At 48.5% G+C, this 60,948-nt stretch overlaps 1 protein-coding gene across 1 annotated transcript; it reads right to left on the bottom strand.

Annotated features, from left to right (window-relative positions):
* Positions 1-1,753: 1,753 nt before the first annotated feature.
* On the bottom strand, positions 1,754-48,067 carry LOC119850126 (galactosylgalactosylxylosylprotein 3-beta-glucuronosyltransferase 1-like). The gene is made up of 6 exons (XM_043512273.1): positions 47,935-48,067; positions 17,900-18,048; positions 14,116-14,651; positions 11,721-12,017; positions 11,030-11,137; positions 1,754-6,770 (listed from the first exon to the last, which is right to left on the bottom strand). Exons 2-5 carry the CDS (start codon positions 18,009-18,011, stop codon positions 11,051-11,053), a joined length of 1,032 nt encoding a protein of 343 aa, XP_043368208.1. The 5' UTR covers positions 18,012-18,048; positions 47,935-48,067; the 3' UTR covers positions 1,754-6,770; positions 11,030-11,050.
* Positions 48,068-60,948: the final 12,881 nt, after the last annotated feature.

Raw genomic sequence — 60,948 nt, 5'->3', positions numbered from 1 at the left:
ATGCAATGATGAGAAGTGGGTTCTGTCCATTGGATTTTATGAGTGAGTTATGTACTTGAGGACTTCAAAAAAAACTACCCCTAGGTGGATTGCCTGTGTCTAGTTTGGCTTACCAGATCTGATCCACACAGGCGGTTCTTTGAAGTGAATTCTGAGTTCTGTTGGGAAAGCATAGGAGGGAGATTGGTGCAGCGAGATGCAAATGGTACTGACGGTGAGGGCCGCTGGGCTCAGGAGGGGTGGGCAGCTGGTGCTCCCCCCATAGGGATAGTGTCAGGGAGAGTGGAAGGCAGCTTTAATCCCTTCACTGTAAAAGACCTCAGCTGCCTGACTCATGCAGTGTAGTCCTCCTTTGGGGATCTTGTTTGTGTGGGCCGCATGCTCCACAGTTCGAAGGAGGTTTTGGCTGCCTTACACTGCTGCAATTTCCTTTTGGGAGGGTTTTCCATTTCACCAGGGTATTTGCTGGCTTCTGGCAATACAGATCCTATAGCAGGGGTGCCAAACTGCAGCGTGCAGCTCTTTTATAGTTAGTGTGGCTCGCAGAGCCCCCTACGTCCCCACTCTATTCTCCATCTACCAGACTGAGGTTGGGGAAAGCTCAGGGCTTCTGCCCTGTGGCTGGGTGGTGGCGCTATGGGCTTCTGCTCTGCAGGGAGGGGGGGTCTCAGGGCTTCAGCCCCCCAGAAGGCACCTGCCAGGCCCCAGCTTGGGGCTTTAGCAGGAGCGGGGCTGAAGGCCCAAGCCCTGGCAGGTGAGTCCAGCTCTCAAACTTCTCAAGATTATCATATGCAGCTCGCAGGGTCAGTAAATTTGGCCATCCTGGCGCTATAATCATAGCTGGCAAGTCCCATGTTGCTTCTTTCGTGACCTTTCTGCAGATGTGAACATGTGACATAACTAAGTGGGCCTTTGCCTGGGGGAAGCTCCAACTCCATGGATTCTTCACTGCCCCTCTCTCCCTTCCAGGCTTGGCATTGCAGGGATGGAGAAGGGAAGGGGGAAGTGGAGCCCACCTGAGCTGCTGGGCTCTTTTCGCTCCCTCTTCCCCAGTCCTGTAAGAATGGTGCCTCTGTTGCTCAAAACTCCTCTGGGCTCCTGAGGGGAGGGGTGAGACTATTTCCTGCCTCCTGCAGCAGCCCTGATTGGCTGCTCTTCTCCAGAAGGCAGGGCAGTGGGGAAGGCAGCCAATCATAGGGGACTTCAGACCCCACCCTCCCAGGCAGGGCTGAAGTTCTCCCATGATGGCAAGCGCCTCTGGATTCATCTTGAGACTGGCTGCAGCGGTGGCCAAAATCGTGTTACTCCTGATGAACTCCTAGGAGTGGGCCACACTTTTATCAGTGATTTTACCATTGGTTCAGGAAGCTCTCATCTTTCTGTCAAAATAGAGCCCACGTGGCATGTATTAATACAGAGCTTGTCTAAGTGTCCATCTCCTCTCTCCCCCCCCCCCACCTGTGATTGTGTGGAGCATCTCCTATTCATCATCAGTTGGACTCATCTGCTCTCCCATTCACCATCATTCAGCCCTCATCTCCCCACCCATTCCTGATCACACAGCCCCCACTTCTCACTGATTTGTCATCATGCAGACCCACCTCCAACCCCTCATTCACAACTGTACAAGCCAGACTTCCTCTCTCATTTGCAGTTGCCTTGATCCAATCCTCTGATTCACAGCTGTGGAACACTCTTACGGAAATCACAGCAATTGCTTGCATGGAAAAATAATATTAGGAAAGTAGTACATGTATTTTTAATTTATTTTAATCTGATTTAGCAGGTGGAAACACTGAGGAGATTAGAACCATGAAAGAAGCCAGCTCACCACAGACCAAGTGCTCTGTGGTCCACAGTTTGGGATTTACTGCCTTAACATTTCTATGCCAGTCCTGTAGGGCCTGAGATGGGCCTCCCTTCTAGAATAGTCAGTGGAGTAAACCAAAACGTATACAAAATGCCGTGTGAAGAAAAACTGAAGGGAGAAAGATTTCAGATGGAGAACCACCAGGTTTTCAACTTTATGAATCCTTTCCTGGTCCCTCCTGTTCTACCTTGTGATTCAGAGCTGATTGTCCTTACATGTCCATCTCCCACTCATCCACTTCCTTAATTGTATTGCCCCCTCTTTGAGTGAAGACAGACAGACAGGCAACTCATCAGTAATGGCCTCTTAGAGGTAAGCAACCCCAACCCCGGTTGCGTCTCTGAGTGGCTCTTTTATGGGTCACTTTAGTTTTCAATGTTGCCAGCCTTAAGGTCTATGTCACCTTAAGAGCAGGCTGGCGTGGAGAAGCCATGATCTGAGGAATTTAGACAATGTAATTATCTTCCCCTCCATTTTATCCCTGACCCCCATCACACCGGCAGCCTCCACAGCCCTGGAGGAAGGAAACTGTATACTATCTTTCCTCCCTCATGGGTCTAGCATCAGATGAAGACTGTACTCAAGAGAAGGCCCTTGGAAACCTTCTGACTTAGAACAGAGGCTCCCTCCACAGTATATTCTCTATTATAAAGTCACTGTCTTTTCTTGGAAGGAGGCAGCTGCTTGCACTGTAAGCAAGACCACAGTTCTATATTAACTGTTTCACGGCACGTTTAATATTGCCCCAGTACCATTCACTATAAACAAACCACCATTGCGGATGACTTCCTGGCCATTCTTTCTCTCTTGTTAACATTATTTTCTGCTGTTACAACTGGAAAGGTTAATAATATTCCTTGTTTAGTGATTCCAATGCATTGCAGAGAATATGAACATCAGACACGAATATGCTGCTTAAATCCAGGGGCTGTGACGCTTTCCCCACATCGTTAGTACAGCAAGCCAGACCCATAGTTTCCCCTGTTGTTCCAGTCCTGTATCTACCCTTCCCAACTCCAACTAGGCATCTCAAACCTGACATACAGCACTCACTGCTGTCCCACTCCTGGGATCTTCCTGAAAAGCTGCCATCCTAACATGTGGCACCTCTTGCTCTTCCAGTCTTTGACCTTCTCATAGCTCTGCAAACGAATGTGAGTTCCTACTAGCACTCTCTGCTACCCTTAGTCTCTTCTAGGAAGAAACAACCAGTTGTGCAGACTGATAGAAAGGTCTTGTGATTACAGACCCCCAGATTGGACTGTAGCCTGATGCAATTACTGGCTCTACCACTGAGGCCTAGCCATGTTGGTTACGGGTGTGATTTCTGCCAACATAGCTGTGCTGGCAAAAGTCCTTCTGCTGGTGTAGCTTATTGTGCTTGGGAGACTGATATAAGCTATTCCAGCAAAAGGATTATTTTTTTTGCCATTGAAGACCCAGTCTACACTTAATATTTAAACCAACATAGCTATGTAACTCGGGTCTGAAAAATCCACAACCCTGAATGTCATAGATATGCCAACCTAACCCTCAGTGTAGACGCAGCTAGGTCAATGGAAGAATTTACTTGAAGTTTACTTGGTGCTGCATCAGTACAGAGGGTTGGGCTTGATGACCTCCTGAGGTCGCTTTTAGCCCTATATTTCCAAGAATTTATGATTCTATGAAGAATGCTTCCATCAACCTAGCTCCATCACTCAGGGAGGTGGTGTTCCTACAGCAACAGAAAAACCCCTTCCTTTGCTGTAGGCTGCATCTACCCTACAGCGTTACACTGGCACAGTTTTGCTGGTGTAACTGCATCTCCCTACAGGCTTTGGCCAGCACAGCTCTGTCAGTCAGAGATCACACCTTGTCACACCCCTGACCAACACAGCTAGGCCAGCAAGAAGTCTATCGTGTAGAGTTGGCTTCTGTCTCTCTGTACCTGTTCCCCATATGTAAAATGGGGAAAATAATACTTTGCTTTCTTGCAGGGTTTCTGTGAGAATAAAAAAATCCACCAGTGCCTGGGAGATGCTCAGTTACTATGGTGATGAGGGCCATGTAAGAACCTAGATAGAAACATTCACTAGGTACTACACTCAAAACAACTCCATTGTTTTACTTAGGGCCCTAAGCAAGGCTTGAACCAGATTTTACAATTCTCCTTAGTTAATGGGTTTTACTGAACAATGTCACTTCCTCTTGGCAATGACCCTGCCCTACTAGTGGAGGGGCATCCTGGCTCCATGGGAAAATGAAAGATCTTAAATCAGCCCCTTTATTTCCTTTCTCTTGCTCATTCATTTATACCAGAAACAAAGGAGGCAAAAAGGTCACTTTTTCTTTTTAATGCTGGTGTCAGTCTAGTGCTGGTAAAAGGAGCTAGACTATGTGATGACTGGGATTGGTGGGTTGGGCCCACCAGAATGAAAGGCCCACCCACTCAGATGAGGGAGGGACCGCAGAGCTCAGACAACGGATAACCCTAGATACTGATCACCTCTGAATCCAGGATAGGTACAGCATGGGCAATGGCAGAGAAAGGCTTCCCTCACGACCCGCCCCCGCCCCGCCCATGTGCCACACCCCTACCCTGGAAGGACTCTTTCTAGGAGCAAGTGGGGAGTTCAGTCTCCATGGCCTATTCACTTTTTAACCTCCAAACCGAGATGGCCAAAATGGTGGTCTGTTGGTGATGTGGACGCTGACCTGAGACCCTCCAAATTTAAATTGAGGCCTCTCTCAGTTTCTCTATTTGCATTATCTCTTGTGCCTTCTGTTCAGATATGTTTCATTACTCTTCCGCTTTCCCTTTTACACTTTCTCCCATCAAAGTGAGCAGTGGGAGTTTTGCTACTGACTTCCATGAGAGTGGGACAAGGCCCATCTCTACTCCTTAGATATTTTTTAGTGGTCCTTTTCTCAGGAGCTTCCCAGAATTGTATGGGGGACATGTTCTGACTGGGGCAATCATTTGCACACATTTGGCCCAGGCTGCAACTGCTGGAAGAGTGGGGAAACTTGACACACTCTTAATGCCGCCTGTCCCTCTCACATAAAGCATCTTTCTTTCCCTTATAATTTACTCCCCTCATTTACTGTGCTTCTGATTATTTTGCTGATTAAAGACCTCGGTTAAAAAAAATACAACCCAGGGAACAAGAACTATATGACTTTTCAGCAGTGAATGCAAGATCTGCCATTCCTCAGTGAGATCTAGAAGAGTGTGGGATAAAGGGGGGAACTCCTTCATAAACATGTCAGATGATCCAGGCTAAAAACTAGGAAATAGGCAGAAAAGGACTATAATTTAAATAAGCCAACAAATAGATAAATCTCCTGCCTGCCCAATTTTTTGGGGGGTGACTCAGTTCCTCATAACATGTCCTGCTCCAATTCCCCCAGCCATGAAAAGCTTCAATGCATTTTGAAAGCCTGGGCCTTTGTTTTTTTTTATGGCGTGAGGGGAAAATTATTTTCAAGGTGTGATCAAAGGGTATTTTTAGGATTGTTCAAGGACTCTTCCTGTAGAAATCCGAGTAACAACCCCCCTCCCACGCACATGCGCTGTACAAACGCTTGTGCTTTAAATTCTGTTCAGCTCAGTTGCTATTGCCTCCTCTTTCTTTGAATTCTACCCAGGCTGCCTGTGTCCTGCCCCTCCAGGGGAATGAGGCTTGCTCCGGATTGGACACAGTCACTTCTCCGCTCACGCTGCCAAACATTCTTCTTAAAGTTCAGTCCTGGTCACTTTCACTGCTGTTTCGTTGCCATTTACTGTCTCCCCCGCTTCCAGTTCCTCAAGGTTTGTTTCTTGAGGGTGGTGTTCTCTGTCCCGCTGACCTTCCTCACGGAGGGTGATCGGAGACTCATGGTTCCTCACTGTCCATTCCCCTCCACTCCTTAGGGATCTGGTTCTAGACTGGAGTCTAGAGAAGAATTCCATATATACGATCCAAGACTGTTTATCAACTCCAAGGCTTCATGCTAGTGCAACAAGGATTCCAGTGCTGGGGACAGGGCTTTAAAGTCCATCCCTTGCTTTCCAGTGTCAGAGAGAACACATTGCAAGACAGCCTGTGAGGCACAGGAATTGTAAGGTCCTAACTCTCCCTGGCATGGGAGAAGGTGTTTATCCAAAGAACTCGGCACATGAGGATTCGACACTGTGTGGCCCCAGTTTCCAAACATGGAGCCCAGTTCTCTGTTGAGGTTCTCAGATCAGCACCCAAGCACCCAGTTCCTTAGAGGAGTTATGTAAGTGCCTCCTTGAGCTCTGAAATGTAGAGTTAAGTGCTCTCACTTAGACATCAGCCCAAGTGTGTGTTATGGCCAAGAGTGTCTCAGACAGAGACAGCCCGGCCAAGTATTGCATCTTCAGAGGGACACCCCCTCATGCTGGATTTGCTTTCACACAGTTTTGAAAACATCCCTGTCTTATGCTGATGGATTTTCCCTGGTGCCTTTGCGAGATCTCCCTCCTCCATCAGCCTTGCAGAAGCTCAAATTTCATGTCCTCGCTGGGGGACCCAGAATGCACACTGAGCGTTCTGTCCACTGGACAGCCTGCATGCTGTTGCTTCAGCCCAGAGTTGGCACAGCAGGGCTTTTAGATTGTTTCTAATGAAGTCGTCTTCCAACAAGTGGTTGAAAACACAGGACCCAGGAGAGCTCTCGCAGGGAGCCAGGGATTGGTGGCCAGTGCATAAAGTCAAAGGTGAAATTCTGTATGGTCATGGGGCACCACATGAGCTCTGACCCTGGTTTTTACTGACTTTGGGGCAGTGGGGGTGTTGGTAGACATGGCCACAACCTGGGCACTCCTCCAAGGTTTCAACAAAGTGCTGAGCAGAGCTGGTGAGGTGGGAGGCTGCTGTTGACACATTTCGGGAATAAACTCTCCCCTGTACCCCTGCAGAATCAAACAAAAAATGGAGTAAGAAAGGTGTGGATGCAGACCAAATGCCTCAAGATTGCATCATACACACTGTAACAGGAGACTCGGTTCTGAGCGGGGTGTTCCCTCGGCTCAGTTCAACACTGTTCCATTTCATGGGATAGAAAAAGGGACAGTGGCTGTATTCTTTAAACATGCTATAGCCTGGGACAAGTCCAAGAGTTGGAGGGCATGACTGAAGCATGGTTGGGTACCCTTTATGCTACAAAGTGTGATAGCTGGGTCAAGGGGCAATTGCATTGTCAATGGGTTCTTTGACATCAAGCATAGATGGGTATTAGCCAGGGTTAAATCATAGTTCTCTAATGCAGCACTATCATTTTTTCCTGTCCACACAGGCAAGAAGCCGCTGCTGTATAACAAGGATCCCATGTAACACTGTACTTAAGGATGGTTATTTTATATAGCATGTGAAGTGTTGACTCTAATCAAGAAACAGGCCCAGAAGGGAGATGGATGATATCAAAATGTAACGGTAGATTAGAGAGAACACCTAGGCAGTTCTCACACACGTCTGCTGCAAAGAAAAAAAAAAAGGTTTGTGTTCTTTTTTGCTCCTTAAGATGCAAGAAGGGGGCCAAAAGGGTTTCGTAAAACAGAATAATGTTTTCCCCCTTCCTTTTTTTTTTTTTTAAATTAAAAGAATAGAAGGAAGACGTCCCTGTTTTTATTGGAGGACTTACTGAGGGGTCTCAGAAATGTGGCTTGTGAGCTTTCTTAAGCTCTTAATTCACAGGGCACTGGGAACTGCATGTTTAACAGCAAGTGTTTTTCTCTGAAGTGTGTTTGTAAATAGGTATTTAATAATAATCATATAATATACATCTCACTCGTATGCTGATTTTCATCACTAGATCTCAAAGCATTAACCAACACAATGTTTTTAAAAGCCTTTTAAGGAGGATGAATGATAACCACTTCTCCTCTCAACTAATTACATAGGGTGAGATTCGGTGTTTTGCCTGTTAGAGGTCCAATCCAGCCCTTCTAGCCTAAAAGAAGGAGGTGCCATGGTGGCATTAAGCCGTCTTTGTGTGTTCCTTATCAAGAGCTGCTCTGGGGCCCCTAACTTAGATAACCCTAGGAATCGCCCCATTTCTGACACACCCCTCCTACTCCCAGCCCACCCCAGCATACCCTCTGTGCCAAGGTTTGTAGGTGGTCCTCAAAGAACAGCCTTATAGCTGTCTTCTGCAGTGCCTGCACTGAGAGAATCCTTCACTGGCCAGATATGGGTTTTTTAAGGCCCCTTTATGTCATGCCTGCCTTTTTGCCTAGCATAAAGGGGTTGGAGTGGGAGCTAAGGGCCTCACTTGTGGTCCTTAATCCTATCAGTTCTTCAGTCCTCCATAGAGTACACAAGGGTGAACAAAATCAGAATTTCTAGTGCAGAAACCAGAAGAAACTTTTTAAACTTCCAGGCCTTTCTTTATCCTTCATAAATAAGGGAGACAAAGACATGGGGATAATTGTTTTGCCCTTTTTATGTCCTTTTAGCATGGATAATATGGTGTTCCTTGACAGATTAATACCACACTGCGCTCATTTGGTGAGACACCCTCAATGGTAGAGGGGCATATGATAAGGAGGAAGTAGATGGTATTCATGGTTGCACCTGCTGGAGGGAGGTCTACATGACTCGTATGTCACTTTGCACCATGCCTGTGGTATCCAAGAGAAGTGCACCCCTGCTGTAGCCTGTGCCAGGAAGCCTTGCAAATAGTCTGCCTGGGTCCTTATTCCCAGGATCTAAGCTATCACAGTGAAGGGGAGGGAGACTTCAGAGAGACACTGGACTCTGCTGGACAGATCTAACCCATACCAGGGACAAATCCCCACGCGAGAGACACCACATGTTTACTAAGAGACAGAAATATGCCTAGTACTATAGCTGCAGAAGCCTGAATCAAATCAGGGGGAAATATTTTACCTTTGTCTTCTCCACATCAGACTCTATAAACTTGAGTCTAGGTATGCTCTGAAACACAACAGGTCTGATATCAGGGACAGTGGCAAAGAACGCAGCTGGGGGATCTCAGATGTTCAGCACAGTCACCTCTGGTGGTGCTGGGTTAAAATTTTAAGTGGGGGCACTGCAACGTGGCCTGGCTCCCAATGCATTTCCCAATACAGTCTCCCTTGCCTGAGGCTGCTAGGCTTTTCAATGAAGTGTCTTCACATCAAATATCTGCTGCTTTGGAGATCCCTACTGGAATGGGTGGTACATACAGCCTGGAATATTGGAGTAGCTGCCCTTGAATGGATCATGAAAATGTTGAGTCAATTTCACTGCTGATGCAAGTGGGCACTGAAGTCAACAGAACTGCCCCCATTGGCACCAGCTGAGAATCTGGCCTACACGAGCTAGGTAGGACAGTCACAGAAAGGGACAAAACTCTTGCCAGTAGTGAAGCCACTGGTGGTGCATGAATATCTCAACCCTGTCTGGGTGGCAGATCGTTTCTTATAACAAATGATCTGCAGGAAACCATCCCTTAGATAGTATGTGGCACGGGCATGGCATTTGTTACAGAGGATGACTCAGTGCCTGGACAGGGGAAAAATGAGAGAGGGAGAGAGCAGCATACAGAAGAGAAAGAGTGTCCCTTTTGGTGCACAGTAGTGGGGAAAGGTATAACCAACATGACCTCCATCCATAATGGAGTATGCTGCACAACAGAACATGTAGCCAGAACAGTACCTATCAGTCTGTTTATGTAGGGGGGAGGGGGTTATATGGCTGCCCATGACCGTGAGATCTGAGTGTCTTCCATGACAAGTAAGTGACAAGCACCATCTCAGCTGATACACCAGCTACTGAACTAAGGATCCCTGCAACTAAACACAACAGTCCCTACAGCTTGAGCTAGAGCCAGGCTGAAGCAGCCCCAGTCCTCTGTGTCTTGGGCCCAAAGAGGGACATGTAACACACTGACCACCGATGGGTTACAGAAGCACAGCCCTGGTGTACGCTGTTGCTGTGCGCAGAAGCTGGGTTTTTACTCTACATTTCCCGGTTCAGCAATGATGGGAGTGATTGTGTGGACAGGGTTTGAGGCAGCACTGGCATTATCAGCACCGGTTTAAAGCAGGTCTAGATGACACAGTGATTAAGACACTGGCAGCTACTACCTTCTTGCCTACGCTAGAGCTGCCATTATGGTTACCACTAGTAGAGCTGAACTGGGGGGCGGGGAATTTTGACAAAGAAGCCCAGTGTAGACAAAAACTAGGGGACAAAGCTGCTGACACAGGGAGCACATGTACAGGGTCTCAAGTCACTCAGCATACTGCTCCTTGCAACAGGTGTGTGCCATGGCAGAAAGTGCTGTGTCAAATAAAGCAGCTTGACAGAGTGGGCTCTGCAGTGATCAGAGGGGAGAAAATCCTCTCCTGTAGGCTGCAGTGAGGTTATGTACCCCTCCTGTGATTGCTACTGTAGTCCCTGGGTTCTAGCAACCCTGCACAGTTGCTGTGTCACTCCCTGCATTGGCAGGACATTGGCCACTGGACCCTGCAATTGATGGAAATCTCACAAGATCAGCTGGATTTGAAGGTTTTTTTCTGCTGTAATGGTGGAAATCTTGCCGGATGAGTAATGTCATAAGATTTAGGTCACATCAGAATCAGAATCAGAACCAGAAAAAGCCTTCTGGCTTTGGTTTTGACATGGAATCAAAACCTCAGGGACAGATATCGATCCATGAATTCACACCCCAGGTCACCTGAAATCCAAAGTGTGTTGGGAAATTTGGTGTTTGTCACATTACTCCCTTCCAATAACAACCAGCAGTCACTGGAACTATGTTGAGCAGCAAGAGCAAGCCACTGAGGTCATTCAGTCATTGTCGGTCAACTATTCTCAACAGATCTAATAAGACAGGAGTTCTCAAACTGGGGGTCGGGACCCCTGAGGGGGTCACAAGGTTCTTACATGGAGGGTCGTGAGCTGTTAGCCTCCACCCTGAACCCTGCTTCGCCTCCAACATTCATAATGGTGTTAAATATATTTAAAAGTGATTTTAATTTATAAGGGGGGGGGTCGCACTCAGAGGCTTGCTGTGTGAAAGGGGTCACCAGTACAAAAATTTGAGAACAACTGTAATAAGAGAACAGTCTGGGGCGGGTGTGTTTGTGGACTAGGCTGAACATAGATGTTTACAGAGAGATATTAACAAAAACAGTACAAAGGTCAAAGGCACAGGGATACTCACAGCCTGGGGCTGTCTCTCCATTTACACCTCCATTCTTGGGTCTGAAAATCCATGTTTGCCTTCATTACCTAGCATTGGCCTCTCGGTCCTGGTATGCCAGACCAAAATCTACAGGGAAACACACACAGGGTTCACAGGTGCTTTGGATTCCATGGACAAATCAGGAACAGAAATCCCTGTGTGTTAGTTCCTGAACAGTTAGGGCTCTGAAATGTGTTAGGTGTCTGGGTGAAAGCGACATGAGTTAAAGCTGAGGTCAGAGTTTATTAGAGCTCTTACGCCCAACAAATTAATATGCACATAAATGAAACAAACAACAACAATGAAGAGCGTTCTGACACCAGATCAACCTTCCCCCCACAAGCCCTGGAATTGGGGAGGGAATCAGGATCTGAATTCTGCAGCTGGGACCCACTCTAATACGATAATTATAATGCATAATAACCATAATGCCTCTTTGGACTCGTATGGCTTTTCATCTGCAAAGAACTTCACAGACATTAACTGATTTGCCTAACTATTGTTTAGTGCTGATGTGCTTTGGTGCAAGGTCAGATGCAATGGAGGATGGAGAACCATGACAGGGGGAGCAGGGGGCTGAAATGCTGGGGTGAAGGGAAGGAGTATATTGGAGGTTTCATGTAGACCCCAGAAGGGAGAGCTGTGCTTTGAAATCCCTTGTCATGCTGACCTTTGTGCAGTTGGCTGCTTTGGGCTCCAGTCCATCCATAGTCACCAAATCCTTCAGCAAGCTGCTTTCTTGGTAGCCTCCTTTAACTCCCTCCAGCTTGAAAGTGGCTTGAGGCCTCTCCAAGATCAGTCTGATGCTGACTGCAAATCCAGCCATGTCAATAGCAAAGGGCCGGTTACGGTCAAAAACCACCTTCCAGCCCACCACTTTCCCCGCTGGGCTCACTATGGGAGACTCGTACCTCAGACCCCCAACGAAGGCCACTGGCCATACGGATACCCTCCTCGTATAGCGCATCTGTGTGCCAGAGAGAAGCAGTGTAGTGAAAGGTTCAATGCTGTCATTTCACCCCCACCTCCCTATGTGTACCATGCCCCTACTGCTCTATCCCCCTTTGACGCCTTTCCCCCAGCATCATCTGCGCAAACCACCCTTTTAACTCCTTGCATCCTTCTCCTTTTCATTCTTTGCCTTCTTTCTTCTCATTTCCAGCCTCCAGACTGCCCTAGTCTTTCCCTCATCCTTTCCTCTCCATTTCACCCTTATGATCACCCCCACTCCTCCTGCCCACCAAAGTACTTTGTTTACTTTGTACTTGTACCTTCTCCACACCATACTCTGATGCTCACATGCCCACCTTCCCATCCCCCAGCCCCTTCTTCACAATGCTAAATCAAAGCAACCCTGTTCTCATCACCCCACCTTCCCATCACCCCCACTCTCCCACTCACCCTCACTCCCATTCATCCCCTTCATCACCCCATCACTAAGAGGTAAATCTCTCCTTATTCATGACCACAGTAGCAATCTCACCTTCCTCTGTTTTATGGACACTGGGTGCCTACCACCTGTGCCTTCCTATGCAACCAAATGGTTCTTAGCAGGATACTCTGTCCACCAATACTATGGGCCAGGGAGGTGACATTGCAATGATCTGGAGATCTGAGGTCAGTTTTACCTCCCTCTCCTCCTCTTTCTTTCTTTCTTTCTTTCTTTCTTTCTTTCTTTCTTTCTTTCTTTCTTTCTCCTCTGCTCAACACCTAACTGTTCCACTCCAATCATCTGCCATATACTGTGCCCCAGAGACAGAGGGGGGAAGACAGAGTCCTACCCTCCTCCCAAAATGTTCAGATCCTATCTAACCTCTTATTGGCCTTTTGTTGATTGTTCCATAGGAACATGAACATTCCCAGTGCTGTTAAACCACCTAACCCTGACCAGGCCTTCAGGTTCCTACTAATCACACCGACTCCACCCTACCACTGACTCAAGCAGTCTCCACAGCCAGCCACCCTCTTATGACACTCCCTTGTCCTCATCCCCAGCAACCTGCTCTGTGCTCTCACCCATGCCATCCATGGCCACCTCCTAGAAGTGTGTGGGGCTCCCTAAGAGTGCCCACAGGGGATGCAGGAAAGGATGAACTAATGAAGGATGATGAGGCTTCTTGTCCTACTCAAGGGGACTAAAATAACTTCTGAGGTTTGGAAATGGAGTCTATAGGATAACTTAGGCATGTGTGTTTCAGGTGGTGCCCTACGCTTTGGTGAACCTTACTGGATGATCATCCCCTTGAGTTTGCAATAGACTGGGCAACTCAGAGCAATTGACTTCCCCATGAAATTTCTGATTTGGCTTCCTGCTTCTAGCTGGGCTGGAAATACTAAGAGGATAGCCCTTTCTCATTGCATGCTTGCTCTTCTTCTCCTAGCTGGGACCAAGAGTACAGCGGAATGAGGAAAGGGAAACAATGGTGGACTGGAAAGTTGACCAAACTTTTTCCAACCCCCATAAAGTGCTCAAGGGCAGGTTTGAGTTTTGAGTGAAGTTTTTGTTTGGGACTTGTTTAAACCAAATCAGTTCACCCTGACTCTCCACTGGTCTACAGCATTCACTCTACAACCCCTCCCAGAACAGACTTTGTAAGAGGAGCCTTTCACCATGGGCACAAAGGTTTAGCACCATATCCTAGAACCAGCATGGTCATGTGACTTAGCAGGGGCTAAAGAGGCATGGAATTGTCCATGCAGATCACAGAGCAGCTGTGGAGTTGCCCTGCATCTGCATCCCATGGCTGGAGCACTCCTTCCTCACTGGGAAAAAATGGCTGGTACATTTACATAGCTATCAGCTCTCTGGTCTCACCTGCCCTGCACCCAACCACCGTGCATGTGAAGGCAGAAGGAGACCCTGTGGAGTAGAGCTCCATGGCACACACTGATGTGGAGCCCTTGAGTGGGGCTACCAAATCCTCCTCCCCCCTTGGTGCAGGAGAACCATGCTAGTACCACTGGGTCAGGGTCCTTTGTAACTGCAGAACACAGGGCAGGATCTGGTCTTTATGAGCGACAGCTACATTTTGTTCTTCTCTTTTATGAAGTGCAATGGCTCCTACCTCCTCAAAGAGCTCCAGGCTGTAGGTATTATCATCATCAGCAAAGTACACCACCCCTTCTGGTGGCTGCGTGATGTTGAAGCTGTCTCTTAGCCAGTGCAGCCCCAGGTTCCTCTGCAGTGTCCCCCTTGGCTTGTGGGATGGGATCCAGGATCCGCTAATCTTCAGACTCTGTGGGGTCTCCACATTCAGGTGGGTGAAATTGAGCCCTGCCTTCTCCAGCAGGTTGGATACCAGGTTGGTCCTCCGGGGTGAGTCCTCCACCACCACCCAGTGCAGGTTCTGCACATGTAGGAAGGTGTTGGCTAGCCGGGTCAGCTCAGCCTTCTGCACTGGTCGGGTGTAGGTGGGCGTGATTACAAAGATTGTCGGGAGAGTGTCCGACCAGGGGGGAGGCCGGGAATACACATAGTTCTGGATGACTTTTTGAGCCATCCCCGAGGCTTGTTGCCAGCTGCATGATGGGAGCCCTTCTTCCCTCAACGGGGATGTGCTATTGAAGTGAGCTTTAGCTGTTGCATTTTCATCTGTCTCTTCTGAGACAAAAAGAAGAAGATGGAAGTTAGAAATTAAAGCACAGCCTGATCACTGCTCCATTAGGTGATATTTGATAACTACCTATGATCTGTCTGGGGTAAGGGCCCTGGCTCTACAACATTTTCATTCTGCAAACCACTTCATAAGAGAACGATCCTTTCATAGGCCCATTTCTCCCCTCCCCCTACTGCTTGGTTCTCAAGAGGTTTCACCCTGCAGATTACTTGTAGTCCATGGAGAATAGATTGAGAACCACACAGGTGGTTTTTCAAATGTGTGAATGGTAGGACCTGTGCTCCTCCTGACCTAGCCTGTTCAGAGCTGGAAGATGTGCCAAATGTCAGCAGAAAGGAAATTTTGCCTAGACTTCACTGGTGGCGCTGTCGGTACAAGGTAAGAGTAATCTCTTTACAGGCAATCGACAGCCAACAAACATGAGGCGTGTTAAATATGCCAGAACTGTGCTAAACTTACATTCCTAAAGCTGAAATAATTTGTATAGAGGATGGGTCATGAACCAAACTCTTGGGTCTGAACATCCCTGACATTCAGGGAAATGTGCTAGAAAGCAGAGTTTCTGCAACTTTATCATATTGTGCATCACTTCTTCAGATGAAGAGATTCCCAGCCATGCCTGCCCTCCCAACCTTTGAAACTACAGTAACTATATTGCTTGGTTACTTGAAAACCCTGTATCAGCTCTAGCGAAGAGACTACATGGAAATAAACAGCTTTAATGTGCTGAATGTGTCACCCTGTTTTGTAACTGTGCTCTTTGTTTCCCCACCCTGATTTAAAATTAATTAGGTCTTGGAAAGTGGAAACTCTACATGAGTCTTAGGCAGGGTGTATATATATATAAAAGGTTTTGGAAACATCTCCATTTTGCCTCTTTCCTGCTCAGATCTCTGGACTATGATGAACTTGTACTAATGGGAGCATCTAACCAAGGGACTGAGGACCTTCAAATGATTTGGAAGCAACCAGAGACTTAACAAGCCAGGAATTTATTCCATCATTGCTACAAGCCTGATCCAGGGTACACCAGTGGAGGAGGTCACTGCAGCAGATTGAAAAATGGAAAATCATTTTTGTGAATGATTTAAAAAATTCTCAGAGTAGCAGCCGTGTTAGTCTTTATTCGCAAAAAGAAAAGGAGTACCCGTGGCACCTTAGAGACTAACAAATTTATTTGAGCATAAGCTTTCGTGAGCTACAGAGCTGTAGCTCATGAAAGCTTATGCTCAAATAAATTTGTTAGTCTCTAAGGTGCCACAAGTACTCCTTTTCTTTTTTTAAAAAATTCTGAAGTCATTTCCTTCTGCAGTTTTCAAAAGGGAAAGATGACAAATGTTTGTGCCATACTCTTGGTGGACAATTGTGGTGGTATTTTGAGGTACAGAGGGTCACAATGTTTATTGGAAATTTTTCATTAAAATGCATTTTTTTGTTTTTCATTTTTCTCCCTATCTCCCCTTCGCACCCCCGACATTTTACCTCTGAAAAAGGAGCGGGGGAAAGGACAAAAGGGGGAGAAGGGAAAAAAAACCCTTTAAACAAAAAAACAACCCAAAAGTTCATTTTCCAAAAAATTTATTCAAATTTCCAAATTAGAAAAAAGGCCATTTTTTGTTAAAAAAATGTGGTGGTTGAAAAATTTGGATAGGATCTACAAGTCACTATAATCTACGCCCTCTCAGCATGGTGCTCTGTCCCCCTCTAGTGACGGCTAAGCCACCTAGCTATTAATGAGTCTGCCAGAGCATTGACTAACAGAGCAGGCTCTCTTCGCTGAAGCAGTAGAGGTTCATGCAGTAAGATCCAGAGGTCCCAAATTCAATCCCTGCTGCCGATGACCCGCCCAAGGATGCTGACATTACAAGTGGGGGTTACATAATGGTATTGGTTGATGGCTGACCTGTCACTGCTGTGACTGAATCAGCCCTGTGGCCTAGATGGAAAAGCTCTGTGGCCCACCCATGCATTGCAGAGTGGTGTGAGAACTGAAGCTCCACTGTTGTTGTTACCTCTTTGCTGAGTGGTAGCACGCTTTGGAGCTTTGCAGTGGGCCATCTTTTGGTTGGAAGAGGAAATTGGGGACACAGACGCCAGGTATTCCCTGTTAGTCTATCTTTATTCACAAAATGGACCTCAGTCCTGTTTACTTTGAACAGAGAGGGAAAAAACAACAGCAAGCTACACACAAGCAACTCCATTCGCAGAAACCAGCCAAGTCAACACTATGTCCCATTCCATAGGGGGGAGGGATAGCTCAGTGGTTTGAGCATTAGCTTGCTAAACCCAGGGTTGTGAGTTCAATCCCTGAGGGGGCCATTTGGGGCAAAAATTGGGGATTGGTCCTGCTTTGAGCAGGGGGTTGGACTAGATGATCTCCTGAGGTCCCTTCCAACCCTGATATTCTATGATTCTATGATAACCAGAAAGCAGCTCTCTCTCTTGCCCATAGCTCTACCCTCAGCCTGCAGGCTGATCCTGAGTCCTGCCTGTTCCCTGTATTTTACCTGGCATGCCCTTTAGCTTAAAGTTACATGACAAGACTGTATGACGTCCATTATTCTCAATACTAAGCATGGGCTAGCTCAGGTGGGCCTGGGTGTTAACTCTCACAGATTTGTTTCCTAAATTATTCCGCCAGTTCAACACCATTGTGGTAGCAAAGAAGGGGATTAATGGCACAGTCAGGACCCCAGGTGCGTGTTTAAAGCCCCATGCCATCTAACTTTGCTCTGAGTAGGGCTACAGTATAAAATGACAAAACATCAGCAGCTTCTGTACACAAGAGCTGCACCGCAGCAATGCCACGGTGGGAGGGTTTATGGAAAAATCCCACTGTAGACTAGTTGCTCTGCTGCACAAAAGAATTCGTCAAGCAGACTGGCTCAGATCCTCAAAGGTATTTAGGAACCTAGAGCCTACTGAAATCAATGGGACTTACGTGCCTAAAAACCTTGGAGGATCTGGGCCATTCAGCCATAGTGTCTAGAGTGGGCTTCTCTCTGAGGCTTCCTCCAAACAACGGAGAGTGTTCTTAAGGACTGCCTGGCTGATTGCAGAAGCCAAGCCCTGAGGGGTCCTTTGGGAAAGTTTCTCTTTGTTTCACCCTTTCAGTGAAGCATTTCCTATCAAGCGCTCACATCAATAATTCCTTGCATGCATTTCACGAACACCCTGGCCGTGACACAGTTATGATCAAACTGTAACTGTGTGAAGAGTCGCTTGCACTTACTTCTCAGCAGGATGAGGTAGCGGGTGGCTGGGTACTGATGCCACAAGGTTAGAAGAAGAGCCCATGGCAAGACGATCAGGAGTGTGGTCAGAAGGTTACGTCTCCTTAGCATGCTGCAAAGAGCTTCCAACGCCCAGGCATCTCCCTACCTTTCAGAACAGAGTATGGGTAAGCCACCTGGTGTTTGTACAGAGAGTGACAGACGCCAGCAAAGGCTAGCTCAGTGCTATCAGATACGCAGCTAGCAGACTAGGTCCAGCTCACCTAGGGGTGGATCCTGACCGGTGCTGAGCACTCTGGCCTCGATCCAGCAAAGCATTTAAGCCCCTGTTTAAATGTAAGCACATGACTAGTTCCATCACTCTCCAGAACTGAGCCATTAAGGTATTTATCTGCCTGCCACAACTCGTTCAGATATTACAGAGTGCAAGCTTCCATGTAATTTTTTTTAAAGAACAGATTTCTATCCTTGATGGTTGTGAAGAATACCTCCCAAATGTGAATTTAGGGTACCCAATGCACAGTTTTTTGCCTTCCTGAATCTGCAGGCAATCTGAAACAACAGCCAAAAGAGAGCTGTTAGTGAACCCATTCAACCCCAGGGGGGTAACTTCTAAGCCCTGTAGTGACACTTCAGCTAGTTGAAAATGTGACTCTTGAGGTACCAAATTTGTAGTATTCCTGCAGTTGTGTACAAGAGCTGAATAACTGCAGAGCAAATGGACAACGGATAGATGCAGCAATGGGCTGAAAGATGCCTCCTATTCTTTATTCTAATTTAATTTTAATTCAACTCCCTTATACGTATTAATTCTGATACAGTCTTTACTGTCACATCCTGTTTTTTGCACAGGTCCCCTGCCTCATTCATCGCACAGCAAAGATGGTGTTCACCACTTGGGTAGTTAATCAATGTTTCTTTTTATCCCCCTCAATCATTGTCTGTCCCCTGCATTATATATGACACATCATCCAAACCATGCATTACATATGGAATTATTAATCTCCTCATGGGTTTTTCTATGGCTCTCATCACCACAGAATCTGAGTGCTTCACAGGTATTAATGAATTTACCTTTAAAACTTCCCTGTGAAAGGAGGAGAACTGAGGCCCAGAGTCATTAAAGCCCACATTTTCAGGACAGGCCACTAATTTGGGGTGCTTCATTCATTGGGTGTCCAACTTGAGACATCTTGGGCCTGAATTTTCACAGTTGCTGAGCACCTACCAAAGGTGCTGGAACTAGGGGTGTGGGGGATGCTGTTGCACCCCCTGACTGGAAGTGGTTTCCATTATATACAGGGTTTATAATTTGGTTCGATGGCTCTCAGCACCCCCACTGTACAAATTGTTCCAGTATCCCTGGCAGCTACAGCTCCTGTTGACTTCAATATGGGTTGCGAGTGATCCACAGTTCTGAAAATCAGGTCCTAGGGTTCTCAGGTTGGGCAGTCACTCAACAAAGTATCCAAAATTAGTGGCCACTTCTGAAAACATTGATGGAAGTGACTTGCTCGCCATCACACAGAAAGTCCACGGCAGAAACAAGGACACAATTCAGATGCCAGTTTTGGGTCATAACCAAAGACCATCCTTTTTCTTCCAGAAGTCCCCTGCCTCATTCACCATGCAACTTCCAGCATCTCCTTTCAGCTCTATGGATGCAGAAGCTCCCAGTCCCATTATTAAATAAGCTGCCTGTGCTATGCCACAGGCAGCAAAAGCCAAGCATAGTAACGGAGATTTAATCCTTTTGCAGCACAGCAATCCATGCACGCACACTGAGTTGTACAGCAGTCACACTGCCTGTTGTCAGCTGAGGACTCATCACTGTCACTGTAAGCAGAGTGCCTCTGTGTGCCAGCCTTTGTTCCCTTTTCCCTCCTGGGGCTGGTTCCTCGGGGATTCTTCTTGGGTGCTGAGCGCATGTAGTGAGCCCTTCCCAGTGGACCTCTTCCCTCATGCCTATCTACCAGCCAGTGGCTGAACCAGCGCTCCCCCTGGCGGCCTAAGGGAATAAAATTTTCATTAGCCACAAAGACTGAGGTTTCCCCTGTGCAATAAAAGCAGCGACTGTGACCACGCTTCCTGAAAACCATAGAGCTGCTGCTATCAGCATGGCCCCTAAACTCCCAGTGCTCCCAGCCCCCCCCCTTTCTGCTCTTCCAGGTAAAGAGCCTGTGGAGGGGCAGTGCCCTGATACCAGTATGCTGGAAGAGAGCGAGTTTAGCACATTAGCTGAGTGACCCGAGTACGAGTCCCTTCTCCACTGCAGTTTTCTTGTGTGACCCTGGACAAGTCACTCAGTCTCACTGTGCCTCAGTTCCCCATGTCTGAAATGGGAATAATGGCTCTGCCCTAGCTCACATGGGTGGTGTCAGGATAAATATATTACAGCTGCGAGGCACTGTGATACTACAGTAATGGGGTCCATATAAGCACCAGAGATAGCTAGCCAGGGGCATGACAGTAAGTGTTGTAGGTTTGAGTCCTCCTGGGACCAAGTCTTTAACCTTTTCATTACTTTTAAATTATTGTTGTTGTTGTTGTTGTTATTAATAAATAATAACAATAAATAACTCCCACACAGAGGTGAGATGGGAGTTGTTTCCCTTCCTCATGTAAGCAGAGTCATAATAATCTCTACCCTGTGTGATGGGGCAAGGCCAGATGGCTATAGAAAAGTAGTCTTATTGGGATCCGGGAAGTGGGCGGGCGAAGCCCGTCCACCGCTAAAGGATCCCCCCCAGCCTAAAAGGGGGATCCACAGGACCTAGATACCCAAAAAATTCCGGGAGACAATTAATAAAGTAAGAGGGACAGGAGTGCGGTCAAAGGGTCAAACGAAGGGAACCGGAGGGGGACACTGAGCAGAGAACCCCGGACAGCGCCCACTGCTCCTCAAAGGCGTCAAGGGAGTCAGAGAACGCCGCAATAGAAAAGTAGTCTTATTGGGATCCGGGAAGTGGGCGGGCGAAGCCTGTCCACCGCTAAAGGATCCCCCCCAGCCTAAAAGGGGGATCCACAGGACCTAGATGCCCAAAAAATTCCGGGGGACAACTAATAAAATAACAGGGACAGGAGTGCGGTCAAAGTGTCAAACGAAGGGAACCGGACGGGGACACTGAGCAGAGAACCCCGGACAGCGCCCACTGCTCCTCAAAGGCCTCAAGGGAGTCAGAGGACGCCGCCCAGAGGAACTCTGCCCGGATACGTGAACGGACCGAGGATCGGAAATAGGCCCCACAGTCACAGGAGACTCCATCGGCCAACCTCCTCACTCTGGTTTTGTAGATGGCCATTTTAGCTAGGGCCAGGAGGAGGTTGACCAAGAGATCCCGTGACTTTGTGGGGCCACGGATAGGGAGTGCATAAATGAGAAGGTGAGGGGAGAAGTGCAACCAAAAACGTAATAAAATATTGGTGAGGAGCCGGAATAGGGGCTGCAGCCTGGCACACTCCAGGTATATGTGTGCCAGGGTATCCCTGACACCGCAAAAGGGGCAGGTGTCTGGGATTGAAGTGAACCGCGCCAAGTACACGCCCGTGCTCACGGCTGCGTGAAGGAGCCGCCAACTGACATCCCTGGCGGGCCTTGGGACTAAGGTGGAATATAGGCTGGCCCACCAGGGCTCCTCACCCTCCAAAGGTGGCAGGAGGTCCCGCCATTTTGTATGGGGGCGGGACACGAGGGTGCGGGCGTGAAGGGTGTGGAGCACGAGCGTGTAGAGATGTTTTCTTGGCGCGGTTTGAAAGCAGACCGGCTGCATCTCGTGCAGCCGGCTTCTAGTGAAGGGGTGAAGGGGTCGGTTGGGTCCACGGGGCAGGGGTCCAATTAAAAGGTCCGGCGGGCCTGGGGTAGCGGGTGGGCGGGGCGTGCCCTCGTGCAGGACCCGGTCGAGATAACCCCGAGCAGCGGGTGGCAAAGCGGCCTTCACCTCCTGAAGTATGCGCCGGGGAGTACAAGGTCTGGAAAGCCCCATGCGCTGAGTGAAGGTTAGGGGATCCAGCCAGTCTCCTCGGTCATAGTCCAGGAGGTCTCCGACTCTTGTGACCTCTGCCAGGACCAACCTCTGGAGCACTGAGCGGGACTCCACCACCTGCACACGGAGCTGGGAGTTGTGCAGCAGGGGCTCCGCAAGGAGATCTGCCCCCTCGGTGGCCGCCACGGACCTGGTCGTTGTAAAGAGTTTCCAGGTCCGGAGGAGGTCCTGGTAGAAGACCGGCAGCCCAGAGAGGTCTCGCGGAAGACCTCTCGGATGGAGATAAAGGAGCTGCGGTCGTATCGGAGCCCTCGGAAGCGGTGCAGGAAGGTGTGCGCCAGTATGCTCCACGCTGGACTACCTGCACCATAAAGGAGCCTCTGCAGGGTCTGGAGGCGGAAGACATGGACCTGAGTGAGCACAGACATTTTAGGCCCTGCCCTCCCTCCTCCAGAGGTAGATGGAGAACCCCCGCAGGGACCCAGTGCAGTCCTGACCAAAAGAACTCCAGAATCGATGTCCGGAGGTTGGCCAGGAAAGCCGGGGCCGGGACCAGGGTGTTGAGCCGGTACCAGAGCATGGACAGGACTAGTTGATTAAGCACCAGCGCTCTCCCTCGAAGGGAGAGGCACCGGAGTAGTCCTGTCCATTTCCGGAGCCACTCTATCACCCCGCCCTCTAAATTCTGCCAGTTCTCCGGCGGAGAGGGATGCGTGGCAGTAAGGTAAACACCCAGATAGAGCAGCGGACCCGTGCTCCACCGGATGGCCTGAAGCGCGGGTGGGAGGGAGCTCGCCTGCCGCCAGTCCCCTACCACCAAGCCAGAGCTCTTGACCCAGTTGACCCGCGCGGAGGAGGCTGCCGAGTAGATGGCCTGGCAAGCCTCCACCTGTGCCAAGTCACCCGGGTCCTGGACCACGAGGAGCACGTCATCAGCGTACGCCGACAGGACCAGCCGCAGCTCCGGCTCCCGCAGCACCAACCCTGTCAACCTCCTTCGGAGGAGACAGAGGAAGGGCTCGATCGCAGAGCGTACAGCTGGCCCGAGAGGGGGCACCCCTGCCGTACTCCTCGCCCAAAGCTGACCGGTTCGGTCAGGGTCCAGTTGAGCCTGACCAAACACTCTGCGGAGGCGTACAGCACCCGGAGAAAACTCACAAACCTGGGTCCGAAGCCAAACGCTTGCAGAGTGCTCAGGAGATACCCGTGATCCACCCTGTCAAACGCCTTCTCCTGATCTAAGGACAGGAGGGCGAATGACAGACCATCCCTACACCCAAGTTCCAATAGGTCCTGGACCAGATAAAGGTTGTCGAAGATGCTGCGGCCCGGCTCGGTGTAGGTCTGGTCTGGGTGGACCACGTCCGCCAGCACGGACCCTAGCCGCAGCGAGATGGCTTTTGTCACGACTTTGTAGTCCATGCTGAGGAGCGAGACGGGACGACAATTTCGTAAATCGCGGAGGTCCCCCTTCTTCGGCAATAAGGCCAGCACGGCTTGCCTGCACGAAAGAGGGAGGACCCCGCTCTGCAAAGACTCGGCCCAGACGGTGACTAGGTCTGGGCCCAGGACGTCCCAGAACACGCGGTAGAACTCCACGGTCAGCCCGTCCATGCCCGGAGATTTATTGGTGGGCATGCGAGGGAGGGCTTCTGAGAACTTGGCCAGAGTGAGAGGCAGCTCTAGCCAGTCTCGGTCGCCTGCGCTGACCGTCGGGAGCTCCTCCCAGAGCTCTCTGCAAACGTTAGGATCAGTTGCATCCGGGGAGAAAAGGCTTGCGTAGAAGGCTCTCGCCCTCCCGCACATCTCCAACGGATCCGTGAGGGGGGTGCCATCTTCTGCCAGTAGGCAGATGACATGTTTTTTAGCCCCCCTTTTTTTCTCCAGGGCGTAGAAGAAGCGGGAGCCGCAATCCATCTCCCGAAGGAGACGGATGGGAGATCGAACAAAGGCACCCCGGGCCCGATGGTCCTCGAGGGTCCGGAGCTCCTCCCGCTTCTCCTGGCATGCTCCGCAGAGGGGCGGATCCTCGGGGCTGGCGGCCAGACGCCTCTCCAGCTCTAAGACCTCCCGTTCCAACTGCTCTATCGCCGCATCCCTCCGTCGGCTGGCGCCCCGGGTGTAGTCACGGCAGAAGAGCCGTGCGCGCACCTTCCCTAGGTCCCACCACCGCCGCGCCAAGGGAAAGGCACGCCGCTGCCCTCGCCAGGCCAGCCAGAACTCCCGGAAGGACGCCACGAAGCCCGCATCCTCCAGCAAGCTGTTGTTAAAATGCCAATAGGCCGGTCCCGGCCTCTCCGCGCAGAGGGAGTCTGTCACGGTGGCTATATGATGGTCAGAAAAAGGGGCTGGCCGGATGCTGGAGGACTGGGCTCGTGAAAGATGAAAGCGTGATAAATAAATGCGGTCCAACCGGGAGTGGCGTGACCGGTGGGCCTCTACCTGGACAAAGGTGAACGTGGAAGTGTCATCCGGGTGGTGGTCGCGCCAGACGTCCACCAGGGAGTGGTGTTCGACTATCTCCTGGAGGACGGCGATAGTGGCCGGGCTCTGCTCGGTCCCCGAGCGGTCCCTCTCCTCAAGGGTGATGTTAAAGTCCCCTCTCAGGACCAGGCACTCCTGAGGATCCAAGGTGCCGAGGAAGGCAGACGCCTGCTGATAGAATTGCAGCCGCTCCGGGCTCGCTGCTGGGGCATAGATGTTGACGAGGTTGACTACCAGCCCCTCCATGCGGACCTGGAGGTGTAGCAGGCGACCCGGCACAGCCTGGGTGACCCCCAGCACCTCGGGCCGTAGGTCGGGGGAGAACAGGTTCGCCACTCCAGCCATACGAACTGTGAGGTGGCTAAAGTAGACCCTGTCCCCCCAATCCAGTCGCCAGCTGTCTTCGGCGGTCGGATCCGTATGGGTCTCCTGCAGGAAAACCACAGAGTACCTCCCCTCCCGAAGGAAGGAGAGCACCTGGGACCTGCGGAGACCCATCCTACAGCCACGGGTGTTCAATGTTGCGATGGTAAAGGGTGCCATGAGGAGGGCTCGGGGGGATCCTCGCCGGCAGGGATGCTCGCGGCTCCCAGCGGGCCACGCAGCAGTCCGTGACCCACCCCGTAGGTGAGTAAGGAGTCACGGAAGAGGCGGACCCGCTGATAGGCCACGGCGCCCTGCCTCCTTTTACCCTCCCCCATGAGGGCCCTTGCAGCCCGGAGGATTTGATTGAAGTCCCCCCATCGCTGGAGGGCAAGCTGGACTTTGTTGCGGGAGCCACGGACGTCTTCTAGAAACTCCCGCAACTCCTCTCGCAGCGCATGGGGGGCTGGGGTTACGGTCTGGTTACTCCCCGACGGGGCCCTTGGTACAGCCCCGTGGCCCACCGAGACGGGCAGACAGGGTGCGGACCCCCGACGGGGCTCCTGATGGGGAAAGCTGCATAACATACTTCACGCAGCAGTTCCTGGCTGTAAGCTCTACGGAGAGAGAGTAGAGCCACCACCAAACGGAGAGAGAACTACCTCCAGTTATGTGTTTGCATAGCTCTTGTTGTGATGCAGAGAGGGACCTATGGATACTGCTGTAATACAGATTGTATTATTATTAATGTTGTCTCTAAGTTTCTCTCTTCCTTATTCTTTTCCTTTCTGACTATCCCTCTCTCCCCCTCTTTTTCTAGTGCCTGCTGCAGTCCCTGTTTGTATTACGCACCCCTAACAATATTAGATGGCTGATGGATGATTTCAATATGCAGCTTGTAACCTTCTTGAGCTGTTTTCAAATTACACATCTCTCTGCTTAATTTCATGCATCAATCTTCTGTTTTGTGTGTGTGCGCAACCCTCCCCACTCCCCCCCCTCCCGGAGCTAGGTTTAACTGTTTCTTGCATTGTATGACTGGAGCAGTAAGAAGCATCTGGCTGTAGCTCAGAGCATCTGGTGTGATCGCCTACTTTTGACCATCACCAATCTGTTTAACTCCCAGAAAACTTTTTGCTATTGAAGTGCAATATTAACAGTGGGCAACTCGGATTTTGGGAGCGGCCTAAGGCATTCCAAGCTGGACGGTAACCTTGGTTACATCTACACTGCGCACCACTTGCAGCAGGGCGTACACTATGCATAGCTACATGCTGCAGTGAAAAGCTACATCACGTGTAGCTACGCACGTTCGTGAAAGGCTCTGGTACGGGGAGGCAGCAGAAAAGGCTCCAGCAGTGGGAAGCTGTTGGGACATTTCCCAGCTGCCTCCTTACTGCCAGAGTCTCCCCACTACTGAACCCTTTTCCTGAGGCGGGGAAAGACTCCAGCAGCGGGGAAGGAAGCTGTGGCCACTACACCGCTAAAAACAGCAGTGTAGATGGGGGAGGCACTGCGTGGGTGAGTAGAGAGCCTGCAGCGTACATGGCCAGGTCCATACCCACAGGCATGTCTTAACACTACTTGCCTGAGCTGGGCCTCGCTGTCTACATTGCTGTTTATACCTGTGCTGGGGGGCTTGCAGCGTCTGTACTCTCCATACTGCCAAAACGAGTGTGCAGCCTAGTTAGCCTCATTGCTTCCTGAGATGATGTACAGTGGTAGGCATCTCAGCGGAGGTTGGGATAGTCCTCAGGAGAACTGGATTGGGTGGAAGCCCTGGGGGACTCAGATGGTTAAGGCTAGGGAGAGCCAGGCTAGGGAAGTGAGATGTGGGAGGGCTGTGTTCGGGAGAGGCCACAGCGGCCTGGGATTCTGAGGCAGCTGCCTATGTTCAGGAGCAGTGTTAGGAGACCCAGGCCTGGGAGAGCCTTGTTGTTAAACTCCCTAATCCTCCTCCTTTCTAACGACCCTAAACTCACAATAATCAGTGCAGGGCAGAGGCTGGGTTGGCAGGCTGGAAAAAGAGACTGTGGAGACAGCACAACCAAGGAAAAGTGGGATCATACTAATGAATAAAAATACAGAGCCCCGTCCTAGCACTTCAGCTCCACAGCCCTCCATTCGACAGAGCGGGACTGCAGTGCAGGGTTCTGCGTTCACCAGCATCTGGAGGGTGACACTCTTCAGTTCACGTGGGTCACCTGCTTTGTCTGTGAAACACTCTTATCACTGGTGTTGGAGCAGGATCCATTCTCCGTCCCTCTCCCAGGAGGAGCAAGGGGCTGGGGAAGACATGAAGAAGAGAGAAGTCCATGGGGAATAAGAATGAAGGGAAAACAGAAAATAGTGGAGACAAACTGGGACAGAGAAGGGACTGGCGCAAAGGAGAGAACCACATCAGAAAGGAAATAATGACTTGAAAAGAGCCTGAGCAAATACATGGGCTTTGCAGTCTGCCCTGGAGATCAGTAAATTTAGGCCTGGGTGCTCAGCGCTCCCCTCCCCCACTTAAGTCAGTGGAAACGTTTCTGGGAAGGATACATACCACTGGCAGAAGGAGGGTAGTATAGACATGAAAAACCGCAGCAATTAATGGGGTGGCTGTTCTTGACCTAACATAGGTTGATTTAATTGTCATGTAGACCATCACCCTGAAAGGGGAGTGGGTTTCAGGGACAATGGCCATTTACCAGTAATATCCAGGCACCTGATGTATAAATCTAGGGTCTGTTAATGCAAATGCCCCCAATCAATCTCAGCTGATTGAGCCAAAATTTTCAAAAATTCCCAGTAATTTTGGGTGCCTTCATTTCTGGCTGCATATTTGTATGATGTGTGTGTCTGCATGTGAGTACTTGAGCAGAGCTGTTGGCAGGGCAGCATGGGGGTTGGACAGGTTCACGTTTTGCGTGCACAGGAACTTTCTGCAGTATTGTGTTAGCCTGCGCTCCGCAGCTTGTCTCTCTCCACTGACCCTGGAGCACCTTGAGGACGTCCATGCAGATTTCATGAATTCTGCAACTGCCAGTGTTGGGGATGCAATGCTGAAGGCAGAGCAGTGAGCCTTCATTATTGATGAGGCCAACCTCCCTTCAAACAAGGAATGCATAATTCATGGCAACTCTTGTATTTGTGGTGCTTAGCAATAGCTCTGTCTCTGCTTACTTAAATCGACAGGAAGTTTGTCCCCTCTAACCCATTCTTTTGCATCTCATCCCCCAGAGTCAGCAGCCAAAGTGTCAACATGTGCGGTTTAATACTGGTTACGGCTGAGACGCTGTGGTATTTCCCTTGACTAGACCATCTCCTGCCTGTTTCAGATGCACAAGTAAAATAGGAACGGGGAGCACGTAAGTGGATGACACAGGCTTGCTATGCAAGAAAGCTGCAGAACTTAATGTATATGACCATGGTAATGAGGCCCACTTATCCAGGCCTCCTTCTCCCCAGTGGGACAATCCTCTCCCTGAGGTAGTGCTGAATGAATGGGGACCATTGTAGGACCGAAATGTTGGGTTAGCTCTAAAGCAAGCACTAAGGGTTCATTTCCAGGATGGGATGCCACAGCCTGTGGTGGGACAGGAAATGTGAGGAGAGATTGGGCTCTTTGGCTGAGTGGCAGCGTTTTCTTCCCCGAACTCTGCTGGATCTGGCTACCTGAGAAGCCAACGGCAGGGAAGGATGCTGCATGCCAGGAGATAGGATTTCATTAGAAAAATGGGGCAGGGACTGAGTGTACCCTAACCCTTCCCAGCATGGGCAGTGTTCATCTATTGTACCACACCCCTAAGGAAAAGGGATGCTCTTGTGATGGAGACAGATGCTTTGGGTTTTAGTCCTTACCCTGCCATTGATTTTCTGGGTTACTTTAGGCAAGTCACTCCTCTTACCTGTAGGAGGGGATAAATGATCTTGACCCTAGGGAAAGGGATATGAGGCTGACTACACTGAAGAGCTTGGAGATCCTTGGATGGATGCAGTGCTAGAAAATGACAAAGCAGTAAATAATATGGAGGAGGAGACAATAGTGGCTGGATCTAGAGCTAACAACACTTACGGGGACTGGATGCTCACATCTAAGCTGCAGCTTTCAGTGTGTGTGCCCTTGAGGTGGGAGTGGGAAGAAACCCCTCCCTGGGAGGGAAACCCTACACCTTCTGCTGCCCTGCCCCCCCCCCAAGGCTTCATGAAAAGCACCGTCCTTTCCCTGCCTGCTTGGTTAATCTCTCTTTAACCCTATGGATCTGTGGTGTCGTCAGCCCAGAAAACTAGCTTTTCTTTTGGGAACTCACTTAGTGTCATGCCCCTCACCCACCGCTGGCCACCAGACCCTGCCCATTAGATCTGTAAACAGCTCTGCTTGGCTCCTTTCCTGAGAGAGATGTGTCCCACACATGCTGATCATTTCTAAGCACTGGGTTCTATTCACAAGAAAAAATTTGGAGGCAGTGCTTATGAAATCTGCAGGCTAGTTCCTGTGGGGTCCAATGTTTTTGTGCTAACACCTGCCACCACCTGCCATCTTAGATAGAAAGGGAACAGCCAGGGCTTACCTTGGCTATGAGCAAGGATGAACACAACTGGTTCAGGTAAGTGCTGAACCAAACTTGTGTCCCAGACTCACACAGAAGCTTCCTGGGGGATAGAAAGTTCTGTTAAGTTTCATTTTTAAAGATAGGCTCAATCCAAAACCCTGATCTGAACATTAGAGTCAGACCCAAATCTCCCTAAATTCAAACCGCACAACTGGCCCCTGTGTCTGCAACCAGCCTAATCAGTACCCCTGGAACTTTGGAAACATTTGGGTCTGGTTCAGAACATTGTAGCTTTGGGCCCAGTTTTAATTTTCATGCTTAATCATAAACAGAACTGGAATGAGAAGTGCCAAGATACACTGAGGAAAAAGTGACAGTTCAAAACCAAACAGACACAGGAGGGACTAGATGGCCCATGAGAGAGCCAGGTTTCCTGAGAGCTTAACTCAGTGCTGCAAACTCTTTGGAACTGTCTCACCTCAGAGGAAATGCATTTTGGGGTGCTTCTCTAAAGCAAGATTTGCCCCTTCTCCTGCCAAGACTTTCAGAGTGGAGATCCTTTTTAGGCAACGGTGGCTATTATGGAGTATTCATTCTGGATGTGTCAGCATTAAGCAGCCCCAGTAGATGCATTATTAAAAGATAGGAAATCGGTTTTGTTTGAGAGGCAGAATAAGTCTTAAGGAAGCAAAAAGCAAAACTGAATAGTTCCAGTGTACTGGTGCATTTCACTCAGAGCTTTCCCTACTGTGTTGGCACATGATGCCTGTTCAGTGGGAGTGGTAGCTGTCATTACACATATGGGTTGTAAAGAGGGAAAGGCAAACCCCATGATATTTGCTTCCAGAACATTAACAAAGTCTGAGAGGAATTACTCTCAGAGAAAGACATTAGGCATTATTTGGGAGATAATTAAATAGCACAAGTGCCCTTGATCACAAGCTCCTTGTTGAGATACAGGGTCCAGAGGCTGACACTGCACCTCTAGCAACAGCCAGGATGCAGAGATGGGCTTTGATCTTAGCTGCATCAAATGCAAGCCTCCAGAGGACATTGATTTATTCTGCTCATTTCCCCCTACTTTCAGAGGCAGTGTACAAACTCTTACCTAGTGAGCCTTCCAATCACACCCAGCAAGTGCCAAGGAAATGGAGAAAAACCCTGCTTTGGTTAAAGTAATGCAATACGCTCCTTCTGGATGGCAAAACCATATAGCAAACAAGAGCCATTGGTGCTGGTTCAGCAAGAACATGCATACCTTTAGCATGTCAGCCACCTACTGAAGTCAATAGGGGTGCTCACATGCCCACAGATATGCAAATGTTTTAGTAACCTGCTGAATCAGGGTCTGAGTCCACTAGAAAAACTGAATTGTCCAAAGAACGATTGTTTGCCGTGTGGCATGGGGTAGTAATAACCTGCTGCTTTCACTGGAGAACGATGGTTGAATTGTATGATCAATAAAGCATAATGAAAATGAAAAGTTTGGCTTGAAGTTTTTTTGTGGCCAGACCTGGAATATGACATAGAGAAGGGAAACTAGCTAATGATGATTGTGTAGTAGCCAGCAAAACATGTCAGAAATGGTCTCAGTTAGCTATAGGAGTGACCACTAGGCCTTGGCAAAGGCTACACATTTATTCCAGAAGGCAAGGAATAATATACCAAGGAACATTTCTGCTGTGGAGAATACTGAGGCACTGTGAAGTAGACTTGTGGCATACAGGTTACCCAAAGAGCTGGTTTTCAAATCTTCCTTGGGAAGAATTCGTTAAAGCACATTAGATCTGCTGCTTATTGTCTAATATAAACATATTATGCTGACACCTAAAATGTATCTGGCCAAAAAATGTAGTATAGGGCAAATTTTCTGTTACAGCTACATGCCCGTCCACTACTCAGAAAACTCCAGCAGAATTAAATCTTTAATGTCAGTTATAGAGCTGATCTACTTAGATCAGGTTTAACCAAGAGACTGGGATGAAAAACAGCATAAACAATGTACAGTATCTGCCCCCGAAGATGTGAAATTAAAGGGGAAGGAGGAAGTAGGGGAAAGGAGTTGTCAGGGACGTAGTGGAGCCAGTGGTATATCCGGCAGAGGTAAAAAGAAAGGGACCCTGAAAAGGAAACTGCTCACCATGTCATTTTCCGGAAGGAAAATACTACTTCTACAAAGCAGAACCAAATAAAAACATTACTACAGAGGTTAAATCTGTGCCTGTCTGTTGGGAGGACAGGGCCATAAGCAGATTCAGAATGGAAGATCTCAGAGTGAGACACAAACTCTGCACTTTCTCATGGAGACTTTATAATTTTTCTTTCTCTGTTTTCCTTTGATTGCAAATACATGTAATCCAGACTGAAAGTGCTTGTTTTGCTCTTTGTACATAGATAATCACACTTCCTTGGGAAGTCAACCGTACTGTACTATGCCGAGAGGCACATTTTCACACCTTCATGCTTTCATGTGCTCACAAGTTGGGATAAGGGAGGAATTTCCATCAGGCTCCATCCATACACAGCATGGAAAAATGGACTAGGTACATTACTATTTTTTCCAAAACTTCCTCTGTAGCCTGAGGCATTGGCCAGTGCTGAACCAGATAAGAACAGCCATACTGGGTCAGACCAAAGGCCCATCTAGCCCAGTATCCTGTCTTCTGACAGTGGCCAGTGCCAGGTGCCCCAGAGGGATGCCCCAAGATGGCAATTTCTATGTTCCTTCCACCCATTAAGCCTACAGAATTATCTTTGCACAGACCAGCCATCACAGTACTCTGTATACAATAGGCTGATGGTAGGAAACTACCAAAAGATTCTTCTCCCCCAACTTTTGCAGCTCTCGTCTCTCTATTCATAGAATCACTGGTAACCTCACCCAGCAAGATGAAACACACATTCCTTGGTACACCTTGTCACACATAGCCCTGGCCCCTGTCTTCAGATGCTACCAAACTGCTGAACTGCAGGCGGAGAACTGATCTTGGGCAGAATTACTCGGCAACAGGGACTCTTCAGCCAGAGGTGAGAAATGAACCAGCTTTCCTGGAATCTCCAGCTATACTTGGAGTCCTTTTTCAGAGGACTTAAAAAAAAAATCAGTTCTCTCTTATATCTGAGGCAAGATAAACAGCAACCTTCTACAGAAATGAGAGATGGGCCAGAGCTGCAAAACTCAGATCTGGATTTGAACTTCCCCCATGTTTTGTCTAGTTTGTGCATCTGTGTCAGAGAACGGAATTACTTAAGTGCCAATCAGCTGTTGATTTCATAGAATCATAGAACTGGAAGGGACCTGGAAAGATCATCTAGTCCAGTCCCCTACATTCAAGGCAGGACTAAGTATTATCGAGACCATCCCTGACAAGCGTTTGTCCAACCTGCTCTTAAAAATTTGCTGGTTAGAAACACCATTGGCTGCTTAGAAACACTAAATTAGAATCTGGATCTCAAATCTCCCAAAGCTAAGGGGTATCTGGATCTGGGGTTTTGGTTTGGCCCAAATCCATTCTGGACCAGAACCTTGCCAAGTATTGGGGGTGTTTAGAGGTGGGGTTTTGGCTTTGGCAACCCATCTCTAAATGAAAACCAAAACTCAGGAACCCTTGTTTCCTCCTGAGATCCCCTCTCCTGCAAGCACAGTGCAGCACATTCTATCTCTGTCTTATTCCCACTCTTGGCCCACCTCCTGCTTCTCCTCACTCACCACCTCTTCTTTTCATATTGCCCTCGGGGGCAGGCAGGCTGATTTCCCTGGAGCTTTCTCCTGATGTGCCAATCCAACCTAGGCATAACACTAATTTTGGAGTGCCATTTTTCCTGGAGTGGATTTCTGGTTTCAGAAGGTCACATCCACTTTCCCCTGGAGCAAGCATGCAGTCCTGGGTGGGGAATGTAGGACAGACTGGCATCTCTGGAGGTTAGAACATCTGGATAAATAAGCAGACAGTGCTGCAGACACAGAGAAGCAATGAAAGGCCCCCATTCCTCTCTCTTAGGAAAGGCTCTCAGAGTCTGCATGTTCTGTTGACTGGTGAATGGTTTTGTCGGCAGTAAAGCATCCCTTCTGGGTACTCTTCATCTTATGATGTCTCTCCCTGCAGTGGGACAGTTGGTGATTTAATGTGCAACATCAGAATGACTTGGAGGTTGTTTTCCCCTTACACACACACACTCACACTCTGCAGCTGTGATTGTGGTGCTTCACCTGCTGCACTTCACTATGTGTGACAGATGTCTCCCTATCGCCAAGCAAAGGCAGACCTAGGGCAGAAGCTGCTGCTCATATGGAGATGTACAAGCCAGTAAGTCAAATGAGACCCCCTTCTGTGCAATCCCCCCAGAAATACCTCTGAATGCCAGTAGGAAGTGGATTGCACAGCTCTCGGGGGCGGGGTAAATCGGGCGTCTGGATCCTGGTGGTCATCTGACTCCCATGTCAGGGAATCCTACCAGGCACTGGATCAGGGCCACATTGTAGTGGGTCTAGAACTGGCACAGAAGGGCTGGGATGGGGAAAAGGATGCTCCTCAAAGAGCCTGGGAAGCAGCACGTTGCGAGGAGAACCATGGATCGAAGGCCCTGCGCACACTGCTCATGCTGAACGGTGCAAAGCTCTCCCTGCAGCACATATTATACAGGCGTCCCAGGAGGGACTACTGCACCTCTGCACTCAACTGCTAAAGGGCTGGGCCTTCCAGACACCCTCTAGCCCCTATCTCTGTCAGAGCCTTGGCTTAACTAGGGGCCTACCAAACTCACAGCCATGAAAAACGCGTCATGGACCGCGAGATCTGGTCTCCCCCAGGAGATCTGGCAATTGTAGTAGGGGGTCACGATATTGCCACCTTTACTTCTGCACTGCGGGCGGCAGCGCTGCCTTCAGAGCTGGGTACCTGGCCAGCAGCCACTGCTCTCTAGCAACCCAGAACTGAAGGCAGCGCCACGCCAGCAGTGGTGAAGTAGTAAGGGTGGCAATACTGTGACCCTCCCATAATAGCCTTGTGACAGTCCCCCCATAACTCCCTTTTGGGTCAGGTCCCCTCAATCACAACACCGTGAAATTTAAGATTTTTGAAATCCTATGAGTGTGAAATTGACCAAAATGGACTGTGAATTTGGTAGGCCTCTAGTTGCAACATTCCCCACATTCTGGTCCATAATTTGTGTTTGATTTTGGAGCTACATCTGAGATTAATCTGGCCCATTAGAACCATGGTGAAAAAAAATCTATGGACCAAATTCAACTGAGTTGTGTTGGCTTATGCCAGTGGTGAACATGGTCCTTTGTGTGTATGAACAGCTGGGTCCATGTGCAGCACCTACAGAGAGTGTGCATCATAGTGTTGCATGTATATGTAGGAAATGTGTACCATGCATAGAGAGCTGCTAGCATGGTGATGCTGAAAGGGAGCAGTGACATTATGGAGCTTGTTGCAGGGACTCTGGATATCAGAGGGAAGGGCACCTCTCTGTAGTGTGATTATGGTGCAGAGGATTTGTGTTTAGCAGAATGAGGGTATGAGAGGGACTGGATGCTCACATCAAGATCCATCAGTCATCTCCAGTGATGGGTCTTGGGCTGTGGGGGAAGTCTAAGGGGGGAAAGCAGTATTTGGTGTTTATCATAGACTCAGAATCCATGGCCAGAAGGGACCATTACGATCATGTAGTCTGATCTCTTGCATAACATGGGCCATAAAACTTCCCAAAAATAGTTCTTAGAGCAGATCTTTTAGAAAATCTTGAATTAAAAATGGTCAGTGATGGAGAATCCACCATGACTCTCGGTAAAAGATTCCAATGGTTAATTACCCTCACTGTTTTTTTAAAAAAAAAAAAAAAAGTATGCTTTATTTCCAATCTGAATTCATCTAACTTCAGCTTCCAGCTATTAGATCATGCTATACCTTTCTCTGCTAGACTGAAGAGCCCATCATTAAATATTTGTTCCCATGTAGATGTTTATAGAGTGTAATCAAGTCATCCTGTAACCTATGCTTTGTTATCATAGAATATCAGGGTTGGAATATCAGACAGGAGGTCATCTAGTCCAACCCCCTGCTGAAAGCAGGGCCAATCCCCAATTTTTGCCCCAGATCCCTAAATGGCCCCCTCAATGATTGAACTCACAACCCTGGGTTTAGCAGGCCAATGCTCAAACCCCTGAGCTATCCCTCCGCCCTAAACTAAATAGATTGAGCTCCTTGAATCTATCATTAGAAGGCAGTTTTTCTAATCCTTTAATCTTTCTTGTGTCTCTTCTCTGAGCCCTCTCCAATTTATTAACATCCTTCTTGAATTGTTGACACCGGTATTCCAGCAGTGGTTGTACAAGTGCAAAATAAAGAGGTAAAAGAATCTCTTTACTCTTACTTGGGATTCCTCTGTTTAAGAATCCAAGGATAGCATTAGCTCTTTTGGCCTCAGTATCGTAAAGGGAGCTCATGTTCAGCTGATTAGCCATCACTACCCCAAATCTTTTTCAAAGTCCCTGCTTCCCAGGATACAGTCCCACATCCTGCAAGTACGGCTACATTCTTTGTTCCTAGAAGGATACATTGATATTTAGCCATATTCAAATGCATTTTGTTTGCACCCAGCTTACCAAGCAATCCAGATCGCTCTGAATCAGTGACCTCTCCTCTTCATTATTTACCACTCCCCCAATTTGGGTCATCTGCAAACTTTATGTTTTCTGCCAGGTCACTGAGAAAAATGTTAAATAGCACAGGGCCAAGAACCAATCTATGCAGGACCACACTAGAAAGAGTGGATGAGGATTCCCTGTTTACAACTGCAGTTTGAGACCTACCATGTTAATTTGATCTTTCTAGTTTTTTTAAAATCAAAATGTCATGTGGTACAAAGTCACATGCCTTTCAGTAGTCTAAGTATATAATATCAATAGTATTACCTTTATCAACCAAACTTGTAATCCAAAAAGATACTAAGTTTGACAGGATCTATTTTCCATAAACCCATGTTGATTGGCATTAATTATATTACCCTTCTTTAATTGTTTATTAATTGAGTCCAGTATCAGCTGCTCCATTATCTTGCCCAGGATCAATGTCAGACTGACTAGGCTTATCCTTACCCCGGTCAGCCCATTTACCCTTTTTAAATATTGACAACATTAGGCATCTTCAAGTCTTTTGTAACTACCCTAATGTTTTAGCTCCTAGAGTCATGTCATTACAAGACAATCTCAGCTTTAATTTTAAAACAATAAAGTAAAATTTAAGCTCTCACGGTTGCAAAGCAAAGCCCGGAAATGTGAAACTTAAAGGCTCAACAACAAAAATCATCCGACAAATAAAAAGAACCAGAGCAGATTAGTTTACAAAATCTCATGATTTTTAATACTTGGTGTTGGCAATACTGTTGTAATTTATGTCCCAAGTGCACCATGGGATTGCACAGTATGAGAGAGAGGCCTCTCTCCTATTGCACCTGCTTAGCTAGTGGGTTTCAGGAGATGAAAGAGAAGGGCTCTCAGATGCCTAATTACTCGGAGGCCAAAGTGTGCCACTAACTTTCAAAAGCAATAGTGTTGCTGACCCCAAGCATTCAAAAACTATGAGTCAGGTCCCCCCAATAAAATCACAAGATTGGTTTGAAAACCATCAGAATGTTTTAAAAGAACACGTTTTGGGTTCTTTGTATTTGCCTTGGGGGTGCTCTCACTTCGTGTTTTCATGTTTTTTCTCCACAACCATGAGGGCTAGAAACTTACTTTTTTTTTTTTTTTGTTTAAATAGAAGCAGAAATTCTCATGTAATAACAGGACTCCAAAGCTGGACAATAGCAGGATTCCAAAGCTCCAAATACCACTAGAGCTGGTAACGCAATGGGGACTATCAGAGGAACTATGAGAGTCCGGTAGGCTCCTAGCTGCTGCAACAGAAGAGGGGCAGGCTCTCCACTGGTGCAGAGGAGATGGGCCATCCAGAGGTGTTACGGGATGAGCCATCATGTGGTTAATGGCAAGTGGAGAGGAAGCACTCAGCCGCTTCCTAGATGGAGACATTGAGGGCTTGTTGGAAGTGGAGTGACAGGAGAAAGAGGAGTGAACTCTGACCTTGCTGAGGTCCATCTGGCATTAGGTAGCACTTGCTGTGCTACAAACACTTCCCCCGTCCCAGACTCCACCGGAGGATGTTTTTACTAGCTGCAGTGGGTCAGTTGTAACCCCCTCTTCCTGATGACCTAGGCTGACAGGGAGCTGTAGGTCCCAGCTAACAAAGGAGGGGAACTTCTGGCTGACTCAACTGCACCTTTAAAAATCGCCAGTCACAGCTCAGAATGGGCTCATGCTTTACTGTGGCAGCTGCTCCCTGTGGGCTGCATAGAAGATGCTCAGGGATAATCAGGATTTCGTTTGTATTTGCTTGAGGCTCTGGTATTGGTCACTTGAGCCCCAGTTGGGAGATCTGGCTGTATGAGGATTTTATATGTAGGCCCGGCTTGACATGAGTAAATGGACATGGGTGAGGTCTCATTTCTTGGGAGACAGGATTAGGGAGGTAAATGGATCAGGAGTCTGGAAAAAGAATGTCTGTATTAGCTAAGATTATGGGGAACACCCAGGGAACCACTGACACTGGACAAGAGAAGCCTGAAATGTAAGATGAAGTAAAGAATAAGTCATGCATGGACAGGACATGCTGTCCAGGGATTCGTTCCTACCAAGTGACCAAGCTAATCCCAAAGCATGTGATGCAGTGTGTAAATGCACATCAAGGAAGAGATTTTCTATGCAACTTTGGGTGCATGGTACACCCCATACCTGCCCTCTATGCTTAAGTCTGATCAACTCAGCATAGCCTTGCTGTATGCCAAATAAAGGAGCCTGAGCAACAAAACTGGAGTCCAACTGAGTTCTTGAAGAACCAAATAGAAGAGATCTCAGGGGAACCCCAGTGGTACAATCGGTTGATTTTAAAAAACAACAACAAAAACCCCACTTAAAACATTAACAGAGAGATGATGTACAATCAATAACTGATCAGGAGAAGAAGCCCAGAAATAAGAAACTGCTAGGACATGTATCAAAGGAGTGCAGAAAGATACTCTTGTCCCAAAGTCCCCTAACTGGGAAGGCTTGTTGACAGATGTGCCGCTGTAGTGTGTCAGTGTAGACACTCCCTCCCATTCGCAGAGGTAATCAACCTCCTTGAGAGGCAGTAATTAGGTCAATGGAAGAATTCTTATATTGACCTAGTGCAGTCTACATCTGGGGTTAGGTCGACTTAATGACATCTCTCACGGGTGAGGATTTTTCACACCTCATAGCAATGTAGCTGAGTTGACCTAACTTTTTAGTGTCGGTCAGGCCTGAGTATATCCACTAATCTAAAAAAAACAAACAGGTAATTATTGTTTATTCCTTCTTCTCTGGGTCCAATAGGTAGGGCACCACTGGGCATCAGGATTCCTGGGTTCTCTTTTCAACTATGATTTCTTCTGCAACTTTGGGTAAATCACTTCTCTTCCCTCCGTGCCTCAGTTTCCCCATCTCTACAATGAAAACAATAGTGCTTATGCACCTTTGTGAAATGATTTTTAAGAACTAAGACTGTAAAACACTAGTGTTATTACTAAAAAAAAATATAAGGAGCAAAGAGCATCATCTTCACACCTTGACAATAAGCTTAAACTATGTGAAGGGTACAGGTTTCACCTATGAAGATCAATGTGCACTCAGATTGGGGAAGAATAGGCTTTTGTAATAGCCCCTTACCTCCTAACAGCAGGGATGTGGAGATGTTAAGGACTCTTCAGTTTAATCAGAATCATTAACTTAATTTTAAGCACAGCCTGTCAAGGTTTTTTGCTCAGACTTCAAGGAGGAGAAGGCCTTGCCAGTTCTGGGGCTGTGGGTGGCAGGATCTTATTCTGCTCACAGGCACACAGATAAATGTCATATCTGTGGCACGAGAACACCACTCAGTGCATTTCATCTTCAAAAGGCATTCATTAACCCCCAAGAGGCTCTCACTACCCCACTTGAGATGGGAGCATGATTATCCCCATTTTAGGGAAGAGTAAACTGAGGCACACAGGGGCTGGATTTGCCTAAAGTTATAGAGGGATTCACTTCCAGAATCAAGAATAGCCCCTCGGAATTCCTGGGTCCCAGCCCTATATTCAGACCACTAGACAACACATCTCCCTGGAGTTTATGTGCTCCTTTTATGCACAGGGATGAGATGGGGGAAAGGACAGAAATATGAAGGGATGGAAGAGTGGGTGGGGGAGACAGGAGAATATAACAGAAGTCTGAGTGAGAGGGATGTGTTGAAATGAATGAGGGTGAACAAGTGGGGGGGGGGGAAATGAGGAGGAATAAATAAAGGGAGAAATAGCAAGAGATTAAATGGGAAGGAAAGCAGAGGAGTGAGAGAGAGAGAGGAAGACACAGGAGTTGGCATCCGAGTTCTCTCTAAAGAAGAGAGGAGAGAACTTGCCCTCTTTCTTTCCTGATCTTGCCTTAAAATTGCAGGAATGTGGTGGCACAACATCAGCTCTCTGATTTATTAATTCCATCCCATCCCACCAGCTCACAGAACAAAAAAGCGTCTGTGTTTGCTCCAGAGGAGCGCATGAAGGGCCTTATTCATGTCGGAGCTGGAGAGAGCAGCCAGCAGATACAGGAAAGTCATCAGTGCCTCGCTCCTTTTCACCTTTGTATGGATTGGAAAAAAACCCCACTGAGATGAAAGGCAACAAACCGTGATGTATCAGGAGAGAGAAAAAAAAAAAAAAAAAAAAAAAAAAAAAAAAAAAACAGATCACCAGCAGGGTCAATCAGCATGGGATTCTCAACAAGAGAGCAGCCACCTTGGGCCTGCCTGCACCGGTAAGGGAGCCATCTCATGAGGTTGGTTGCACGAGATGGCTGGTTCCTTTGCTTCTCCTTGTGATGGCTCAGCTTGGCCCCCAGAGGACAATATTTTGGCTGGAACTGCTCTGCCCCACCCGTGAAAAGCACACCTTGCAACCACAGTTGCATTCTGGTAGCCCTGAAGCACCTATCCCATACAGCCTACTCTTGTGGCCTACCATTAGACAGATACAAGGAAAGTCAGATAATTCACTAAATCTATGGGCCAATAAAGGAACCATCATCTTAAGATTTGGTTGGCTACTAATCTATAGCCCCTTCTACCTGAGGATCTTAGAGCACTTTGTGAATAGCAATTACACCTTGCAAAGCCCCAGAGGTAGGTTAGTATTATTCATGTTTACTTTACAGATGGGGAAATGGAGGATCAGCGAAGTGACTTGTCCAAAGCTATCCCATAGGCAGGTGCTGGCATAGAACCCAGTATGGCCCGAACAAGGAGGTGTCATGGGATTTCTAATCAACATGAGGGTTAAGAAGACACCAACTGTACAGCTGCTCTGAAGGATGGCACCTGCAGCAGTGCACTGTCCCCTAAAGCTAAACCAAGGGCGGGTTCTGCATCGATGCAGAGGAAAGTGACCCAGCAAAACCACTGCCACTGGCACTCTGGTTTTCTTTGGAGGTCTCCTATACATATATTGGCCAGGATCAACCCTGCTTAGCTTGCAAAAGGGGGACACAGCACTGCCTGACATGCTAAACTCATACACAAGTATCTCCACAAACCCAATTGCTCTCCATACCCAACATAAGCTTTCAGACAGTCATTAATTTTTTAGTTATCTTTTAACAAGAGTTTAAATTGTTAGAATGTTAACTCCCCTCCTCCCCCACCTAATCTTATTACTTGGCTTAGTTACAGGGGCAGGGAGTAGCTGAAATAGCTACCATGACCTCAGTGCAGGGGGGTAACAGAAAAATACCAGGACAATACAGTTTGGCTTTGTATCATTCATAAACCAGCACCACAAAATGCTTCCAGGCTGATGATAGCAGTTTCGAGTAAACATGAGTGACGGCGGTTGCAGCAGTCAGCCAGTTTGGATCAAATCAGAACCAACTTGATCCTTCTCCAGAAGCATGAACTGAATCCAAAGTGAACCTGTTCTGAGGTTTGAGAATAAGGTTGAACTGAATTATTTTCCCATTCAAGTGAACCCAGGAATTGCCAGACTGGATCAGTCCTTTTGAGGTCCATCTAGGCCAGTACCTTACCTTCTGACCAGATGCTCCAGAGGAAGGAGCAAGAAGTCCTACAAGGGACAATTATGGAAGCTTCTTATTAACCTTAGGCAGGTAGTGAAGCATGAGGGTTCATAGCCATTCTACATTTGGGATTCTATTTAACATAAACAGTGGATGTTTCATTAGTCATCTAAATGGCTCATGCTTTTCAGAATCCTGCTAAGCTCTTAGCTTCACAGGTATGCCTGCAGCACAGCAAAGAAAACCTGCGGCTGGCTTGTGCTGTGGGACTTGGGCTGCTTCACTGCTATGTAGGCTTGCAGGCTTGGGCAGGACTGAGCTCTGGGACCCTCCCACCCGGCTCCAGCCTGAGCCTGGAAGTCTGCACAGCAGTGAAGCAGCCCGAGCCCTTTGAGCCCGAGTCGGCTGGCACAGGCCAGCTGCAGGTGTCTAGCTGCTGCACAGACATATCCATATGGCAGTGAGTTCTACTGGTTCAACCGTGTAAGAGTATTTCCTTTTATCACTACAGTCATTGCCTTCCAATTTAAGCAAATTTCCCCTTGCTCTTTTACTACGAGAAAGGGTGAACAGAAGTGCCAGTCTACTTACTCTATGCCGTTGGTTTCCATATATCATCATGGTCTCTCTTACATTCTTCTCTCTGAACTAAATATGCCCAAACTTTTCAATCTCCCCAAATGTCTGAGGTAATGTCCCAATCTTCAAAGCCAGCCTGTTCTTATAAGAGCTGGACCTCAATCAAAAAAAAAAAAAAAAAAAAAATCAGGGATCTGAATCCAAACTCTGCATCTATATTATATACTCTCTCTCTCTCCACACATACACAAGAAGTTTGTATTGGGCTATTTTTATTTCTTCCCGAAGGCTCCCCAAGCACTTCACAAACTAGACACAGACAGCACCACTAAGATGCAGTTGCTCAGGGTGTGGTGGTGGGGGGGGGGGGAGGGAAGGAAGGCAACTAAACCGTACAGCATGTTCAGTAACAGTGGGGAGGGGAAATCTTTGCCAAGAAGAGTGGGACAAATTCCAGCTCTTAAGAAAAGGATGATGGAGCCTTAATGTCCCTGCAGAGATAAGATTTTGATCTAAAAGACTCACATTAAATTGCATGGATCCCCTTTGATTTAACTTAAGGTTTGTTTACAATTACAGCGCTGCATCAGTGCGGCGGTGCTACTGTAGCGCTTAGCGAAGACCAGTGGTTCTCAAACTTTTGCACTGGTGACCCCTTTCACACAGCAAGCCTGAGTGCAACCCCCCGCTATACATTAAAAACACTTTTTTATATTTAAGCACTATTATAAATGCTGGAAGCAAAGCAGAGTTTGGGGGTGGAGGCTGACACCTCATGACCCCCTGTTTGAGAACCCCTGGCAAAGACAACACTTATGCTGACTGGAGAGCTTCTTCCATGGGTGTAAGTACTCCACCTCCCTAAGAGGCGGTAGCTATGTCAACAGGAGAAGCCCTCCAGGGGGAAGAGCACTGTCTACATCTGCAGTTAGATCGGAACAACAACATCGCACAGGGGTGTGGAGTTTCCATGCCCCTGAGAGACATAGTTATACCGATATAAATTGGTAGTGTAGACCATGTCTTAGAAAGATAAAGGATTGAGTTCATTAAAAGCAATTCAGCCACAACTAGAGGTATTTATCGGAGGTAGGCTGAATCCCCTACATGGGGAATAGTGGGGTCTGTCCAGCTTACCTCCCAGACAAGAATGAGGTTGACACAGTCACACACCTATGGCTAAGAGCAGGGTTAATACGAACAACAGAGTATGTATTTGTAGTACCGTAGTGACCAGGGACCCTAGTCACAGACCTGAAGTTCTGGGGCTCACCTGTGCCTTGTATTAACTATTCTTCCATTGAACTGGATGCTCCCAGCAATTTTTAAACTGATCATTTTGTTAAAGTCATGATGAGCTCAGCAGCCTTTTACTACTTTCCAGCCTTGCACCTGGCTTGGGAGTCTGATGATCTGGGTTGTATTCCCAGCTCTGCCACTGTGGGACTTGGGACAAATCTGCACAGCAGTGTCTCCGTGTATAAAGTGGGGATAGTCATACTGACCTGCAGAACTTCATGAGGAGAGAAAGGTTGCAAGGATTAACTCTGTAATGTGTGTAAAGCACTCTGTGATCCTGATGGGAGGCACTAGAGGCAAGCAACGTATTATTAAACTTAGACGCTAGTCCCAAAGGGCAGACTTTAGCAGGTTTCTCACAATCATTAGTGGCTTTCACGATGCAGGTAAGGATTTCTCCTGCCTCCCCATAGACACAGGCGCTTGGAACAGAAAGTCAGAGCTGGGAAACAAAAGAGAACCTGCTGTGGAGAGGTAGGGTCATGAGCCTGAGGGTCTGGAAGTAGCCATGCTGCAAGTGCTGATGATAGGGGTGAAGTGGGGCTGGAAGCAGTGGCCCTGTGGACACTGGCTCTGGGTTGTAGGGAGGTTAAAGCAGGGGTGCTCTGGACACTGGCCCCAGGAGGCACAGCAGGATTAGAAGTAGCTCTGAGTGCTGGCTATAGGCATGCAGGGGCCTCAAAGCAGGCTCCAACTCGATCCTGGCAAGACTGTTTTGAGTGTTGCTGGAAGCAGGGTTGAAGTGGATGGTGGAATCAGCCTGCAGCAACTGATATCAAATACAAAGTAGCGGGTACACCAAGTGCTCATGAACACTGGAGAGGCTGCTGGATGTAGGAGCTTAGGGGTGCTGTGGTAAGGAGGGAATGGAAGCCTTGCAAGGAGTGCTGCTGGAATTAAGCCATGTTTCACTCCCACCACGGATACATCTACACTGCAATCGGGTGTGTGACTGCAACTGGGGTAGGCATACCCACCCTAGCTTTAATCTAGCTAACACAGCTAAAAAAAAAAAAAATAGCAATGAAGAGGGATGCAGCAGCGTGAGCGTCGCATGGGATCTACAAGCCACCTGGAACCCTGGGTACAGAGCTTGTGTTGCCACCCTGCCCCAGGGCCTGTACTGCTGCATCTTCACTGTTATTTGCAGTATGCTAGCTAGATTGAAGCTAGCACAGGTGTGCCTACCCCAGCTATAATCACACCTCCAACTGTGGTGTGGATGTACCCCAAGAGGCAACATACTGGGTATGCCTTTGCTTTCCTGGCCCGTGTGGACATGCTGTTGAAATGAAGGGAGCGTCCTTTCAACATCGCCACGGGTATGAGTGCAACAGGGGCCAGCAGCAAGACGTTTTAATGTGTGCAGAGTAGATGGATTTTGTATATTAAAACAAACACCATTTGCTATCTACGTCAACACAGTCCTTAAAACTCCCCTGGCCCTACAGGGCAATTGCTGCTAAATAACCCTGAGTCCAGAAGGAGGATGGAATGTAAGGGCCCCAGGGCTGTGTACAGGGGAGGTGTGTTTCTCTGGGTCTTTTAGGGAGAACTACTACTTCTTGAGCCCCATACACCTCACTGGATCTTTCAAACAATACCTTAAAAACCAAAGGTCTGTGTGTACTATTTGCACCTTTTAAAAATCCCCTGTCCCTTTTCATAAGAGTAGGCATTTGCCCCAATGTCCTTGACCCAAATTCTTTACCTCCTGCCCCATTGCCATGCAGTGTGTTGAAATGCAGCCACCTCTGGAGTGAAGGACAGCAGCTAACCTTGCAATGGTGCTCTGCATAAGTGGCTTGTGTAGTGCTCTGGGGCCACAGTCCTCATATACAAGTGTAAATAATGTATTAACTGTTATTATTCCTTGGCTCCTTTGCCATTTGGAATATAGCTACTGTGCTTTAATTCAATATCAACTGATTTCTGGGAAAAAAAAAACAAAACAAAAAACACACAATATTGAGTGCTCTTGCTGCTATACATACCCACCATGCAGACTAACTGTTCTGTGGAGCCTTTATTCAGTGCAGAGTTAAGTGCATTGAAAGTGGCTGCTGCTGTTCCCAGGAGACCGGTTGCGTGCCTTTACCCCTCGCAGGGCATATACAGCAGCTACTCTGTGAATAGCACTTAGGTATTGTGTGTCACATATGACATTAACAACTGCTTCCCTGTAATTCACAAATAACAAAACAAAAGCTGTCTTAATACACTATCTTGCTCCTAGGCTTGGAGGAGAGAAGAGATGCAGCGTGTGGCTAGAAACAGGTTCTGCTTTTCTAATGCCCCTCACTCCTGACCTGCAGCACCACCTGCTGTTCCAGTCCTGGGCTCCCCACACAGCTCTGCCAATGCCCCTCACTCCTGACATACCGTCTTTTCCCCCTGCCCAGCTATTCCACTCCTGGACTCCACAGATAGCTCTGTTAGTGCGCTTCACTCCTGCTTTGTAATCTTCTCTATGACTGCAGGCCCGCCTTCCCCTTACCCCCTGTCAGTGTACCTATCTCCTGAATGGTCTCCCCTCTGCTGGAATGCCATGCAGCTCTCTCAATGCACCAGTCTTGTAACGCCCACCTGTCCTAGGGCCTCTGGCAAACAGACTGCTGCTTGGCGACCGGCAGAAACGAGGCGGAGGTCTCCAAAACCATTCTGCACATTAGAATCAAACAGGATTTGAACCCAAGTGGATGTGGAACTAGGTTAGAGCAGGTTTCAGAGTAGCAGCCGTGTTAGTCTGTATTCGCAAAAGGTTAGAGCAGAAAGCGGCTGTACTCCTTCACTCATGCACTAACCTCTTTCCTACCACAGTCCTGCCATAGGGCAGGAAGTGCCTGCAGAAGCTGCATGTTGCCAGCTGTATATTTATCCCCAGTCACTACTGCTGGGCGGTATACATGCTTGGTTCTGCACTGCTGCTGAATGGATCTGCCCCTGCCTCCCCCTGCACTCAGAGACTAGCCCCTTCCAGGGAGTTACTCAGGAAACAGTGCCGCTTTCCACACTTGCAACGCCATGGGGATTCCCTCCCCCGACTGTTATACCTTTGCTGCTAACATTGCTTTCCCACCTCTCCCTGCTCCTGGTTAGATGGAGTGATTGGCAAGGCTAGGCAGGAGAGCCAAGCACTTTCCATCCTCGCTTGGGAGGCTCCAGGCCAAACAAAATTGCTCCTAAGAAACCAGCAAATTTGCAAGAAAACACCCATTTAAGAGCAGAGGTGAAAAGGGCTAGATGTTTTTCTTCCCCATAACACCTCCCTACTCCCCTTCTCCCACCTTGAAGGCCCACTCACGGTCTCTTCATGACCTGTTCAAATAAGGATTTGGACCCACTACAAAGGAATTTGACATCTGGCATTTGAGGGGTCTTGGGTTTCTCTGGGTATACCTACACTCCAAAAAAAAAAAAAAAAAAAAAAAAAAAAAAAAAAAAAAAAAAAGACCCATAGCACAGAATCTCAGACCCTGGGTTAATTGATTTGCGCTCGTGGGGCTTGGGTGACGTGGGTAAGAACAGGTTTCAGAGTAGCAGCCGTGTTAGTCTGTATTCGCAAAAAGAAAAGGAGGACTTGTGGCACCTTAGAGACTAACAAATTTATTTGAGCATAAGCTTTCGTGAGCTACAGCTCACTTCATCGAAATGCATCCGATGAAGTGAGCTGTAGCTCACGAAAGCTTATGCTCAAATAAATTTGTTAGTCTCTAAGGTGCCACAAGTCCTCCTTTTCCTTTTGTGGGTAAGAACAATAGTGTAGATGTTCCTGCTCTGAAACCTGGCCAGAGGGAGGGTCTCAGAGGCCAGGCTCCAGCCTGAGTCCAAACATCTACACTGATTTTTTTGGCCTTGTAACTCAAGCCCAATGAGTCAATTGACTTGGGGTCCGAGACAGTATTGCAGATTTTTCTTTGCAGCGTAGACATACCCTCTGTGTCATCAGTCTATCTTCATCAGGGAGCTGTAGCCTCCCTCTCCTGCTCAGTTTGAGAGAGTGTTGCCTAGCAGTTTAAACAGAAGACTGGAAGCTAGGACACCTGGGTCTGTCTCCAGCTCTGCCAACAATTCACTGTGCATCTTTGGGCAAGTCATTTCACCTTAAGAAAAGGAGTACTTGTGGCACCTTAGAGACTAATAAATTTGTTAGTCTCTAAGGTGCCACAAGTCCTCCTTTTCTTTTTGCGAATACAGACTAACACGGCTGCTACTCTGAAACCTGTCATTTCACCTTGGTTTCCCCATCTGTAAAACAGGAATAATTGCTTCACAGGCGCACTGGGAAGGTGAGTTAGTGAATTTTGGTAACATGATCGGAGATCCTGTCACAGTTACTTAGATGCTACAGTGATAGATGGAAGCTATGGACCCCAAGCCGGAAAATTCCAATCTGGATTTTGAACAGCCCATATGTTGGGGGTGTTCCGATCTGCAGTTTTAGTTTGGCCCATTGCAAAGATGAGGTTGCTCTCAAAATTCAGACCCCGATTTGGATGCCAAGCACCGCCAAAGTTTGGGATGCCTGGCTCCAGGGTCGGCCCCACTTCTACTCCAAAGATCAGGTTATTAAAAGAAGTGCTTGTGCAGCGCAGAGACCGCAAGGTCATCTCTGCTCCCCCGATCCCACGCCTCGCGCAGGAGAGGAACCGGGGTCTCGCTCTTACCTGGGGAAATGCGCGGGCGGGAGGAGTCACCATGAGGCTCTCTGAGAATCCAGAGCGATTCTGCACCTGAACGTGTCAGCCGCGCCGGTTCGCGAGCAGCTCCCGCCGCAGGGAGGAGACGGGTCGGGTCCGGCCCGCTCCAGGCTCGCCAGCTCCCTCGCCGCCGCGTGCCAGCAAGTGCCCCGACCGGCAGGAGCTCGCCCGGCTCCGGGGGCTGGATCCTGCTCGGCCGCCCCCTGGCTGGATCGAGCCCTTTTATAGGCAGCGCCGGGAACGCCGCTCCGCTCGGGGCTGTGCGAAGGAGCCTCCTTAAGGCAGCCCTGCCGGAGGGCGGGCTGCAGAGCGGGGACGCCCCGACGCGCATCCCGCTGGGCCACCTTAAGAGGGGAGCCGGGGAAGGGGCGCGAGGGGGGCAGACGGGAGGAGCGGAGCGAAATGCGGCACGCGCCCCTGCCCCCGGGGAGCGGAGCCGCCGCGCGCCCCTGCGCAGAGAGGGAGGCTGGGCGCTCAGCGGGGGACCCGGGCGGGGGAGGGGGAGGGGTTGGCTAATGCCGCTGCTGCCCCGCCGCTTCCCTGGCCGGGCGGGGGCAGGCCTGAGACCGAGCTGGGCCGCTCCCCTGTGCCTGCTCCGGCCGCAGGTCACCGCTGGGAGCGAGCTGCGTGCCCGGCTCCTGCTGAGCCAGAGGCCGGGATCCCTGGGCAGAACCAGGGGAGCCAGCCCCATCCCTCCCCTCCTCGCCCCCACCAAGGAAGGGAGTAACTCCACTGATCACTATCCCCTCTGTACCCCCCCACACTCGGGGTGCAAAGCCGCATGGGGTCTGTCCACACCACACTTAGCCAGGCCTCTGACTCAGCTTTGAGCCCAAACCTCCCTTCCGTCCCCATACAGATCAGTCTGACTGACTCTGCTGAGTGAGCGCTCAGGACCTGGGTCCCAGACCCTGGTAGTGGGGTGGGTCAGATCCAACTGTGACTTGGGTCCAAGCCTTGCCATTTTGCAGTGTGGTCATGGCTCAAGCCATAAACCTGAGTCAGAAGGTCGGCGTAGCACAGTATGGGCACATTAGCACGGCTATGAGACCCACGTCCGCCAATTGTAAGCCCAGGTTTACAATGCAATGTGGATGCTCAAATGCAGGCTTGGAAACACCAAGTCCACGAGCCCAGGTCCCACAGATTAGGGTTTACAATGTAATGCAGACATAGCCATAGATACAGCAAAGTGTCAGTTTCTGGGACTCAGGGCTGTGATAGTTTTTACTATACCCCTTCCAAATCTGCTCCTCCATTCATTCTGCTCCTCACACCAAGGACAGGAGTAACTCTCTTGTATACCACCCTCTATCAACTCCACCAGCTGGGGGCAGCAAAAGCCCCCTATGTTGGTACATGTGTCATAGGAGAGGCAGAGTTGCCAGTCCCACCTGTTCAAAAATCAGGAGTGTCCCCCCCCAAATTACGAGATAATATATTTCTATCTCTGCTACTTATGTGGCCCTGTTTCCATAATATCTGAGCACCTCCCAGCCTTTACGCATGCTGGCTGACTTGGGGCAAGTCGCATCCCCTCTCTGTGCCTCAATTTCTCCATTTGTAAAATGAGGCTAATGATTCCAGCCTCCTTTGTAAAGTGCTTTAAAATGGGACTGGTAAGTATCCGAGTGTGTGTGTTTGCTTGCTGAGGAAGTATCCGAGCGTGTGTTTGCTGGGAGGGAGCCTGAGTGAGTGTCTGATTGGCTGCTAGCCTGCAGGGGGCGGGCATTAGGGTGTCTGTGTGTTTGCGTCAGGGAAGCCTGGCTGTTTAAAAATAGCCGGAGCCTCGCGAACCAGCTGAGCAGCGGGGACAGCAGAGCAGCTCACAGCAGGAGTTTGCCTGGGAGTTCGCCTGGAGTGAGCCCAGTGAGGCTTACATCTTGCCAACGTCTCTGAGGAAGCTCATAGTAGGTAGGTGATATGGAAGGGGGGGATTCAGCTGTTGTGACCTGCACTGGATGTGCCATGTTTGTCTTTCTTCCACAGGACAGAAGCGACTTCGTCTGTACAAAGTGCAAGCTGGTCTCCATATTGGAAGAGAAGATTGAAGGTCTGGAGCAACAGGTAACGACCCTGCGTTGTATACGGGAGACTGAGGATTTTCTGGACCAAACTCAGGATAGCCTTCTAGGGGCACAAAGCTCTAAAGATGTAGAGCAGGTTGCACAGAGGAGCCAAGAGGCCAGTGAAGAAGCTTGGCAACATGTGACCTCCAGAAGAGGTAAGCGGAATGTCCGGGTTCCAGTAACACAGACACAGGTAACTAACCGCTTTCATGTTCTCTCCACAGGTACCAATGCGGAGAGTGGACCAGATGATATGTCTGGGGGGAGAAAGCGGAAGGAGACTCCGCTGGTTGGGAGGCATGAGATGCGATGTCCTGAGGTTGGAGGTTCCACGACCACCACTCCCAAGAGGAGAAGGCGGGTGGTGGTGGTCGGGGACTCTCTCCTCCGGGGGACTGAGTCATCTATCTGCCGCCCTGACCGGGAAAACCGAGAAGTCTGCTGCTTGCCAGGGGCTAAGATTCGTGATGTGACGGAGAGACTGCCGAGACTCATCAAGCCCTCGGATCGCTACCCCTTCCTGCTTCTCCACGTGGGCACCAATGATACTGCCAAGAATGACCTTGAGCGGATCACTGCGGACTATGTGGCTCTGGGAAGAAGGATAAAGGAGTTGGAGGCGCAAGTGGTGTTCTCGTCCATCCTCCCCGTGGAAGGAAAAGGCCTGGGTAGGGACCGTCGAATCGTGGAGGTCAACGAATGGCTACGCAGGTGGTGTCGGAGAGAAGGCTTTGGATTCTTTGACCATGGGATGGTGTTCCATGAAGGAGGAGTGCTGGGCAGAGACGGGCTCCATCTTACGAAGAGAGGGAAGAACATCTTTGCCAGCAGGCTGGCTAACCTAGTGAGGAGGGCTTTAAACTAGGTTCACCGGGGGAAGGAGACCAAAGCCCTGAGGTAAGTGGGAAAGCGGGATACCGGGAGGAAGCACAGGCAGGAAGGTCTGTGAGGGGAGGGCTCCTGCCTCATACTGGGAATGAGGGGCGATCAACAGGTTATCTCAAGTGCTTATATACAAATGCACAAAGCCTTGGAAACAAGCAGGGAGAACTGGAGGTCCTGGTGATGTCAAGGAATTATGACGTGATTGGAATAACAGAGACTTGGTGGGATAACTCACATGACTGGAGTACAGTCATGGATGGTTATAAACTGTTCAGGAAGGACAGGCAGGGCAGAAAAGGTGGGGGAGTAGCACTGTATGTAAGGGAGCAGTATGACTGCTCAGAGCTCCGGTACGAAACTGTGGAAAAACCTGAGTGTCTCTGGATTAAGTTTAGAAGTGTGTGCAACAAGAGTGATGTCATGGTGGGAGTCTGCTATAGACCACCGGACCAGGGGGATGAGGTGGATGAGGCTTTCTTCCGGCAACTCACGGAAGCTACTAGATCGCATGCCCTGATTCTCATGGGTGACTTTAATTTTCCTGATATCTGCTGGGAGAGCAATACAGCGGTGCATAGACAATCCAGGAAGTTTTTGGAAAGCGTAGGGGACAATTTCCTGGTGCAAGTGCTAGGGGAGCCAACTAGGGGGAGCGCTTTCCTTGACCTGCTGCTCACAAACCGGGTAGAATTAGTGGGGGAAGCAAAAGTGGATGGGAATCTGGGAGGCAGTGACCATGAGTTGGTTGAGTTCAGGATCCTGACGCAGGGAAGAAAGGTAAGCAGCAGGATACGGACCCTGGAGTTCAGGAAAGCAGACTTTGACTCCCTCAGGGAACAGATGGCCAGGATCCCCTGGGGGACTAACATGAAAGGGAAGGGAGTCCAGGAGAGCTGGCTGTATTTCAAGGAATCCCTGTTGAGGTTACAGGGACAAACCATCCCGATGAGTCGAAAGAATAGTAAATATGGCAGGCGACCAGCTTGGCTTAATGGTGAAATCCTAGCGGATCTTAAACATAAAAAAGAAGCTTACAAGAAGTGGAAGCTTGGACATATGACCAGGGAAGAGTATAAAAATATTGCTCGGGCATGTAGGAAAGATATCAGGAGGGCCAAATCGCACCTGGAGCTGCAGCTAGCAAGAGATGTCAAGAGTAACAAGAAGGGTTTCTTCAGGTATGTTGGCAACAAGAAGAAAGCCAAGGAAAGTGTGGGCCCCTTACTGAATGAGGGAGGCAAGCTAGTGACAGAGGATGTGGAAAAAGCTAATGTACTCAATGCTTTTTTTGCCTCTGTTTTCACTAACAAGGTCAGCTCCCAGACTGCTGTGCTGGGCAACACAAAATGGGGAAGAGATGGCCAGCCCTCTGTAGAGATAGAGGTGGTTAGGGACTATTTAGAAAAGCTGGACGTGCACAAGTCCATGGGGCCGGACGAATTGCATCCGAGAGTGCTGAAGGAATTGGCGGCTGTGATTGCAGAGCCCTTGGCCATTATCTTTGAAAACTCGTGGCGAACGGGGGAAGTCCCGGATGACTGGAAAAAGGCTAATGTAGTGCCCATCTTTAAAAAAGGGAAGAAGGAGGATCCTGGGAACTACAGGCCGGTCAGCCTCACCTCAGTCCCTGGAAAAATCATGGAGCAGGTCCTCAAAGAATCAATCCTGAAGCACTTAGAGGAGAGGAAAGTGATCAGGAACAGTCAGCATGGATTCACCAAGGGAAGGTCATGCCTGACTAATCTAATCGCCTTTTATGATGAGATTACTGGTTCTGTGGATGAAGGGAAAGCAGTGGATGTATTGTTTCTTGACTTTAGCAAAGCTTTTGACACGGTCTCCCACAGCATTCTTGTCAGCAAGTTAAGGAAGTATGGGCTGGATGAATGCACTATAAGGTGGGTAGAAAGCTGGCTAGATTGTCGGGCTCAACGGGTAGTGATCAATGGCTCCATGTCTAGTTGGCAGCCGGTGTCAAGTGGAGTGCCCCAGGGGTCGGTCCTGGGGCCCGTTTTGTTCAATATCTTCATAAATGATCTGGAGGATGGTGTGGATTGCACTCTCAGCAAATTTGCGGATGATACTAAACTGGGAGGAGTGGTAGATACGCTGGAGGGGAGGGATAGGATACAGAAGGACCTAGACAAATTGGAGGATTGGGCCAAAAGAAATCTAATGAGGTTCAATAAGGATAAATGCAGGGTCCTGCACTTAGGATGGAAGAATCCAATGCACCGCTACAGACTAGGGACCGAATGGCTCGGCAGCAGTTCTGCGGAAAAGGACCTAGGGGTGACAGTGGACGAGAAGCTGGATATGAGTCAGCAGTGTGCCCTTGTTGCCAAGAAGGCCAATGGCATTTTGGGTTGTATAAGTAGGGGCATAGCGAGCAGATCGAGGGACGTGATCGTTCCCCTCTATTCGACACTGGTGAGGCCTCATCTGGAGTACTGTGTCCAGTTTTGGGCCCCACACTACAGGAAGGATGTGGATAAATTGGAAAGAGTACAACGAAGGGCAACGAAAATGATTAGGGGTCTAGAGCACATGACTTATGAGGAGAGGCTGAGGGAGCTGGGATTGTTTAGTCTGCAGAAGAGAAGAATGAGGGGGGATTTGATAGCTGCTTTCAACTACCTGAAAGGGAGTTTCAAAGAGGATGGCTCTAGACTGTTCTCAATGGTAGCAGATGACAGAACGAGGAGTAATGGTCTCAAGTTGCAATGGGGGAGGTTTAGATTGGATATTAGGAAAAACTTTTTCACTAAGAGGGTGGTGAAACACTGGAATGCGTTACCTAGGGAGGTGGTAGAATCTCCTTCCTTAGAGGTTTTTAAGGTCAGGCTTGACAAAGCCCTAGCTGGGATGATTTAACTGGGACTTGGTCCTGCTTTGAGCAGGGGGTTGGACTAGATGACCTTCTGGGGTCCCTTCCAACCCTGATATTCTATGATTCTATGATTCTATGCATTGGTGATCTTCCTGAAAACATCATCCTGGCCATGATGGATGTAGAATATTCCACATGAGGCTGGATTACAAGCTGTCAAAAACGGTATCCGTGAAGAGGCCACGGCACACCTGGTGGCTGAGCTTCGTGACTTTGTCCTCGCCCACAACCATTTCAGATTTGGGGATAACTTATACCTTCAAGTCAGTGGCACTGCTATGGGTACTCACATGGCCCCACAGTATGACAACATTTTTATGGCTGACTTAGAACAACGCTTCCTCAGCTCTCATCCCCTAGCGCCCCTCCTCAACTTGTGCTACATTGATGACATCTTTATCATATGGCCCCACGGGAGGGAGGCCCTTGAAGAATTCCACCTGGATTTCAACAATTGCCATCCCACCATCAACCTCAGCCTGCACCAATCCACACAAGAGATCCACTTCCTGGACACTACAGTACAATAAGTGATGGTCACATAAATACCACCCTATAACGGAAACCTACTGACCACTATAGTTACCTACATACCTCCAGCTTCCATCCAGGACACATCACACGATCCATTGTCTACAGCCAAGCCCTAAGATACAACCGCATTTGCTCCAATCCTTCAGACATATACAAACAAACACTTACAAGATCTTTATGAAGCATTCCTAAAACTACAATACCCACCTGGGGAAGTGAGGATATAAATTGACAGAGCGAGATGGGTACCGAGAAGTCACCTACTAGGGGACAGGCCCAACAAGGAAAATAACAGAACATCATTGGCCATCACATACAGCCCCCAGCTAAAACCTCTCCAGCACATTATCAACAATCTACAACCTATCCTGGAAAATGATCCCTCACTCTCCCAGACCATGGGAGGCAGGCCAGTCCTTGCTTACAGACAGCCCCCCAACCTGAAGCAAATACTCACCAGCAACTACACACCACACCACAGAAACACTAACCCAGGAACCAATCCCTGTAGCAAACCTTGTTGCCGACTCTGTCCCCATATCTACTCTAGCGACACCATCAGAGGACTCAACCATATCAGCCACACCATCAGGGGCTCATTCACCTGCACATCTACTAATGTGATATGTGCCATCATGTGCCTGCAGTGCTCCTCTGCCATGTACATTGGCCAAACCGGACAGTCCCTACATAAAAGAATAAATGGACACAAATCAGACATCAGGAATGGTAACATACAAAAGCTAGTGGGAGGACACTTCAATCTCCCTGGACATTCTATAACAGATTTGAAAGTAGCTATACTTGAACAAAAAAACTTCAAAAACAGACTTCAAAGAGAAACAGCAGAACTAAAATTCATTTGCAAATTTAACACCATTAATTTGGGCTTGAATAGGGACTGGGAGTGGCTGGCTCATTACGAAAGCAGCTTTGCCTCTCCTGGAATTAACACTTCCTCATCTATTATTGGGAGTGGACTACATCCACCCTGATCGAATTGGCCCTGTCAACACTGGTTCTCCACTTGTGAGGTAACTCCCTTCCCTTCATGTGTAATTATATAATGCCTGCATCTGTAATTTTCACTCCATGCATCTGAAGAAGTGTTTTTTACCCATGAAAGCTTATGCCCAAATAAATCTGTTAGTCTTTAAGAATGCCACCGGACTCCTTGTTTTCTCTTGTGTCTTGCTTACAATACTCCTGCTAATACATCCAGCATGATGTTCACTTTTTTCCAACATTGTTACATTGTTGACTCATATTTATCTTGTGATCCACTATGACCCCCCAGATCCCTTTCCGCAGTACTCCTTCCTAGGCAGTCATTTCCCATTTTGAATGTGTGCAACTGATTGTTCCTTCCTGCATATAGCAGCAGGGTTAGAGATGCGCGATAATAGCTACAGGACCTCAATCCAGTCCAGCAGCAACTCAGCCCTAACTTCTTTCCTCCTCATAGGCTGCTGGAGTGGCTGGCAGGGACATGGACTGCACAGCGTACCCTCCACATGCTCCTAGAGGCTCTGATGAAGGATGCAACTTGGGAGTTACTCTTGCAGAAATTGCCACAGCCTCAGCATCCTCAGTGACCACATCCTGTGGTGCAGCAGCTGCCTGAGCAAGCAGCAGCTGGCTCACCCTCAGCCAGAGGCCCAGGGCTGAACAGTTGAATGAGCTGAGGTGGCCCTGACTTCAGTAGCAGCAGGATCACCTTCAGATAGCCTAGTTTGTGCAGTGTGATGAAATCAGCTGTGAAAAAAGCTTTGAGATCCTTGGCTGGAAGATGCCATAGAAGGACAATGAGTTATTCTAGCTCTCTGCAGGAGCCTACAAATCCCTGTTGTTCTGGGAACACAGATTACTGAAAGCACCTTCATAGAAAGACATCAAATGGAATTTTACAGCCAAAATAACATTTACAGAACTAGAACATACAGGGGAACTAAAAGCTGGCAGATCAGTATGTGCAGCCAGACGTTCGCTCAGTGCACACACCCAAAGGGTGCTTGGCATTGTGCTTATTCATTAATCTGCAGGCCTTTCTGCACTATGCACCAGATGCCCCAAGCATCTGTAGGTGCCCTGGCCTCTCTACACTTGCTCCCCTCTCAGCTCTAGATCAGAAATCTCAGCCCAGTTGAACCAACTGCACTCAAGTCTCATCAATCCAGCCCCAGCCTCACAGGTTCCATTCCCCAGACTAGGGGCTATTCAGACCTGGGGATGCTTCAACTACAAGTCTAGATACAATCATCAGGAGTGATGTTGCTGGGCAGAAGAACCAGGTGTGCCTTCCTCTATGTGGAGGTATCAGGAAACTGCCAGATGTTTCCCCAACAGATGGCTCAGAAGAAGCCTATCTTCCTGAATCAATTCCTTAATAGCCCAGTGGTCTGTGAATTAATTAGTAGGAGAGAGGCAGGAATCTCAATAAGGAATCTCAATCTCAAGTACTTATAATGACCCCCATTAGCCTAGTATCTAAATCTTCACAACACCCTGTGAGATGGGGCGGTGCTATTGTCCCTATTTTACCCAGATGGGGAATGGAGGCACTGAGAGACTAAAGTGATTTGCTCAAGATCACGGAGGAAGTCTATGGCAGAAAAGGGACTTTTCTGCTAGTGCCCTAACCACTGGACAATCCTTCCTCTCAAGGAAGAAGACATTTAAGAAGCACTTCATGTTCTGGGGATGGGGTGGGGTGTCTGTCTACTGGAGTGAGGACAGGAGGAAGAGTTTAGGTCCAAATCTACTGGAATGTCTGGTCAGAAGCCAAACTTCTCCGGGTTTTCTGATCGGAACTCTCCCTTTTTCTGAGGGACATCCTTTACCTCTGACCTGAATATCCCTTTGTCACACACAAAACACATTTAAGCTGTGTGTCTAAAGGTTAGAGCAGGAGGCGGTGGAGTCAATACTCAGAAGTTGTATTTCTTGCTTGGGGAAGGGAGTGTTGTTAGAGCAGGAGGATTGCGAGTCAGGACTCTTGATTCTAGTTTGTTATGGGGGGTGGGGTAGCATTTCTAGTTGTTAGAACTGGCAGTCCATGCTCCTGGGTTGTGTTCATGGCACTCCCACTGATTTGCTGTGTGACTGTGCAGTGCCTCCGTTTCCTTCTCTGCGAAATGGGGATGAAAATTCTGACCTGGCTCACAGGGGTGTTGTGAGGGAAAACCCATTGATGGGTGTAAAGAGTTTTGAGATCCTCAGATAACGTGCTAAAGATGGGTGAATTATTATCATTTAAGAACATGAGAATGGCCATATTGGGACAGACCAATGGTCCTTCTAGCCAAATATTCTGTCTTCCAACAGTGGCCAATGCCAAGTGCTTCAGAGGAAATGAACAGAACAGGGCAATTATCAAGTGATCTATCCCGTCATCCAGTTTCAGCATCTGGCAGTCAGAGGTCTAGAGACACCCAGAGCATGGGATTGCATCCCTGACCATCTTGGCTAATAGCCATGGACAGACCTATTCGCCACGTGTTTCTATGTGTTTTATTCCTGTGAGTTATTGTTATTCACTTTATTTTTCATCGGCATGCCTTGCTGTACTTGGCATGGTGCCAGCATCGGGGCAGACTCACGGACACATACTTGATGCCTGAAATGGTAAATCACGAAGCCGAATTGATGGGAAATGCTTACTGACTGTGCTTTAAGGGAATGAGCTGCGCTTCATTTCTGAGCCTCTGGAGTCTTGATGCATCTGGGCTACACTGCTACAGCTGCTGCCTGCTGTCCTGGCTTCCGCAGGCTGCTGCTGCACATTTCACATGGCACATTTGAGACATTCTTTAGGGCTAGGAGTAGCTCACCCATTCCCTGTCATGCCCCTCCCTTGGCCATGCCATCGCGGGAGCCACCTAGACAGCAGGGTGTTGGAGGGATAGTGCAAGCTGAGCATCACTTGTGCCAGCCTATTGAAATCTTGGGATGGTGGGTGGAGCCCACCAATGTGATGGAAGGCCAATGGAGAACCCCAGACAAACTTCCAGAAGGAGGTCCTCGGAGACTGGATCCTCTGCGTGTCCACAGAACAGGTCAAGCATAGGCAGCTGCAGGGCAAGCTTGCCCCTACCTGTCCACCAATGTGACTCAATCTCAGTTCAATCTCCAGGGCCCATTTAGTCTTTCACTTCCCCTAAGACTGTCAACAAAGGGCCCAGGTGAGGGGGTGATTCTATGCTGTGGACACCTCGTCATTAGCAGCTAGACTAAGAACTCACCAGATCATTCCATTTAGGCCACTGAAGAGCTGTCAGATGTTACTAACTTACAGACACTACCTACCTGGTCTAGGGTCATTAAGCATTACTGAAAACATTACATGGCCCCTCTGTAGCCTCTTTTATGGAGGGATTTATAAAACTGCCTTACAAATAGTGAGTTAAACTTCACTTTGGAGGCAGGAAAATATTATGATCCCTAAAAACAACAAGGCATCTGGTGGCACCTTAAAGACTAACAGATTTATTTGGGCATAAGCTTTCGTGGGTAAAAAACCCACTTCTTCAGATGCTGAAGAAGAAGAAGTAGGTTTTTTTACCCATGAAAGCTTATGCCCAAATAAATCTGTTAGACTTTAAGGTGCCACTGGACTCCTTGTTGTTTTGTGGATGCAGACTAACATGGCTACCCCTCTGATACTTGGCATTATGATCCCTAATGTACAGATGGGGAGACTGAGGCACAGAACAAGGGCGTGGCTTTCTCAAGGTCACACAGTGAATTAGTGTCAGAGGTAAGACTATAATGCAAGCCTCCCAACTACCTGTGCTCTGCTTTAACCATAAGACAATTCTCCTCCTTCCAGGAACCAAATAGTTGTTGAGCCATCCAGTTCCCATTGCCTTCTGTATAGAAAGACATTTCCTAACTGCTTCAATTCTTCCCTGCCTTTAGGGCTCGGTGAACAAACAACCTGGGTGGGAGGGGGGCCAGGCGTTTATCTCCCAAGGTTCCAGTTATGTCAGCATCACTCTCCTTATTGTTAATCAGGCTCAGAAGATGTATGTTTGAACAACTGGTCCTTGATCTAAACCTGTTGTCCTTTGAACAGTATGATCTTCAGGGAGGCATCAGTGAAGCAGCCAGTGGTTGCAGCCTGAAGAAAGCTGGAAAGCTGCACTGCCAGCTCTGCAGTTTCATTTCTCTCCTCCTAGCTGCAATAGAACTACATACCCATCAAACTATTTCTGCTACAGGCTGGGGAGGAAGAAAGCGAGATGAGTGTTAGTTCTATTTTTAAATGCTTGGGAGGCCCTCAGATACTGTAATAATAGGGGCCATGTAAGTACCTAGGCAGACAGACAGATTGTTGTGTGGTAAATGCATCTGTTATTCTTGAGCTTGAAGGTGGCTTCTCTTGATCACAAAACGCGAAGGGCTGGTTTGCTTGGGAGATTCAGTTACAGAGTTATGCTCTGTATTCCCAGTGTTCTCCTGCAGCTCCTAGCCCCTCATGGGACACCACTACTGCAGAGGCAATCTGGGAGTGCAACCAAAGCATCAATTCACTTATGGTTCCCGTCTATATATGAGTACAAGTAGGTGTCTGTGTTTGTGTGTGTGGGGGGAGTGCACATAGCAACCTGCATGTGTAGGTGTGTGCATGCTGGTGCCTGTGTGTGCACGTGTACATAGGTCTCCACGATGGGTGGGCACTTCTGTGTGCAAACACACTTTCATGTGTGCAAACACATAGGACCCCATATGTGTATCCAGCTTCCAGCTGAGGTCCATTCATGATGAGAGGGGGCGTTTGGCACTGAGTGAACACAGAGGGTCAATAAATCCTTCTGTTCGCAGATAGGGAGGGAAAAACTGTCACTCTAGGACTTGGGGTTCTTTGGGAGCATGTATGCCGGAACCCAGCACTAGAGGGAGCTAAAGACTGGCTTCTGCTCATCTCACAAGAGGGAGGGAGGGAACCCAGTTATACTGATGGGGAGGTTCAAGGAAATCCCATGCTGAATGATTGCAGCCTGAATTTTCCTAGTCCAGGTACATATGAAAAATGAGCCCCATTCACCACTAGAATACTGTCATCCCATGGTGCTGAGCTGGACACCCTCAGGTTCCCCTGACCTAGTACGTGGCACAGCGGTGAACTCTGTGCCCAGCCAGGGAGTGGCAGTATGTGGATTAGCACTGTCATATTCTACCCTTAAGGAAAAAACCTACAGTAAGAAAATATGTATTGACCTTTGTATAGATTTCTGAGCCCTCCTGTAAAATTGACTAGAAAGTTATATCCCTGCTATAGAATTCAATAGGACAGCTAAAAGAAAAACCCTTCAGAAAGTAAATCATTCTCTGTTAAATTCTGTACTTTTAAATAATAGTTTCTACATCAGCTTCATCCCTATTAAATCCTATCCAGGCAGATAGCTATTAGTACTGCACCTTTATAAAATGGCTACCTAAATGAGCTGTCAATAAAGAATACAGGTCAGCTCCTCGACTCCATGACACCGGTTTTACGTGGGTGTAATTCCACTGACCTCAATGGCATAAAAAGTGGTGTGAGAGAGTAGACAAGCAAGCCCTTTATCTACCACTTTACTAGAAAGCCTGCAGATACTTACT

The sequence above is a fragment of the Dermochelys coriacea genome, chromosome 1, assembly GCF_009764565.3.
Source record: "Dermochelys coriacea isolate rDerCor1 chromosome 1, rDerCor1.pri.v4, whole genome shotgun sequence".
Taxonomy (NCBI): domain Eukaryota; kingdom Metazoa; phylum Chordata; order Testudines; family Dermochelyidae; genus Dermochelys; species Dermochelys coriacea.
Note: the sequence above shows the minus strand (reverse complement) of the source record. Positions and strands in the feature narration are given on the sequence as shown.

What these genes read in the sequence shown, in the direction of transcription:
- LOC119850126 (XM_043512273.1), bottom strand. Translation starts at nt 18,011, where the DNA reads ATGCTAAGGAGACGTAACCTTCTGACCACACTCCTGATCGTCTTGCCA. An exon ending in CTACCTCATCCTGCTGAGAA is followed by an intron (nt 14,652 to 17,899) that starts GTAAGTGCAAGC and finishes TTTTTGTCTCAG; the next exon opens with AAGAGACAGATGAAAATGCA. An exon ending in AAGCAGCCAACTGCACAAAG is followed by an intron (nt 11,138 to 11,720) that starts GTCAGCATGACA and finishes GTTTCCCTGTAG; the next exon opens with ATTTTGGTCTGGCATACCAG.